General features: G+C 47.5%; 1 protein-coding gene across 1 annotated transcript; it reads left to right on the plus strand.

Annotated features, from left to right (window-relative positions):
* Positions 1-12118: 12118 nt before the first annotated feature.
* Positions 12119-57995, plus strand: LOC115099283 (phospholipase A2 inhibitor and Ly6/PLAUR domain-containing protein-like). The gene is made up of 5 exons (XM_029616836.1): positions 12119-12242; positions 17538-17654; positions 18058-18201; positions 35973-36116; positions 56709-57995. The coding sequence occupies exons 1-5, from the start codon at positions 12158-12160 to the stop codon at positions 56930-56932; spliced, it is 714 nt and encodes a 237-aa protein (XP_029472696.1). The 5' UTR covers positions 12119-12157; the 3' UTR covers positions 56933-57995.
* Positions 57996-72089: the final 14094 nt, after the last annotated feature.

Here is a 72089-nt window from a genome sequence, read left to right on the forward strand (position 1 = left end):
ATCCTGCGAACCTCCTTGAATCCATAGTTTGGTCCAGCTTCCGTTTCATGCAAATGAAATTCGACTCAGGATCACCATCACGAGCTATCCTGTACCTGTGAGCTCGCCACCATGAGTTCAAGTATGCAGCATCTCAAGCCTTCAATCAGGATCAGAACTCCTGAGTTCTTGTTATATGTTCTGTCACCAGTGACTCACTTCTGCATGTTTGCTTGCCAGTGCCTACCTTTGACTATCTGCCTGTGGGGATTCCTCGCACTCATCGGAATCCATTACCATCTTCAAGTCTAGTCTCTTGAAGCTCCTTCCCTCTCAATGTGGCTTCTTGACTCCATCCTAAAGGAGTGTTTTCCTTTGACTAAGTTTTTTGCTTAGTTACACAGTGACACCTATCATCTGGCATGCTCCTTGTTCCAGCTTAAGGGGACTACTTCTTCACGTTACCGGAGCAATTATCATCAGCAAACAGTCCCTTGCTTCAGTACTATAGTGGCACTTACTGACCATTACCCTGAGCTTCTTAGTCTCCGCTACCTATTTAGCTTCGGACTTCCGCCTTCCGCAGAATTCACCCAAGTCCAAGCGGCTCGGGTCCTCAAAGGCTCCTCCCGGGGGGATCTCGGGTCTCCAATGGTGAAGATCTTGTGGTATCCTGGTTACAACCTTTGCTGAGAGTCTTCCTTCAGTATTGAATTCACCATCTCCTTTAGACAAGTTGCCCGGGGATTACTCTCCAGTTTCTGAACTCTATGTGCCGGACTTCCATTTGAGTCCTCTTGACACCACAGCTATTCTAAAGGTCAGCTATAAGTTGTCTACGTAATCTCCTCAGTTTCACCTTTACATCTATAGAATCCAGTCTGAAATGTGTTTCTTGTTACCGCTGTGAACCAACAACTGGTCTTCAATACAAGTTAATACTCTGCTATGCCTTCTGTTTTGGATGCCTTGCCTTGAATTTTGCCTCTTGGTCACCAGAACGTGAGATGCAAGCCTGCTGTCCTGCAATTTCATGGTTTGCTTGTTTATGTCTTCAATGTCTTGTCTCCGCCTTGTCTGGATCTTCAAAATCCTTCATGTCTTCAGCTACAGTATTGCCATTGTTACAGTGCCTTGCCAAGACTTTTCCAACGTTTGTTCTTGGACCCTTGCTCTCCCCCTGTCAGTATGGACTGATACTGTTGCAATCCCCCCTGCTGCTGCGCTACAGGAGGTCTCTTACCTTCCTCTGGAGGCCGCTCTGAAGCCTGGGCCTCGCCTGTGTTCCATCCGGGACTTGCTCCAGGGCCTGAGAGGCCTAGCTGTGCCTGTGGCTTGCATGCCAGCGTTTGGACTTCCTGTTTGGCAACGCCCTTTCCTAGGGGCTGGCCCGCAGCTCTCCACCTGACTTATAGGACCAGCGGTGGGCGGTCCTGGCAAGCTCCTCCCAGGGAGTTGCCTTCTACCTCCAGTACTTAAGGACTTTCTGTTCACTTGCAAAGGGCCTTCGGATCAGGTCCTACAGTCGTCTGTATCCTTGCTGATCCAGGTCTTCCGTGATCATCATATGCTTTGATGGATCCCTGTCCAGCGTCTCTGCCTAGATGTTTGTTCCTGTGCCTGCCAGCCGTAAGGACTTCGGATGTGAGTATCCCAGCATCGGAGTTCCTGTTCGCCTGGAGTTTCCCTGCACCCTCCTTCTCAGCGTGGTCCGCGACCAGCCTTCCTGGGCTGTGTAGGGCGCGTCTGGGACAGGGTGGTCCGCGACTCAGTCCCACGGGTGGGCTGAGTAGGGCGCCCTGATGGACAGTGCCATGTTTCCGTCCAGCCTTGTCTACAGTGTCTGCTTCAGCCCTTGCCCGGATGTCTTCCTGTCTCTGCCTTGACCTACGTCCTCGTCTGGTTCCTGAGCCTTCTGTCCTGTTGGGCCCTGGAGTGGCCAACAGGAGGGATTCGTCCCACGGGCTCTTGAGCTTCTGCCAGCCGAGGGGGCTTCGGATGTGAGTATCCCAGCATCGGAGTTCCTGCTCGCCTGGATCTTTCCTGTGTCTCGCTTCAGCCCTTGTCCTGATGCCTCCGTCTTGCTTCAGCCTGCTTCTGCCCCGTCTGATGTCTTCTGTTTAAGGACTCTGTCTGCCCTCGCCTCTGTCCGGCCTGCTGCCCATTGCCATTCCCTGCGGCAGGTCCGAAAGGGCCGGGAACAGTCGGAGGACCGTTCATTAGTCAACTTCCCCGTGTTGGCTACCATGGGCATGCAGGTCCGGCTGAGGGTCGGACTCCCTGCTTCTGTTCCTGCCTGCCTGGCTCACCATGCCTGCTCAGCTCACCTCCCACGGTGTGGCTTGGGACTCCTCCTTGAGTCCTGCCGTGGCCCAAGGGCTCACCACCACCCGCTTACGACGACCGCGCCCGCGCGCGGTCGTAACAGATACCATGTCTTCTCTAGCTGTAGATATGAGGCTTGAGGAGGGGGTCTTTAAGGAGGGGGTACTGTTATGATTCCTGCCTGCAGAGCTACTCTCCACAAGCAGGCCTCACCACCCACCTGGTTCACTGACGCAGCTGGACACCGCTAGCTCCGCTTGCCACGGCCCGGAGGCCGTGGCCATCTCCCTCTCTCCGTGGCAGGATGCCGATGATGCCATCCTTTGTGGCCTTGAGGCTGCAGCAGCTTCTGCCCCGCTTGGCAGGGCCAGCCCCGCCGAGCAGCCGCAGACGCCAATGCCCACGTCGGGTCCCGTGCGGCAGGGCCACCGCCAGCACCATCCTGCCATCGCCGAGACCCGCGGCCTGGAGGCCCTGCTGTCCGTCTCTTCTTCGCGGCTTGGAGCCACCCCGGGTCAGCCTCCATGGCAGGGAGCCGTGACATTGCCCTTGGGGTCCTTGCGGGATGGCAGGAAGCTGTCCTGAAGCCTGCCAGCCTGTTTCCTTCATCTCCTCGACGAAGTGCAGGAGAGCGCCGCTGTCCAGGGTCCTGCTCTCTGCTCCAGCCTTCCTTTAGGCACCGGCGCGCGCCTCTTCATACTATTTAAAGGGCCAGCCACAGGAAGTGTTGCTGGCTCCTCCCAACGATGACTTCCTGCTTCAGCCCTATAAAAGGGATTCTTTGTCAGTCTCTCGTGGCCTTCGGATCGGGTTCCACAGTTGTCTGTGTCTTCAGACCGGTCCAGGTCCTCCTTGGTCTTTCCTTGCTTAGATGGCTTCATGTTCAGTGTCTTCATATTCCTTGTTCCCAGTCCTGATGTCCGCCTTTGGATCGGGTTCCACAGTTGCCTGTGTCTTCAGACCGGTCCAGGTCCTCTGTGGTCTTTTCTTGCTTAGATGGCTTCGTGTTCAGTGTCATGTTCCTTGTTTCCAGTCCTGATGTCAGTCGGATCCGGTTATCCTTGACTTCAGTTGTTTCCATGTTCCAGATGTTCGTTGTCCTGCTCTTCAGCATTTCCAGGTTCCTGACGTCCTTTGTTCCTGTTCTCGAATTTCTTCAAGTTCCCGGTACCTGATGTTCTGCTCTTCTGTTGTCTCCATGCTTCCTGTGTTCCATGTTTCCGTGTTCCAGAGGAAAGACCAGTTGTTGGTTCATAGAGCCTTTCCTGACGTTTTGCTCCTGTGCTCTTGAGCCTTCTGTTCTGCTGGCGCCTTGGATTCTCTGGGTGACGCGTCTTCATCTTTGGAGTTGCTGGCAGTGGACTTGTGTCCTGCGCTCCTGAGCCTTCCTGACCTGCCCGCCCTTGTGGATCTCCAGATGACACCGGCTCCATCATCGAAGTCCCACCTCAGCTGGATTCCTTCCTGCGCTTGTCCCACTCCCAGCGTGGTCCGTGACCAACCTCCTCGGGCTGAGTAGGGCGCGCAGTGGAACAGGGTGGTCCACGACCAGCCCATTGGGTCTGCCCGTGAAGGTGAGCTGTGTAGGGCACCCTGAGAGACAGTGCCAATGTCTACCTTCTCAGCTTCTTGCCTCGTCTGTGATGCCGTCGCATCAGTCCTCGTCTGTGATGTCTACGCATCAGTCCTCGTCTGTGATGTCTACACATCAGCACTTCGTCTGTGATGTCTACGCATCAGTCCTCATCTGCGATGTCTTCGCATCAGTCCTCGTCTGTGATGCCATCGCATCAGTCATAGTCTCAAGTCTTCTGTGATCCAAGAACTCTGTCTGCCTCGTCCTCGTTCTGGCCTGCCGCCCATTGCTGTACCCAGCGGCAGGTCCGAAAGGGCTTGGAACGGTCGGAGGACTGTTCATCAATCAACATTGCGTTGTTGGTTGTCCGGGGTGTGCAGGTCCGGTTGAGGGTCAGCTCTTGTGCCTGAGTCCTTGCGTCTGCCATGTCTTGCCATGTACCCATGCTCGCACCAGCTCACCTCCCACGGTTTGGCTTGGGGCTCCTCCCTGGGTCATGCCGTGGCCCAAGGGCTCACAACTCTGTTTAGAGATGACCGTGCCTCCATGCCTCGGAGTGGAGCGGCCGACGGAGATAGCGCTTGTAACAATTGTTCCCTCTCTTGTTGGTTCCTGAACCAATTGCTCCATAAAAATGTCATTTATTCCATCCAGGAACTTTATATCTCTAGCATGTACCGATAATACATTCACCCAGTCAATACTGGGGTAACTGAAGTGTCCCATTATTACCGCACTACCAATTTGGTTAGCTTCCCAAATTCCTCTTATCATTTCGCTGTCAGTCTCACCATCTTGACCAGGTGGACGGTAGTATACTCCTATCACTATAGTCTTCCCCGACACACAAGGGATTTCTGCCCATAAAAATTCAATTGTGCATTTAGTCTCATGCAAGATGTTTATCCTGTTGGACTCTATGCCATCCCGGACATAAAGTACCACACCGCCTCCCGGGTGCTCCTCTCTGTCATTACGATATAATTGGTACCCCGGTATAGCACTGTTCCATTGGTTGTCCTCCTTCCACCATGTCTCTGAGATGCCAATTAAGTCTATGTCATCATTCACTGCTATACATTCTAATTCTCCCATCTTACTTCTTAGACTTCTGGCATTAGCATACAAACATTTCAAAGTTTGTTTTTTGTTTGTATTTTCATTCTGCTTTTTAATTGATAGAGATAAGTTAGAATTTTTTAGCTCAGGTGAGTTTTTAGTTACAGGCACTTGGACTACTTTTCTTATTATTGGAACCTCACTGTCGGGATGCCCTAATTCTAATTTCTCATTAGTATCCTTTGAAGATACCTCTTTCCAAACCATGCGCTGCTGAGCGACTGTCGGCTTTCCCCTTTGTTCTAGTTTAAAAGCTGCTCTATCTCCTTTTTAAAGGTTAGCGCCAACAATCTGGTTCCACCCTGGTTAAAGTGGAGCCCATCCCTTCGGAAGAGACTCTCCCTTCCCCAAAAGGTTCCCCAGTTCCTAACAAAACTGAATCCCTCTTCCTTGCCCCATCGTCTCATCCACGCATTGAGGCTCCGGAGCTCTGCCTGCCTCTGGTGACCTGAACGTGGAACAGGGAGCATTTCAGAGAATACTACCCTGGAGGTTCTGGATTTAAACTTTCTACTTAAGAGCCTAAATTTGGCTCCGAAGGAGCGCAACAAAGAGGCTCGTCCCTTTGTGCGCCCCCTTTATGTTTCACATCTCACCTTCGAAATATCCTGGTATATAGGTTAATTTTCAATTTCACTATCTCTTTGTTGCTAAATTCTTTACCTGCCTTACATTGGCTTTCTAATCTCTTCTCCTTAACCATGAATATTTCCACCATTACTGGAAAAGGAAGAAATGGTAATCTTGTCAACTATCGTCACAGACCCTTCTCCTCTGACAAATCCAATCTGATTACATTTACTCCATCACTTAAGGTAACCACCTTACTATTTACCTCTATTTCTCTTTTAATAATCAATGCTCAATCTATCAGGAAAAGGGTTCCAATCATTTACGATTTTATTTCCTCAAACTCCCCAGATGCCATTCTTATTTCTGAAACTTGGCTTTTTGATCATGACAATGTGATATTGAATACTATATGTCAACCTAGGTATATCCCTTTTTTAGAACCCTGCCCGAAGCACAGAGGAAGTGGACTGTTAATTATAGTTAAAGCCTTCTTAAATCCGTGTAAGAAGGCCTTAACTGCATACTGCTTATTTCAACAGAGCCTGTAAATTTATGCATTGTATATTGTCCCCCTACTTTGCTGTCCAACAATCTATCCCCATTAATAGAAGCTCTAACCACTCTCCCGGAGAAGCGACCTCGCAGGCAACCATAGTCCGCTGGATCAAAGAAGTAATCAAGGCAGCCTACATAGAGGCAGGAAAGCCCTTACCACTACAGGTTAAGGCTCATTCTACGAGGGCAGCTGCAGGACGCCTGTATACATAACCTTGAAGAAATAATGCACCACACAGTAATGCAAGCCTCTTCAAATGATGCAGCACGCAGTAATGCAATGTGCAGTGCAGTGATGTAACACATGATGCATTGACGCAGCTCCGTATGCAATATTTACCTCTCGTACAATTATAAGAAATAAGAATCTTTTATAAGACTTCTACAGTGAAATGACCCGTTCTTGGTACCCCACGTCCCTTCTCACTTTTGTGATCCCAATAGGGATTGGTATGTTTCTTAGTTATAAGTTAAATAGTGTATTAACATAAACACACGCCATTTTGCAATGAAGTAATTCAAGATTGATGAATCCCTTCATGTTTTTTCTCCCCATGTGAATAATTAAATTGTTTATATTATATGATTTATCAAACAAATATTAAGCCAGCTAAAATAGAGATGTGAATCGTGTGATCGATCGTCTTAACGATCAATTTTGGCTGAGGGGGGGGGGAGGGAATCGGATCGTCGCAGTTTTGTTTTTTTAAATATCGTGTAAATCGTAAATCTGGGGAGGACGGGAAAACCGGCACACTAAAACAACCCTAAAACCCACCCCGACCCTTTAAAATAAATCCCCCACCCTCCCGAACCCCCCCAAAATGTCTTAAATTACCTGGGGTCCAGTGGGGGGGTCCCGGTGTGATCTTCCACTCTCGGGCCATGGGTGTGTTGATAGAAATGGCGCCAGCACTACCTTTGCCCTGTCATATGACAGGGCAAAGGTAGCACCGGCGCCATTTTGGTTCCTGTCCCCCGACGTCACGAGCGTAGGAGATCGCTCCTGGACCCCCGCTGGACCCCTAGGGACTTTTGGCCAGCTTTGGGGTCCAGCAAAATGGCGCCGGCCGTATGGCCATATTGCTGTATTGTAAAATGGCGCCGGCCATACGGCCGGCGCCATTTTTCATTACGGCAACACGATTCGAGTGCAGGAGGTCGTTCCCGGGACCCCGCTGGACTTTTGGCAAGTCTTGTGGGGGTCAGGAGGCCCCCCCCAAGCTGGCCAAAAGTCCCTGGGGGTCCAGCGGGGGTCCGGGAGCGATCTCCTACACTCGTGACGTCGGGGGACAGGAACCAAAATGGCGCTGGCGCTACCTTTGCCCTGTCATATGACAGGGCAAAGGTAGCGCCGGCACCATTTCTATCAACGCACCCGTATTTTAAAGGGTCGGGGTGGGTTTTAGGGTTGTTTTAGTGTGCCGGTTTTCCCGCCCTCCCCCTTCCCCTTCCCCCGATTTACAATTTTTGACGATAAATCAGGGGAATTCCTATTATATATTGCCTCTAACGATTTTTGACGATTTAAAATATATCAGACGATATTTTAAATCGTCAAAAAAACGATTCACATCCCTAATGATTTATAGTATTCCAGCTGAGATCAGAAGCCCCTGAAGAAGAGTCAAATTGCGAGGCATGTCAAGCTTCATCGGGCTTTATCTGGAGTGCTTTGATAGCTCATCTGCATTGAAGGACTGAAATTTGTTTCATCCTTCAGGACAACTGGGGGAATTGACAAAGTTTTTGAAATTGGTGGTCTTTTGGAGGTTTCACTCCATTTTGTGGTCTCAAACATGATTACGATAAGTTGAAAAGTATCTTCTAATTTTTAAATCACATTCCTTTGCACACTCTTTTTTTATATAAAAACAAAAAAAGGTTTATTGGAGACCTATGATTAGAAAAAAATGAGCAAAGCTTACGCTCAGCATTTTGAGTGAAACAAAATTTGGAACAACTATTTAACCAATGCATAAGGCTCTAGATCAGTGGTTCCCAACCCTGTCCTGGGAACCCCCCAGCCTGTCGGTTTTTCAGGATATCCACAATGAATATCCACAATGATATCCACAGTGATATCCACAATGAATATTTTAGCCAAAAAACTTCCTTCAAAAATTGGAAGAAGGATCCATCTGAAGAAAATAGGATAAAACATAAACATTGTCAAGGTAAGTATAAAACATTGATAAGACAGGCGAAGAGAGAATTTGAAATGAAGTTGGCCATAGAGGCAAAAACTCATAATAAAAACTTTTTAAAATATATCCAAAGCAAGAAACCTGTGAGGGAGTCGGTTTGACCATTAGATAACAGAGGGGTTAAAGGGGCTCTTAGGGAAGATAAGACCATTGCAGAAAGACTAAATTAATTATTTGCCTCCGTGTTTACTAATGAGGATGTTGGGGAGATACCAGTTCCAGAGATGGTTTTCAGGGGTGATGAGTCAGACGAACCAAACAAAATCACTTTGAAACTGGAAGATGTAGTAGACCAGATTGACAAACTAAAGAGTAGCAAATCACCTGGACTGGATGGTATGCATCCTAGGGTTTTGAAGGAACTCAAAAATGAAATTTCTGATCTATTAGTTAAAATTTGTAACCTATCATTAAAATCATCCATTGTACCTGAAGACTGGAGGGTGGCCAATGTAACCCCAATATTTAAAAAAGGCTCCAGGGGCGATCCAGGTAACTATAGACCTGTGAGCCTGACTTCAGTGCCAGGAAAAATAGTGGAAACTATTCTCAAGATCAAAATCGTAGAGCATATAGAAAGACATGATTTAATGGGACACAGTCAACATGGATTTACCCAAGGGAAGTCTTGCCTAACAAATCTGCATCATTTTTTTGAAGGAGTTAATAAACATGTGGATAAAGGTGAACTGGTAGATGTAGTGTATTTGGATTTTCAGAAGGCGTTTGACAAAGTCCCTCATGAGAGGCTTCTACGAAAAGTAAAAAGTCATGGGATAGGAGGCGATGTCCTTTCGTGGATTACAAACTGGTTAAAGACAGGAAACAGAGAGTAGGATTAAATGGTCAATTTTCTCAGTGGAAAAGGGTAAACAGTGGAGTGCATCAGGGATCTGTACTTGGACCGGTGCTTTTCAATATATATATATAAATGATCTGGAAAGGAATACGACGAGTGAGGTTATCAAATTTGCGGATGATACAAAATTATTCAGAGTAGTTAAATCACAAGCAGACTGTGATACATTACAGGAGGACCTTGCAAGACTGGAAGATTAGGCATCCAAATGGCAGATGAAATTTAATGTGGACAAGTGCAAGGTGTTGCAAATAGGGAAAAATAACCCTTGCTGTAGTTACACGATGTTAGGTTCCATATTAGGAGCTACCACCCAGGAAATAGATCTAGGTATCATAGTGGATAATACTTTAAAATTGTCGGCTCAGTGTGTTGCAGCAGTCAAAAAAGCAAATAAAATGTTAGGAATTATTAGGAAGGGAATGGTTAATAGAACGGAAAATGTCATAATGCCTCTGTATCGCTCCATGGTGAGACCGCACCTTGAATACTGTGTACAATTCTGGTCGCCGCATCTCAAAAAAGATATAGTTGCGATGGAGAAGGTACAGAGAAGGGAAACCAAAATGATAAAGGGGCTGGAACAGCTCCCCTATGAGGAAAGGCTGAAGAGGTTAGGGCTGTTCAGCTTGGAGAAGAGACGGTTGAGGGGGGATATGATAGAGGTCTTTAAGATCATGAGAGGTCTTGAACGAGTAGATGTGACTCGGTTATTTACACTTTCGAATAATAGAAGGACTAGGGGGCATTCCATGAAGTTAGCAAGTAGCACATTTAAGACTAATCGGAGAAAATTCTTTTTCACTCAATGCACAATAAAGTTCTGGAATTTGTTGCCAGAGGATGTGGTTAGTGCAGTTAGTGTAGCTGGGTTCAAAAAAGGTTTGGATAAGTTCTTGGAGGAGAAGTCCAATAATGGCTATTAATCAATTATACTTAGAGAATAGCCACTGCTATTAATTGCATCAGTAGCATGGGTTCTTCTTAGTGTTTGGGTAATTGCCAGGTTCTTGTGGCCTGGTTTTGGCCTCTGTTGGAAACAGGATGCTGGGCTTGATGGACCCTTGGTCTGACCCAGCATGGCATGTTCTTATGTTCTTATGTTTATAGATGGATTCATATATGTAAAAGGTATGTGTTATTTTCTAGTTTTACCTTGGTTTTTATTATATCAGTGAAAACACAGGTATCCATGTTGCCATGGTTTGACTGACATGTTGTGATGGTGGAATCAACCTGTCTGGCAGGTTGCAGCTTGCAATGACTGTGATAACTAGAAGTCCTAGAAAAATGCTCACATAACTAGATGAGTCTGGTAGTCTATGCAGGGGATCTAGGAGACTTCACTAGCAATGGGAGCTATTTAGCTCGGACTTTGAGGATAGAATCAAACCAGCAGCTGGGTCTGTTTGCAGATTTCAAGTTCCTCTTTCTAGACTGGGGCTAGGGATGATGCAGAGGTGTTGTTCTTAGCACCCTTGGAAGGGAGGGGATAGGATAATTACTTATCAGTGACACCCGGTGGCCAGCTTCAGGACCAATGATGGCATGGTGCTCCTAACTCATGTCATGCTCCTAATATGTAGGTGCACGACTTTTATGCTCCTAACTCATATTTTGTGTACACAGCTTTTATGGACACAACTTTTATGCTTCTAGCTTATGTTTGGTGCACACAACATTTTGGAGCATAACTTTTATACACAAAATCATATGTATAATTTTTAGGAAGATAAATGCATGCACACAAATCTTGCATTCTGTACACGATGCACATACATGCAAGAAAATATTTTTTATGCACACACCACACAGTTTGGGCACAGAAAACAGTATATGTGTGCTAAGTATGCCTTTGTGCACACATATTCAGGTTTGTGTGTTTTTTGGTTGGTTTTTTTTTTTCTTTAAACTCCCAGTTCATCATTTTATCTACATTTATATACCTCCTGACCATAGCTCTGAGCTGCTCACAGTTAAAACACTCATTAATACATAAAACAATAAAAGAAACGTGTACATTCACGTGATACTAAAACCAGATCACAGTCCTGTAAATTATGCCAAAAAAAAACTGTGCCCTGGTATACCATTAAAGCAGTTAACTCTTTTTTAGCACTTGAGTAAAGAAAATGTGCACTGAAGTTCAATGCATCCTTTTTGCTCACATCTTAATATATCAAGGCCTAAGTGAGGATCTTGCTTTCTCATCTCCACAAGATGGTGAAGCACAAATGAGGAAGACAAAAGGACCTGATAAGAAGAGGAATCTTACAGGCAGTCACACCCTGCTGGGATGTTAGTAGGGAGGACAGAATAACTGAGCAGTCTGGATAGGCCATTCGTCTTGTTCTGCCATTATTTACTATCAGCCAGGGCTAACCCTTGAGGGTTGCAAGGCCCTGGATACTGCAGCTGGACTGGATCCCTCCCCCCAAAGATTGAAAAGCAGAGAAGAGTACCCCATTCAAGATATTTAAAAGCAGGGGGAGGGACAGCACTGTACCTCTTCTCTCACTGCTGCAGCTCCTGGCTACCCAGCGTTCTGGAGTGATGTCAGATGTTGGGGGCATGGCTTCAGATTTGCTTCCCCTATCTCCCTGCTGCCACAAAGGACAATCCAATTTATGATGCTTTTATGGGGTAAAAATTAAGTTGGCTTTTAATCACATACAGTAAATCATGCCAATTAGATTTAAATGGATTTTCAGCCACAATGTTAACTGGTTAACTCCCTTGTTCAGCAATACTTTAAATATCTACCTCTGGGTTACTGTGTTATGTAGGTTATCATGAAATACATTTTGCACAACATATTCACATTGCATCAACATAATGATTCCATCCGTTGTTCTACTCTTGCAAAAAAAAAAAAAAATGTGGTTACCCAACTGATTTCCTTTCAGCTCAATGATTACCATGTATGCAGAGGAGAGTTTGAGACATTGGTGAGCTTAACTTCAGATGTATGCAGGTCTCTGCTCTTTTTGCATCACCATGAGGACTCTTTTCACTAGCCTATGCATCATCTCTAGCCTCCTGTCAACAGGTGAGATTCCTTCTCTAAACCTCCCTCAGCACAGTCCTTTAATACAACAACCTTCAGTATAGAACAAGAGATCTGTTCAGGCATCACAGATCCATTTATGAGAAATAGTATTTGAGGATTTCTTTGTTATTGCACAGTGCTATAAAGGTGGCCACAGTATCCAGAAGAGTCAGTGCTAGGGAGACTGGTGCAGTTACCAGTGAGACTCAGTGTTAAAGGGACATGTGCACCATCTGACAGGGTCCATGTTAGAGAGATGAGAGGCACATCAGGTTTGTGGGTTAGGGAGGTGAGTGCACTATCTGTCAGTGTCAGTGTTAGACACGGTACTCTGCTTGCTCACTGAGTGTAGTATCCAGCTGGGCCTATGTTTAGGAGGTGGATGCCATATTTGGCAGGGTCAGTATTAGTGCCAACACATTTGATTCAGTCTAATTTTGTGCTGAGGAGAAATCAAGGGGGCTTTATTTTATTCTCATAATCATTTTCTCTCTCCTCATTCAGCAGTTGTGTTGTAGATAACAGACTTATTTTGGTGGCCATAAGTGATGATCCTTGTGTTTTTGTGTCTACTGCTAAAGAAAGAACAGAGAGATGCAATCTAGGCCTTCAGGATACCTCCCTTCTTCAGTCTTTGTTTCTTCTGATTCTGTTTTTCTGCCTTAGTTCTGCTTTCTGCTGCTTTGCAGGGTTTCTGGTAGGAAGGGATATCGTTTAGAGACAGCCCCTGTTGCTCACTTTAATCCCAGGGCTTGCTGGTTATATCCCACACACTCTCTAAATTTCACCTTCTGTGGTCCATTTTTGTAGGTGTACCACAGACATTGACAGAGCTGGAGATCTTAGTAGGTGTCTGTGGACACCTTCTAGTAAAGCAATGGGCTCTACCTGCAGGCCTGAAAAGATTGGCTAGAAAATAAGCAGGATTTTTTTTTTTTTAAACAGTTTCAAATTTTCACTATTTCCATTTCACAAGGGAATTACAGTTCTTTTATTTCCTTGGGTCTACTGACTAAATTCTCTCTTTCTTCTGTTTCTTGCACATCCATTGCAGCTAGAGAGATGAGCTCATCATTCCTTATAATGGGTTGTGAGTACAAGTGTTGATGGAGCATATTTGCTCATGTCAGTGGCTGAGTAGTCTAGTGTTCTGGATGATGGACCGAGATGGAAAGACTCATGGAAGAGGGCGAGGAGAGAGCAGACGGGAAGAGTGTCGCTCATTCTATTTAGGTTCAGCCTTTCTTTACTCTGGACATTGGACACATTTCTTCACTCCCTCTTTTTTTAGTGTACCCAAATAGCATGGTTATTTCTCCATCTGTCACCCAATCCAGACTGCACACCTTTGTGACTTGGCCAAAACTCATCCCCAGAGCCACCGCCACACAGAAATCCCCATTACTTCATTTGTAAGCACGTTGAGGTGGACTTTCAGTAGGACATATCTGCTAACTAAAGATTTAGACAACTGGGTCGCAGGTGGTGGGAGTGGGGATTTTGTTTTTTCCCCACAAAGCAACTAAATCTTGTTAGCTTGTCAGCTCTAGGGCAAATGGAGCCCTGGGTGAAAATTGTCAATTCCCTTTCCCTCTCTCCGGCATTATCTTACTCTTCTCCCCCTATCTCCTGGTAATGTCTCCTCCCTCCTGGAATTCTCTCCTCCAGATATTCTGTCTCATCCTTTAGACACTCCCCTCCTTCTTCCCTTTCTCCAGACATTCTCTCCTCCCTACATCCCCACTTATCCACCCTCTAAACACTCTCTCCTCTCTCCCTTCAGACAGTTATTTTATTTATTTACAAATCTTATAAAACACAAATCTAACAATAGTCAGTGTGGAGAACAACAAACACACACCCCTTCCCTCCCGCCAGGTACACTTTCACTGACATTAATCTTTTCCTTTCATCTCACTTCTCTACCTCTCTGTTCACTGATAGCTAGACTTCACCCTCTTCTTCTCCCCCTCCATTTCTCACTGCCCCAGCCTTTCACCTCCCTAACTCTCTCTTTCATTGCCTTTTCTAAGCCTTCCATATCACCTTCACCATTCTCCAGATATCTAGCTCCGTTGTCCTTACCCCACAACTGCTATCTCCTTTCTGACTCACTCAGCTCTCACCATCCTCAAGTTCTCTCCAACCATCTCCTTTAAGCTCTCCTGTACCCATCTCTTTACTCTTTCTCCTTGCCATTTTTTCACATCCTCTATTGCTTTGTCTCTTCCTATCCTACCGCTCACTCCCTTACCCCATTTTCCTTCCTATTTCTCACAATTTACCCTATTTTCATCTGACAATCTACATCTCCTTCCTGGTCCTCCTTCCTCCCCCTCCTCTTTCCCCAAGCTTCTGTTTTTCCCACTTTGGTACCCCATTTTCACTCTTTGCACTCACTCCATTCCCAGCCCTCATGCTCTCACCAACTCAAGCTTATTACATGTCACTTACCATTTCCCTTGGCTCCAATCCCTTTCATCTGCTATCTCAGGTCCTCTCTCCTTCTTCATTCTCCCATCCTCTCTCCAGTTTCTGTCTCTCTCTCCAGATTGTGTCTGCTCCATTCCAATCCCCTGTACACTCTCGTTCCCTCCAAACAAATGTGGTCCTGTCTCCATGGTCTCCCTGTCTCCAAACACCCCATGTACAGTCTCCCTCTGCCTGCTCCTACTACCCCATATATATAGGTCTCCTGCTCTGTTCTCCCAAATGCAGGTACTTTCAATCTACCCTATCCCCATCCACTGCTGTATCTCTAACGCTTTTTTTGGGCTTCCTGTGATTGGCAGAAGCGACACTTAATAGCACATCACATATGCTGCATGGGGCCAGTCACATGGATTGAGTTGCAAGATCCCATAATCTTACATCTCATATTGTGAGACTGAGCCAGCGTGGTAGGCTATTAAGAGCCACTCTTCCTGCCAGCCAGGCATGGTGGGGGAGGCAGTCCTTGGCTACCAGCCTTTTGAGAGGCTTAGATTCTGCAAACCTCATCTTATATAGTTGCCTATGATCACCACTCCTGTCCAGCCTCTGGCTGACCAGCCCAACAGATGATGTTAGTAGCTCTTAAGGCAGCCATCATCTCATGGAGCCCCAGATGACCACCCAGCCTGCCCTAACTAAAGGCTAAAGTTTTACTAGGCAGCTTGATTTAACAGATCTAAATATGGGCAGCCCCAAGGGAAGAGTTTGATGGAGGAGCAAAGTTAGCCAGTGGCACAGATTTTTAGCATCAGTAGGTGTTGCAATGGCAGTGCAGGGTGAAATCTAGCTGCCCAGACATTAGCCGGCTAATTAGCTCATTTTAAGCCGCAAACCTAGGCAACTAGGCTCAGATGAAAATGTGCTTAATTTAATTGATCAAAATCAGGTATCTGCCTCACACTGAAAATGTACTCTTTGTGGCCTGCTTTATGGGATTCTATGGAAATTCAAATTATTATTATGATTATTGCATTTGTCCAAAATACTGAACAGAAATTAGCAGACAGTGTCAGGAAACTGTGTTGCCAGAAGGGGAATGATTGCATCTGTGCCCTTTCAGCAGCATTACGAGCCAAAAATATGCCAATAATCTGATTGGTGAATAACATAAAATTGTTAATTCTTTTCATCTGTAATTTTTTTTCTAAATTAGGATAAAGGTTTATGCTTTTAAGAAAGCTTTTCCTACTTGGTGACTCCCAACCACTATGAAGCTAAGTAAATGGAAGGGGCTGCTGTGTTGAACATCATGTAAAGCATGAATACTGCACAGATTGCTAAACAGCAGATCTTCATCAGAGCCTCATGCAGGCATCACACAGACAGCTGATGAGCTAGACTCTTAAGAATGGGACATAGCAAAAATAAAAAGTGAACATTTATTCCAAAAAGGTTTAACACTGAGACAAATATATTAGAATTAGTGAAAAGCTTATCAAATATGACTGGTGTAGAAAGCAGGTACGAACATATACTCATTACCTGAACATCTCCCTTAGGGCCAATGCTTCAAAGGCCAAGTTATGGGAGGCACAATATGGAGTTTGAAGAAGGGAGATGAACTTTCTTTCACACACACAGACGCTCTGTCTCTCACTTTCATCCCCTCCTTCACTCCAGCCTTCTTCTCCTTTGCTTCCCTGACCGCAGTACCCTCTTGCCCTCCCCAGCACTCTCTCCCTTTCTCCCACTCTTACCTCAGTAGCCTAATAGGCTGCAGTACCAGCAGGGCCGGTGCAAGAGTATTGGGCACCCTAGGCGACCCTTGCGCTACTGCCCCCCACCCTACCTATTTCGACGCTGACTGTATGCTTCTCAGGGCCCCAAGCCGTAGGGGGCACCTAAGAGTAGCCATGTGGTGCCGCAAGCGGGGCCTATCCCGCTCGTGGCACAGAGAAATAGAGACTGTATGTGTGTGTGTGTGTGTGTGTGTGTGTGAGTGAGAGAGAGAGAGAGTCTAAGGTTCCGATGTTTGTGTGAGTGTGAGAGAAAGAGAGTCTGTGGTTCTGGTGTGTGTGTGTGTGTGAGATAGAGTCTGGTTCTGGTGTGTATGTGTGAGAGAGAGTCTGGTTGGTGTGTGTGTGTGTGAGAGTCTGTGGTTGGGATGTGTGTGAGAGAGTCTGTGGTTGCAGTGTGTGTGTAAAAGAGAGTCTGTGGTTGCAGTGTGTGTGAGAGTCTGTGGTTGGAGACGTATGAGAGAGAGTCTGTGGTTGGGATGTGTGTGTGTGTGTGTGTGTGTGTGTGTGTGTGGGAGAGTCTGTGATTGAGGTGTGTTTGTGTGAGAAAGTCTATGGTTGGGTGTGTGGGTGTGAGAGAGAGAGAGTCTGTGGTTGGTTATATGTCTGTGAGAGAGCTTGTAGTTGGCATGTGTGTGTGCACGTGCTTGTGTGTGTATGTGTGTGTGAGGGAGAGAGAGGCAGGATGGTTAAAATAATATTTTGTAGAACAATAAATAGAAGGGACTGCCTGGTACCCAACAGATGATAAAGATTGCATATGGACAACTGATAGGAGCTACCGCTCCTAACCTCTAACTCAAAGTGTAACACCACAACCTCTCCCTCCCCCCCACTCCCCCTTGGGTCCTCAGTTTTGGTGGGTGTCCATTTTTTGTCCATGAAAATGTTGGCAGCCATATATACAGTATTTAAGACCACTGCTCTGTAAAGATAAGAGAAGTGTGGCATAATCATGGGTTTCATAGGACATATCCACTTTGTTTTCACTTGTTGGCATTATAAAGAAAGAAGGTACAAAAATGATCTAAAAGGGAAACTGAGTTGCTCTTGTGTGATGTTACAGGGGATTTTCTGCAGTGTGAAGAGTGCCACAGCGATGAGGCAGACTGCAAAGGAGATACAAAGATCTGCAGTCCAGGAACAAAACCCTGCACCACATTTCTGGTGGAAGTGACGATTGGTATGTGAGACTTCCCTCAACATATCATCAATGGGCATGGCTTGAAAGAAACAGCAGGGCGACATCCTTTGCTTGTACTGCTCAGGGTTGTTTAAAGTGACATCATGATGGAAACACTGAAGTCAGAAGCATCAACAAGAGGTTAAAGAGTTTACAGGGACACAGGGGAGCTTCTCTAGTGTTATAGTATATGGGTACGTGGGGACAGAGCCCAGCAGGTCCCAGGGGAGCTCCTCTAATATTACAGTTTAGGGGAAATAGGAGAAGAAAACCTTAGCAGACATATATGAACTCCTCTGAATTATGTGTTTCTCTCTGGTTCTGCATGATCAGGTGCATGATTAGGTGCAGGCTCTGTTCCTTCTTCAGGGCTATGAAGCCTTCTTTGCTGTGTGTTTAACAGATGGCTCTACGGACACCAAACTGTCAAAGTCCTGTGGAGGTGATCTCTGCAATGAAACGGTCAGTTTGACAGCTGGATTGTTCAGGTCCAGGGCCCGCTCCGTGTGTTGCACTAAAGACTTATGTAACAGTGGCCCAACAGCATGTAAGTATCTATACCTGTATTGTAAAGACCAAGGGCGAGTGTGTAGTGCTTTCAACACCCAAACGCAGCTCCCAGATTACTTCACGTGGGAGCTGGTGCTGGGCACAGCCAAAAAGCTGTGGCAGCATCTTTGGCTGCAGAGGAAGGAGGGTGCATACAGGCATCATTGGCATGAGCAGGCCACAGGGATGGAGGCAGTATGGAGGGGGGGTGAGGACGAGGCAGTGAGTCAGCATCAGCAGAACATGTGAACGACAGGGGAAAGAGAGATGGCTGTCCTTAGCTGCAAAGGAAGGAGGCGTGGTCTCTGGTCATGTAGGCTGTAGGGGAAGGAAGCACCATATGGGTTCTAAGTACCACCTCTGCAGGGTTTTCTGGCTGGCACTACAGCTGTGTATGTAAATATAATATGCTGTGATACTTTCACCTCAGAATATGTATCCTTTTTCATGTAAAATCTGTTATAAATGTGTTATTTTTAGGGATGTGCAGACAAAAAGTTTATGTTCATAAGTCCATAAGTCGAAAAGGGGGGTCAATTTCGGTCAATATGGACATATGGAGAATTCCATAAGTTGAGTCTATGTCCATACGTGCACCGGTTCCCTAAATAAAAATTTAAACCCCTCACCCTCCTTAATCCCCCCCCAAGACTTACCAAAATTCCCTGGTGGTCCAGCGGGGAGTCAGGAAGCCATTCCTCTATTCCTTTGCGAGGAGGTAATGGGCCTCCTGACCCCCCCAAGCTGGCCAAAAGTTCCGTTTGTGTCCAACGAGGGGTCCGGGAGCGGAACCAGCTTGGGGGGGTCAGGAGCACGTGACGGCCGCGTCACGAGTGACGCGGCCGTCACGTGGTCCACCGCGGTTCCGCTCCAGGACCCCTCGTTGGACACAAACGGAACTTTTGGCCAGCTTGGGGGGGCCTCCTGACCTCCCCAAGCTGGCCAAAAGTTCCGTTTGTGTCCAACGAGGGGTCCGGGAGCGGAACCGCGGTGGACCACGTGACGGCCGCGTCACTCCGACGTGACGCGGACGTCACGTGCTCCTCGCAAAGGAATAGAGGAATGGCTTCCTGACTCCCCGCTGGACCACCAGGGAGTTTGGTAAGTCTTGGGGGGGATTAAGGAGGGTGAGGGGTTTAAATTTTTATTTAGGATCAACGATCGCGATTTCCAACGTATTCAACATAGCTATGTTGAATAAGTTGGAAATCCGATCGTTTTCGCCTCATCACTTTTTTAAGTTAAAAAAAAAAAGTATTTATTTATTTTATTTATTTAACAGTTTTATATACCGACCTTCATAGTAAATAACCATATCGGATCGGTTTACAATTAACAAGAATAAAAAACTGGGGTAACTATTCAAGTAAACGAAAGATAAACAGTAAGTAGGAATGAGTCAAAAGTTACAATCAACAGGGAAGAGAACTTGGAAGCTTGCAACAAGCTGGAAAGAAGATAAGGCAGGAAATAAGGCAGAAAATAAAGTAGCGTTTTAAATATAAGTTCAAAACGAATGCACACCCCTAGTTATTTTTAATTGTATGTGGGAGGGCTGCAAGGCTCACCTGAGGCACCTAATACCCGTGCGCCCGCTCTGGCTGCACCAGCTCTATGTGGGAAAGCAGGGATCCCTCTGAAATTTTGAAACTGCATGGGGCCCGGTAGTCTCGCAAGCTCTGCTAGCTCCTTGCAGTTCCGATTACAGAGGAGGAAGCATCGCTGCTCGCAGACCCTGCCAATTCCAGGACATAAGAGAGAAAAGGGACAGCTAAGTGTGGGAAGGGGTGTGGGAGGATGGAAAATTGAGTATACCACGAGGTGTGGGGAGAGGGAAGGGAAGGTGATTATATCGGGGAGGTGGAGGAGAGGGAAGGTAGTGATGCTGGGCATGGAGAGAGAGGAAAGCTGATGATGCCAGGGGGTGGAGGAGAGAGAAGAGAAGGTGATGGTGCCAGAGGAGAGGGAAGAGAAGAGAAGATATGAGGGTGATTCCAGGGAGTGAAGGTAGAGCAAAGGAAAGAGAAGGGGATGGTACTAGAGGGGTGTGAGGACTGGAAAGGGAAGGCGATGACGCCAGGTGGTGGAAGAGAGGGAAGGGAGGGGGAGGTGATGATGCCTGCGGGTGGGGGAGAAGATTGGAGGAAGAGGGAAAGTAAGGATGATGATGATGCTAGGGAGTAGGGGAGAGGGAATGGAAGAAAATGTGGTGCTGCCAGGGGAGAGGGAAGGGCAAGGAAGGGAAGAAGGTCATGATGCCATTGGAGTGGAGGGAGTGGGAAGGGAAGGAAAGAGTAGGTGTGAAGAAGATTCTTGGGGGGAGAGGGAAGGTAGTGATGATGTTAAGGGGTGGAAGAAGAGAGAAGGCAAAAGGTGATGATGATCCCAGAAGTTGGGGGGCAGGAGGATAGGATAGGGAGGAGGATGATGTCATGGGTTGGGAAAGAGAACAGAACATGATGATGATACCAGGGGAGAGAAAGGTGATGATGATGCTTGGGGGGGAGGGGGGAGGGAGAAGAGAAGAGAAAAGAAAATGATGATGGTAAAGGTGATAGTGTCACAAGAAAAAGGAAATTCATAAAAATAACCAATTATCATGGTCCTAGTGAAGGTGATGGTGTGCACGATGAAGTGTACACTGTGCCAGATGAGCCACCACACGAAAATGGTTGGGAACCACTGTTCTAGTTCTTAGCTATTAATAAAAATGTGAAATTTATATTAGAGATTTTTTGGCTGAATTCTGCCATATTCCAGGTCCAAGGGTCAGCTTGACGTGCTTTTGAGAACTGTTACAACAGATGCTGCAGGGAAAGCATATGAGGAAGTCAGATACCTCGTGAACCAGTTTCGAAAAAAAAAAAAAAAAAAACCCAACCCAACCCCAGGCTGATATTTTCCTGTAATCTGCCCCTATTTGTAATCCATGAGGTTTTAATGGTGAAACAGACAAACAATACCTGTTGTGTAGTGGAGAATGTCACAATAGATAGCAACTCAGAAGTTAACCAGAGCCCTGAATCAGGGACTACTCTCTTGTGTGGGTGTGTGCATCAAAGTACTCACTCCTCCCCAAGGCCACAGGATAATCTGTCGATTTCCACTTCCGAATCCTGGATTCCCTCTGCAGTCATGCTGCCTGGAGATTCAGTAATCCATAGCTTCCTGCCCTGCACCAAGCAGGCTTGGCAATTCCTTATGCAGCTTTTACACGCTGTCTGATCCCAACTCTGATGCCTTGACATCAGAGCAACTTCATCTTCCAGCCTCACACTATTTGTTCTCTGTGTTTAACTGCACAGGCAGTGGAGATTGGAGCAGAGCCAGGTTACGGCTCTCTGCCAGGGGCGGATTGGCCTATTGGGGCTTCGGGCATGCCCCAGTGGGTCGGTCAGCCCAATCATGTGGTTACTGTTGGTCACAGCAGCCTCATGCCAGCGGAGTCGCTGTGCCCAGTACCATCCCCGCAGCAGCTCTTCTCTCTGCTCAAAGATACCTTTGAATGTTCAGCAGAGAGGCAGCATGAGCCTGGAACCTGCTCCCGGTGCTCCATGGTGGTGGCAGGAACACTGTAGTCACTTCCTCTGTCTTTCATGCATTGTAGCCATGCTCTGCTGTGGACCGGAAGGACCGAAGGCAGTTGCTGTGGGCCTCCGCAGGAGCATGGCCGAAATCAGAAGCTTCCCCGCAGCAGTTTTATGTATTTTTTTTAGATCCCCGACGGCAGCGGTAAGGCGGCTCCATGGGCCTGCACTAAGGTTGCCAAATATCCAGTTTCTGATCAGACAGCCAGGTTTTCAGGCATCCTGTACAGTGTCCAGTCAGAGGTACTGACCGGACACTAAATGTCTAGTTTTGCAGGTGGATCCTCCTTTTTCCCATAGCCACTTAGTTAGAGGAAGAGAAAGGCAGGTCGGAGCCTATCGGAGGAGAGCTGTGCTGTATCCCTGCCTCTTTTCCCATGCTGTGATTGGACAGCATAGGGAGCGGAGGTGGTGCACAGCATAGCCCTCAGCTCCCATGGTTCTGTAGATACATACACTGTTTAGGCAGTTCACTGAGAGTGTTGTGACACGCCTCCTTCTATGACGCCACCCCCTTCTGTGACATCAGATGCTGGGGGGATTTAAACCCGGCGTCTCCTAGGTTTCCTTGCCTTGCAACACAGTTACCAAGAAAGCTGCTTGCCTGCCAGCCTGCCTACCTGCCTACCAGTCTACCTGCCTGCCTGCCAGTCTACCTGCCTGCCTACCAGTCTACCTGCTTGCCTGCCAGCCAGCCTGCCTGCCTGCCTACCAGTCTACCTGCTTGCCTGCCAGCCAGCCTGCCTGCCTGCCTACCAGTCTACCTGCCTGCCTGCCAGTCTACCTGCTTGCCTGCCAACCTTCCTGCCCGCCTGCCAGTCTACCTGCCTGCCAGTCTACCTGTCTGCCTGCTTACCTGAACTGCCTCCTGACCGTCTTCCATCAACGGTCGGCCCAAGGATCCACTTCTGGATTTACAACAGTTTGCAAGGCCATGGATCCGGCAGACCTCGCTAGCCTTCAAGCCATTCCCGGACTGGCTCAACGGCTAGTACAGCAGCAACAGGTCTTGGACAACCTGGCTGTCACTGTGGAGCAACTGGCCGCTCGGATGGATGCTGGTCCGCCAGCACCAGCACCGGACCCAGTTCCGGCTCCGGTGGTGACCCTTCACACTCTTACGCAACTCCCTGCGCCAGCACGGTACGCGGGAGATTCCAAGGCTTGCAGAGGCTTTCTGAACCAATGCTTTGTAAGGTTCGCTCTCCTGCCCAACCAGTTCCCCTCGGACGCCGTCAAGGTGGCCTACATCTTCTCACTGCTGGACGGTCGGGCTCTGAACTGGGCATCTCCTATGTGGGAGAAGAACGACCTGGCTCTGAACGACTTGAATGTCTTCGTAGCTGATTTCAAGGCAGCCTTTGATGAACCAGCTCGCCAGACCTCTGCAACCTCCGAATTGCTCCAACTCAGGCAGGGAATTCGGCCCCTGGCCGATTATGCTTTGGAGTTCCGTACCCTCGCACTGGAGGTCGGATGGCGGGACAACGCCCTCCGTGGAATCTTCTTAGAGGGACTTGCTGCAAGGATAAAAGATGAATTGGCGGCTCGAGACCTTCCGGAGGACCTCAATGCTCTCATCGAAGTGGCTGGCCACATCAATCGCTGCCTTCAGCAGAGGGCCAAAGAGGGGCATCCTCTCCGCCGTTTAGTTCCGCTGGCTCCAACCTCTCCTCGCCCATTCCCACCGGGCCCACGGGAGGCTAGCACGTCCACGGAAGCCACATATGAGGAGCCCATGCAGCTGGGAAGAGCGTCCCTGACACCTGAAGAAAGGCGGCGCCGCCGTAGTATGGGTTTGTGCCTGTACTGCGGGGGCAAAGGTCACTTCCTCGCTCAGTGCAAAGAGCGAGCGGAAAACTCCCGCACCTAGGAGTAAGGGAGGAGTGCCTCCTAGGTTGTTTGAATGCTGCTCCTCTATGTACCGTTTCTATAACCCTCAGATATCCCGAGGGTCTTTCAAGACTCAGGCATTCATTGACTCTGGGGCAGGAGGGAACTTCATCGCTGCCAATCTTGTACATCAGCTCCGCCTGGCCACACAATCCCGGGAGCCTCCTTTTCGGATTACTTCCATACAAGGTACCTGCCTGCCTGGCCACATTTCTACCGAGACTGCACCACTGATCATGCAGACGGGATCCTACATTTTGAGGAGATCTCGTTTTTGGTTCTGGAGAACTCAGTTCATCCGGTGGTCCTCGGCCTACCCTGGCTCCAGCAGCACTCTCCAGTGATCCAATGGAGCGATTTGCAAATTACCCAATGGAGTCCTCACTGCGTCAAATCTTGTATCAAGTCTCTACCAGTCCAGCACATTCCCTTGGCTCACACCGGCGTCACCCTTCCCAGTCATTATGCGGACTACACGGACGTATTTTCTAAGGAAAAAGCAGAACTTTTGCCCCAGCATCGTCCTTTCGATTGCGCCATCGTGTCTGGGGCAACTCCACGCCGAGGCAGGGTGTATCCACTATCACAACCTGAAACCAAAGCAATGTCTGAATACATTGCTGAGAACCTCGCCAAGGGCTTTATCCGACCTTCAACGTCACCCGCAGGGGCGGGATTCTTCTTCGTGGCAAAAAAGGACGGGTCCTTGAGACCATGCATAGACTATCGGGGATTAAATGCCATTACTAAAAAGAACCGCTATCCGCTTCCGCTAATTCCAGAATTATTGGATAAACTCCAGGGAGCCCAAATATTTACCAAGTTGGACTTAAGGGGGGCGTACAATTTGGTGCGTATCCGTCCCGGGGACGAGTGGAAGACAGCGTTCAACACCCGGGACGGGCACTACGAGTACTTGGTTATGCCCTTCGGTTTGTGTAACGCTCCTGCGGTGTTCCAGCACCTCATGAATGAGGTCCTCCGCGAACTGCTGAACTCTTGCATGATAGTCTACCTAGATGATGTCCTCATCTACTCACAGAATTTGACCTCTCATAGGCAACAGGTTCGGCAAGTGCTCCAAATCCTTCGTAATCACCACCTATACGCTAAACTGGAGAAGTGTCTCTTCGAATAGGAGTCGCTGCCTTTTCTTGGGTACCTCGTTTCAGCTACGGGATTCCTCATGGATCCAAGTAAGGTGTCCGCCATTAAGAATTGGCCCCAACCAGTAGGCCTGAAGGCTTTGCAGCGTTTTTTAGGATTTGCCAATTTCTACAGGCACTTTATACCGCAATATTCCCGACTGGTCGCACCTCTGACCGCCTTGACCAAAAAGGGGGCAGACACGCATGTTTGGTCAGCCGAGGCATGTAAGGCCTTCAAGGATTTAAAGGAGGCCTTCCTGTTGGACACTTGTCTGCACCATCCGGATCCGTCAAGGCCCTTCTTTGTGGAGGTTGATGCCTCCAATATAGCTGTGGGGGCAGTACTGTCTCAAAGCTCCGACTCCGGGCATTTGTTGCCTTGCTCCTACTTCTCAAGGAGGTTTACACCAGCCGAAGGTAATTACGGTATAGGAGACAAGGAACTGCTTGCCATTAAGTTGGCACTTGAAGAATGGAGACAGTGGCTGGAGGGAGCCGCTCACCCCATCACGATCTATACCGACCATAAGAACCTGGAGTTCCTCAGCCAAGCTCAACGACTCAACCCAAGGCAAGCACAATGGTCGCTATTCTTTAGTCGCTTCGATTTTACCCTCAAATATCATCAAGCATCTAAGAATGTTTGAGCGGATGCACTCTCTCGGAATGCCATCATGGATGAAAAGGAGGAACCCCTTCAACATGTCATCAACCCAGCAAAGATCGAATTAGCCAGCACCACAATCTCTACACAGGGCAGAATAGTTGTTCCACACAAAGACTGGAAGAAAGTCCTGCAATGGGCCCACGATTCCCTCATTGGAGGCCACGCCAGCAGAGGGAGGATGCTCGATCTATTAAACCATCATTATTGGTGGCCCCGAGTCTGGCAGGATGTGCAACTTTACGTAGACTCATGCCCGGTATGTGCCCTACAGAAGCCTCTCGGCGGCCGACCCTGGGGTCTTCTACAACCTCTACCAATACCTACAGAACCATGGACTCATATTGCCACAGACTTCGTGGTGGACTTGCCTCCTTCCGAGGGTAACACAGTAATCTGGGTCACCGTAGACCGGTTTTCTAAGATGGTACATTTGGTACCATTACCTAAGCTTCCGTCTGCACCAGAGCTAGCACTTCTTTTCACGCAACATATCTTCCGGGCTCATGGCCTTCCACAGAGCATTGTCTCCGATCGGGGACCCCAATTCACAGCCCGGTATTGGCGTGCCCTCTGCAAAAAGTTTGGGGTACAACTGAACTTGTCTACCGCTTTCCACCCACAGTCTAACGGGCAAACCGAGCGGATGAACCGTTCCCTCAAGACGTTTCTCTGAAGCTTCATTTCGCAGAGAAAGGACAACTGGGTTTCCCTCCTTCCCTGGGCTGAATTCGCCTATAATAACCACACTCACTCGGTTACTGGGCAATCTCCCTTTCAAACGGTCTTCGGACGCCACCTCAGGACACCCGTCCCGTTACCTATCGATGTCGCTTCACCGGTGGCCCAGACAGTGGCTACCCAACTTCACGATCTCTGGAGAGCCCTTCAGCGACGTCTCACCTCTGCAGCAAAGAAAGCACAAAGCTGTGCAAACCGCCACCGACGTGCCGCTCCAACACTTCTACCCGGTACTAAAGTATGGTTAAGTACCAAGAATCTCCACTTAGCTGGACAATCACGTAAGTTGGCATCCAGATACTGCGGCCCTTTCCAGGTGGCAGAACGAGTTGGTCTGGTGTCCTATAGACTTTGTCTGCCCTCCTCCATGCGCATCCACAACGTATTTCATGTGTCGTTGTTGAAACCAGTGATATTCTCCCGTTTCCATCGGCTCACGCCGGATGCGATCTCCACCTCCCCGAATGAAGATCCTGTTTACCAAGTACGGGAAGTACGGGATGTACGCTTCCACAACCGCCGATGGGAGTATCTATTGGCCTGGGAGGGCTGCGGCTCTGAGGAGGACTCTTGGGAACCTGCCCGAAATATACTGGACAAGTCCCTGTTAACCCAGTTTCATCATGACCATCCCAATAAACCCGGACCCTTGAGGAGGGGGCGTAAGAGGGGGGGGTACTGTTGTGACACGCCTCCTTCTATGACGTCACCCCCTTCTGTGACATCAGATGCTGGGGGGATTTAAACCCGGCGTCTCCTAGGTTTCCTTGCCTTGCAACACAGTTACCAAGAAAGCTGCTTGCCTGCCAGCCTGCCTGCCTGCCTACCAGTCTACCTGCCTGCCTACCAGTCTACCTGCTTGCCTGCCAGCCTGCCTGCCTGCCTACCAGTCTACCTGCCTGCCTGCCAGCCTTCCTGCCTGCCTGCCAGTCTACCTGCCTGCCTGCTTACCTGAACTGCCTCCTGACCGTCTTCCATCAACGGTCGGCCCAAGGATCCACTTCTGGATTTACAACAGAGAGGATCTAAAATTTATGCAAATGAGGGGTACCATTCCCCCATCCCACTCCCTGGTACTTAAGTGTCCAGTCCTGGACAATGGAAAAGTTGGCAACCTTAGCCTGCACAAATCTCCCGGGGCTACCTCTTTGTGGGCTGAGCACTTCGTGTGGTTCCTGGTGCGACAGCTAAAAAAAAACAACAACCTACCCTTAGGGATCATCACTACCTTTTGGAGCAGTAACAGGGTGCCTATCCAGACCCTAGCCTTTTGGGGCCCTGCTTAAATACCCCCTGATCACCAATGTAAAAGTAAGTAAAAGATTTTTTTTTCACTTATTAAGAGTCAGAGTGACAGCGAGTCACTGAGTACCTATTTAAGCTGGTATGAATTTTGAGCATGTATGAGTGTGTGTTTGTCAGTGGGCATATGCAAGAGTGCATCAGCTGCTATCCTCTCCTCCTTTCCTTTCCCCCTCTCTCTCCCCCCCCCCCCTTTTTTTCGCTCCTGCTCCAGCCCCCACACCCTGTTTTTTGTAATTTCTCATCCTTTCTCAAGTTTTATTGTAAACCGGCGCGATGTGCTCGCACGAACACCGGTATATTAAAAGCTGTTAAATAAATAAATAAATAAAATAAAATAAATTTGTGAGAGCATGAGAGTGCATTTGTGAGTCAGTGAGTGTGAGAGAGCATATGACAGAGTATTTGTGAGAATGAATATGTATGTTAGAGAATGTGTGTGCACCTCTATTCCTGCCTGATCCATGACAATCTCAGGGTGATAGGAATCAAACGTTCCCACGTATAGAGTGTGGGATTTTTAATCCTTACTAGTTTAAATAATTACATGTTATTAAATGTGTCTGCTGTTTTAAAATGTTAAAATACTGGTTCACAATTATTGGATGTTCTATTTGTCAGCTGCATTGAAATATTTATTCTTTTTTTAGCGTGGTTTTACTATTATGGTTGACGTTTTATATTTTTTTTATTTTATTGTTTGATATTTTATAAGGAAAGATGGTGATTCCGTTTTTTTATTTTTGCACTGGCTTGTTGCAATTTCGAGTTCAGTTTTTGTTTCTACCTTATATAGTCTTTTTATTCCATGTTTGAGGATCTGTTTGTGTTCTGCATGTGTAACAAAGGTGAAGTATTCTACTAGCATGTAGTTCTGCCTAACTTATTTTTCTTTTCCCAATAGGAGGTGTATTGGTGTTTTAGAGTCTGGTGCAATATTTACCGTGTTGCCTTTTTATAGTAGGGTTGTAACACTGTGCATGCTGACAGTTAGTGCTGTTTTGGTGTGCAGGTTTACTGTTTTGTAATTTAGTTTACCCAAGATTTTCTGAAGTCCAGGCACACACCAAACATGCATAGGCTTAATGCAATAAGAACATAAGAAATTGCCATGCTGGGTCAGACCAAGGGAACATCAAGCCCAGCATCCTGTTTCCAACAGAGGCCAAAACCAGGCCACAAGAACCTGGCAATTACCCAAACACTAAGAAGAACCCATGCTACTGATGCAGTTAATAGCAATGGCTATTGCCTAAGTATAATTGATTAATAGCCATTAATGGACTTCTCCTCCAAGAACTTATCCAAACCTTTTTTGAACCCAGCTACACTAACTGCACTAACCACATCCTCTGGCAACAAATTCCAGAGCTTTATTGTGCATTGAGTGAAAAAGAATTTTCTCCAATTAGTCTTAAATGTGCTACTTGCTAACTTCATGGAATGCCCCCTAGTCCTTCTATTATTTAAAAGTGTAAATAACCGAGTCACATCTACTCATTCAAGACCTCTCATGATCGTAAAGACCTCTATCATATCCCCCCTCAGCCTTCTCTTCTCCAAGCTGAACAGCCCTAATCTCTTCAGCCTTTCCTCATAGGGGAGCTGTTCCATCCCCTTTATCATTCTGGTTGCCCTTCTCTGTACCTTCTCCATCGCAGTTACATCTTTTTTGAGATGCGGCAACCAGAATTGTACACAGTATTCAAGGTGCGGTCTCACCATGGAGCGATACAGAGACATTATGACATTTTCTGTTCTATTAACCATTCCCTTCCTAATAATTCCTAACATTCTATTTGCTTTTTTGACTGCTGCAGCACACTGAGCTGACGATTTTAAAGTATTACCCACTATTTATTTATTATTTTTATATACCAACATTCATCTCAATTGAGATATCACACCGGTTTACATTCAGGTACTGTAGGTATTTCTCTAACCCAGAGGGCTTACAATCTAAGTTTTTGTAGGGTAAAGTGACTTGCCCAAGGTCACAAGGAGTGACAGCGGGACTTGAACCTTGGTCTCCTGCTCTAACCACTAGGCTATTCCTCTTCCCTATGATGCCTAGATCTTTTTCCTGGGTGGTAGCTCCTAATATGGATCCTAACCTCGTGTAACTATAGCAAGGGTTATTTTTCCCTATATGCAACACCTTGCACTTGTCCACATTAAATTTCATCTGCCATTTGGATGCCCAATCTTCCAGTCTTGCAAGGTCTTCCTGTAATGTATCACAGTCTGCTTGTGATTTAACTACTCTGAATAATTTTGTATCATCCGCAAATTTGATAACCTCACTCGTCGTATTCCTTTCCAGATCATTTATATATATATTGAAAAGTACCGGTCCAAGTACAGATCCCCGAGGCACTCCACTGTTTACCCTTTTCCACTGAGAAAATTGACCATTTAATCCTACTCTCTGTTTCCTGTCTTTTAACCAGTTTGTAATCCATGAAAGGACATCGCCTCCTATCCCATGACTTTTTACTTTTCGTAGAAGCTTCTCATGAGGGACTTTGTCAAACGCCTTCTGAAAATCCAACTACACTACATCTACCGGTTCACCTTTATCCACATGTTTATTAACCCCTTCAAAGAAATGAAGCAGATTTGTTAAGCAAGACTTCCCTGTTGACTGTGTCCCATTAAATCATGTCTTTCTATATGCTCTGCAATTTTGATCTTGAGAATAGTTTCCACTATTTTTCCCGGCACTGAAGTCAGGCTCACAGGTCTATAATTACCCAGATCGCCCCTGGAGCCTTTTTTAAATATTGAGGTTACATTGGCCACCCTCCAGTCTTCAGGTACATTGGATGATTTTAATGATAGGTTACAAATTTTAACTAATAGATCAGAAATTTAATTTTTGAGTTCCTTCAGAACCCTAGGATGCATACCATCCGGTCCAGGTGATTTGCTACTCTTTAGTTTGTCAATCTGGCCTACTACATCTTCCAGGTTCACAGTGATTTCGTTCAGTTCGTCTGACTCATCACCCCTGAAAACCATCTCTGGAACTGGTATCTCCCCAACATCCTCATTAGTAAACACGGAGGCAAAGAATTCATTTAGTCTTTCTGCAATGGCCTTATCTTCCCTAAGAGCTCCTTTAGCCCCTCTGTCATCTAATGGTCCAACCGACTCCCTCACAGGTTTCTTGCTTTGGATATATTTAAAAAAGTTTTTATTATGACTTTTTGCCTCTATGGCCAACTTCATTTCAAATTCTCTCTTCGCCTGTCTTGTTTTACACTTACCTTGACAATGCTTATGTTTTATCCTATTTTCTTCAGTGGATCCTTCTTCCAATTTTTGAAGGATGTTTTTTTGGCTAAAATAGCTTCTTTCACCTCACCTTTTAACCATGACGGTAATCGTTTTGCCTGCCTTCCACCTTTCTTAATGCGCGGAATACATATGGACTGCGCCTCTAGGATGGTATTTTTAAACAATGTTCAAACCTGTTGAACACTTTTAACCTTTGCAGCTGCACCTTTCAGTTTTTTTCTAACTATTTTCCTCATTTTATCAAAGTTTCCTTTTTAAATTTAGTGTTAGAGCTGCAGATTTACTTATTGTCCCCCTTCCAGTTATTAGTTTAAATTTGATCATGAGCCTTCCGGTCCTCCTCTACTGCAAACCGTGTGGGGCCTCTGGAAGCTGGGGTGTGGAAGTCAATCCCTGGATCACTTGCAGTGACCTCTGGACTCCTCTCCCAGGGGATGCTGGGAGCAGTATGCAGATGAGCCTTTCAGTCCTCCTCTACTGCAAACCGTGCGGGGCCTTTGGAAGCTGGGGTGTGGAAGTCAATCCCTGGATCGCTTGCGGTGACCTCTGGACTCCTCTCCCGGGGGATGCTGGGAGCAGTATGCAGATGAGCCTTCCGGTCCTCCTCTACTGCAAACCGTGCGGGGCCTCTGGAAGCTGGGGCGTGGAAGTCAATCCCTGGATCGCTTGCGGTGACCTCTGGACTCCTCTTCCGGGGGATGCTGGGAGCAGTATGCAGATGAGCTTTCCGGTCCTCCTCTACTGCAAACTCAAAACGCTCTAGCCCGGTGTTGTCAAAAAGACTTATGGAGACTTTGCGCCCGGTTTGAACAGACTCTTTGTTATGTCATTGACTCCTGATGAAGCAGCCTAAGGGTTGCAAAACACGGCCGCTGTCGAATCATTCGTTTTGAGTCTAAAAGAGTCATTCGTTTTGAGTCTAAAATTTGGGAGATATAACATAATTTACAACTACCATAAGTTTCACTGGCTGGGCATAGGTAAACAATATTGACTTTGGTACCACCGGATGGTGCACATTTCAAAAAATTCCTTATGGGCCACGAATGATTGAAAAGACCGGACGGCTTCGTTTATCACTAAGCACGTCATCTAAGGCTTCCTGATGCAGTCCCCTTCTATATAACATTGTTTAGCTATTGGTGAAGAGCATTTTTGGGAGATTATTTTGGCGAAACCTTTTGTTCTATATTTGCTTTTAGAGCCTACAGGTTCGCAGTGTGGCTTTTTGTTTATTTTTTTTGTAGATATATGGGTAATACATTTTTAAAATAAATTAAATAAAGGAGATGATGCCAGGGGAGAGGGAAGAAAATATGATGATGCCAGTGGCATGGAGAGAGAGGATAAGGGTGAGGGAAGAGAAGCTGATAATGATACTGCTGGGTAGTGGGGGGGATAGGGAAGGGAGGAGGAGGAAGTGATGATGATGCAGGGGTGAGGGTGGAGAAACAGGGAAGGGAAGAATATGATGATGCCAGAGGAGAGGGAAGAGAAGGTGATGATGATTCCAGAGTGGTGGAGAAAGAGGGATGGGAAGAGAAGGTGATGATGATGCCTGGGGGATGGGGGAGTGAGGGGCAGAGGGGAGAAGAGATGGTGAAGGTGTTGGTGTGCCACAAAGAAGTGAACTATGTGCCGGTTGTGCCACAACCCAAAAATGTTTTGGAACTACTATCCTATAGTTTAGTTTATTAACTTGTTTTACTACCCTTCAAAAAATCAATGCGGTTTATATTAATAACAGCATATCTATAAACAATAAAAATAAAAACAGAAGTAAAACAAATAAGGAAAAATTATGAGACATTAAATTACATATAAAAGGTGCATATCTTTCCATCCTCCAATTATTAATATGGAAAATACTTAGGGGAAGAGGAAGTGATTGAGGGATTAAAGGGGCACTTAGAAAATATAAGGCCATCGCGGAAAGATTAAATGATTGCTTTGGTGTTTACTAAAGAGGATGTTGGGGAGGGTACTTGTACCGGAGAAGGTTTTCATGGGTAATGATTCAGATGGACTGAACCAAATCACGGTGAACCTAGAAGATGTGGTAGGCCTGATTGACAAACTGAAGAGTAGAAAATCACCTGGACTGGATGGTATATACCCCACGGTTCTGAAGGAACTAAAAAATGACATTTCAGACCTATTAGTAAAAATTTGTTACCTATCATTAAAATCATCTATTGTACCTGAAGACTGGAGAATAGCTAATGTAACCCCAATATTTACAAAGGGCTCCAGGGGCAATCCGGGAAACTACAGACCGGTTAGCCTCACTTCAGTGCCAGGAAAAATAGTGGAAAGTGTTCTAAATATCAAAATCACAGAACATATAGAAAGAAATGGTTTAATGGAACAAAGTCTGCATGGCTTTACCCAAGGAAAGTCTTGCCTCACAAATCTGCTTCACTTTTTTGAAGGAGTTAATAAACATGTGGATAAAGGTTAACCGGTAGATGTAGTATACTTGTATTTTCAGAAGGCGTTTGACAAAGTTCCACATGAGAGGCTTCTAGGAAAAGTAAAAAGTCATGGGATAGGTGGCGATGTCCTTTCATGGATTGCAAACTGGCTAAAAGACAGGAAACAGAGAGTAGGATTAAATGGACAATTTTCTCAGTGGAAGGGAGTGGGCAGTGGAGTGCCTCAGGGATCTGTATTGGGACCCTTACTTTTCAATATATTTATAAATGATCTGGAAAGAAATACGACGAGTGAGGTAATCAAATTTGCAGATGATACAAAATTGTTCAGAGTAGTTAAATCACAAGCAGATTGTGATAAATTGCAGGAAGACCTTGTGAGACTGGAAAATTGGGCATCAAAATGGCAAACGAAATTTAATGTGCATAAGTGCAAGGTGATGCATATAGGGAAAAATAACCCATGCTATAGTTACACAATGTTAGGTTCCATATTAGGTGCTACAACCCAAGAAAGAGATCTAGGCGTCGGTTCAGTGTGCTGCAGCAGTCAAAAAAGCAAACAGAATGTTGGGAATTATTAGAAAGGGAATGGTGAATAAAACAGAAAACGTCATAATGCCTCTGTATCGCTCCACGGTGAGACCACATCTTGAATACTGTGTACAATTCTGGTCGCCGCATCTCAAAAAAGATATAAGTGCAATGGAGAAGATACAGAGAAGGGCGACCAAAATGATAAGGGGAATGGAACAGTTCCCCTATGAGGAAAAACTAAAGAGGTTAGGACTTTTCAGCTTGGAAAAGAGACAGCTGATGTGGTAAATAATAGAGGTGTTTAAAATCATGAGAGGTCTAGAACAGGTAAATGTGGATCGGTTATTTACTCTTTCAGATAATAGAAAGACTCGGGGGCACTCCATGATGTTAGCATCGGGCACATTTAAAACAAATCGGAGAATTTGTTGCCAGAGGATGTGGTTAGTGCAGTTTGGAGTAGATTTTCAAAGGGTTACGTGCGTAATATATGCGCGAACCCCCCGAAAATCTACCCCTGCACGCACCAAGCCTATTTTGCATAGGCTCGGTGGTGCGCTCAAGACCCGGGATGCGTGTATGTCCCGTAGCTTTCAAAAAATGGGCAGTCCGGGGGCGGGGCGGTGGTCTGGGGGTGGTCCCGTGCTGGAGGTTTGCGCGCCGGCAGCCGAAATAAGGTAGGGGGGATTTAGGTAGGGCTGGGGGGTGGGTTAGATAGGGGAAGGGAGGGAAAGTTGGGGGGGGGGGAGCTAAAATAAATTTCCCTCCAAGGCCGCTCCAATTTCGGAGTGTCCTTGGAGGGAACAGGGAAAGCCATTGGGGCTCCCCTTGGGCTTGGCACGCGCAAGGTGCACAAGTGTGCACAAGTGTGCACCCCCTTGCGCGTGCCGACCCTGGATTTTATAACATGCGCGCGGCAGCACGCACATGTTATAAAATCGGGTGTACATTTGTGCGCGCCGGGTAGCGAGCACAAATGTACCCTGCACGCGTAGGATTTAAAATCAGCCCCTTAGTGTAGCAGTGTTTAAAAAAGGATTAGATACGTTCTTGGAGGAGAAGTCCTTTACCCGCTATTAAGTTCTTAAGGCCTGGATTGGCCACTCTTGGAAACAGGATACTGGGCTTGATGGATCCTTGGTTTGACCTTGTATGGCATGTTCTTATGTTCTTAAGAAGTCATGGAATGAAGAGATCCATACTCAGCAGCATTTAGCTAGGTAACTTGTAACTTGTAACTGGCTGGCTTGCAAAGTGAGCCAGATAAACAGCAAACTATGGTGGGATATTCAGTGGCACAGTTGCACCATTAAATATTAGGGATGTGCAGACAAAAAGTTTATGTTTATGTTTATGTTCATAAGTCCATAAGTCCATAAGTCGAAAAGGGGGGTCAATTTCGGTCAATTTCAGTCAATATGGACATATGGAGAATTCCATAAGTTGAGTCTATGTCCATACGTGCACCGGTTCCCTAAATAAAAATTTAAACCCCTCACCCTCCTTAATCCCCCCCCCCCCAAGACTTACCAAAATTCCCTGGTGGTCCAGCGGGGAGTCAGGAAGCCATTCCTCTATTCCTTTGCGAGGAGCACGTGACGTCCACGTCACGTCGGAGTGACGCGGCCGTCACGTGGTCCACCGCGGTTCCGCTCCCGGACCCCTCGTTTGACACAAAAGGAACTTTTGGCCAGCTTGGGGGGGCCTCCTGACCTCCCTCGCCTCATCACTTTTTTAAGTTAAAAAAAAAAGTAGCGTTTTACATATAAGTTCAAAACGAATGCACACCCCTATTAAATATACCCGACTATCTAAATGTTAGCAGATAAGTATATCCAGTTATCTTTAGAGCTACTCTACAGCACGACCAGAACTACCCACTAAGTAAATATAGAAATTAGGCAGATAAATTAATCATCTAACTTAACTGCACCCTGGAACACCCCTACATTATCCAGTTAAAATTTGGCTGGATAATGTAGGGGTGGGGCTGAATATTACCTCCCCCAAAAGTCTTCACAGGTAAATCCCTCTGCTACCTTTCAGCCCAGCTGGGTGAGTCAAGAAATTGTTGATTACAACTAAACTTAAACCACAAATTTCTGAATTCCACCTAATCCAGATTTGAAGGCACCTAACTTCTTTCTCTCCATCATTTTTAGTTCCAGAGATAGATACCAAAGAGAATGGACTGACCTGTCCCTCATGCTTCGCTTCAAGCCCAGATCTCTGTAAGTCTGCAGACACTGTTAAGTGTACTGGACCTGAGGATCGCTGTGTCAGATATACAGACTCTATCTTCACAGGTATATGCAGTAATGCTCATGTGTGACTTTATCCTTGAAAGGAGGAAAGATCTGGCAGATACAGCATGGGGCTAAGCTCTGGGACAGGAGTTGAAGACTCCTAACTGAATCACAGCATGACTGTGGACAAATCATTTTATCTCTCAGAGGTCAATATTCAAAATAAAACATCTATGTAAGTTAGCTGGATAAAACTTAGCTGGCTAACTTACATTGGATATTCAGCAGCATGACTATGCTGCTGAATATCCACGTGTTTACTGCTATTTAGCTGGATAAGGTATATCTGGCTAAGTTAACCTGCTCTATGGCAGATCTAACTTATCCGATTATTTTAACCGGATTAATATGAATATCACTACTTATCTGGCTAACAGGCCGATACAGTAAAGTGCGGCCGCGTTTACCCTGTTTCTAACCCACTTTGGACGCACAATTTGGACACGTAAGGTGAACCTGTTACGATCCTGCCCGCGAGGAGCGCGGGCAGGCCCTCACCTTCATGCGGCTAGTCGAGCCGCCAAAGCTGCTGCTGCTGCCACGGTCTCTCATCGGTGTCCGGGCTCCTCCCCGGCTGCCATCTCCTCCGTGCAGCGGGGCCGACCCACCGTGAGTTCTCCCTCGCGGCCGGGAACCCCGCTGTCCTTCCGGGCTCTCCCCGACGTGCCTCTGCCTTACCGGGGTCCTCAGCCGGCAGGGAGGGCGTCCCTGCCGGTGCCTGCAGCCTACTCAGCCCCTGCAGCCAGCCTTACCTTCTCTCCTGCTTCTGACTTCGCGGCTGGAAGCCGCTCCAACAGCCTGCCACTTCTCCAGCTTCAGGGCAGGGCTGCCCCCATGCTTGCCTGGCTTCCATGGGTCCTCCACGTGGCTGAGGATGCCACCAGCTTCCAGCACCAGCTCTCCAGCTTCCTAGGGCGCGAGCGCGCGCCTCTTTGCTCCTCTTCAAGGGTCAGCCAGGTGTGGCCTCTGCTGACCCCTCCCTGGGCGTTGTCCACTTCAGCGCTACTAAAGGGCTCTGCGTTCAGTCTGTCTTTGCCTTCGCAAGGAGTTGGTCACTCCTGAGATCTTCGTTTGAGGAGCTGCCTTGTGTTCCAGCCTACTGCAAGGTCCAGTGTTCCATGTTTTCCGTTGGAGCTTCTTGTCCAGTTGTTCCAGTCCTGATGTTTCCAGTTGTTCCAGTCCTGATGTTTGCTTGTTCCTGTTCCTGCCTTGAGGTCTGATGTCTAATCCGGTATCCATGGTCCAGCCCAGATAATACAAGCCTTGTACCTTGATCCTGAAACTCGCCTGAAAGCTAAGTACCTTGCTCTTGAATCTCCTGAAAGCTAGCACCTTGATCCTGTGTCTTCCAATGTCCTGGTACCTCGCGGCAAGCCACGCCGTGGTCCGTGACCAGCCCTCGGGCGGGCTGATTAGGGCCATCTGTGATGCAAGCCATGTACCTTGTTTCTAAGTCTCTGAGAAGTCCTTGTTCCTGACCCTGTTACCTGCCTTGGCTGCCGGGGTGCAGCAATCTTACTTTGGCTGCCGGTGTGCAGCAACCTGCTTCTTCCCTGTTGCCTTGATGTCGGTGCCTGATCCAGTTCCTAATCCAGTCCCAGATGTTCTGCCCTTTGTCTTCGTCTGGCTCCTGAGCCTTCTGGCCTGTTGGGCCCTGGAGTGGCCAACAGGTGGGATTCGTCCTTGTGCTTTGGAGCTTCCCTTCCTGCCAGCCGACGGGGCTTCGGATGTCAGTATCCCAGCATCGGAGTTCTCTTCGCCTGGATCTCTCCTGCATTCTCCTGTTCTCAGCGTGGTCTGTGACCTGCCCTCCAAGGCAGTGTTGGGGACGCGTGGGACAGGGTGGCCCTTGACTCAGTCCCAGGAGTGGTCTGAGCGGGGTGCCCTGAGGGACAGTGCCCATGTCTTCCTTCAGCCCTTGTTCCTGAGTCTACCTCTGCACCTTCAGTACCTCGCTTCTGAACCTACCTCTGCATCTTCAGTACCTCGCTTCTGAGTTTACCTCTGCACTCCCAGTACCTTGCTTTTGAGTCTACGTTAGCACGCCCAGTATCTTGTCTCTGAGTCTTCGTCTGCACTTCCAGTACCTTGTTTCTGAGTCTACATCAGCACGTCCAGTACCTTGCTTCTGAGTCTACGTCTGCACTCCCAGTACCCTGCTTCTGAGTCTACGTCTGCACTTCCAGTACCCTGCTTCTGAGTCTCGTCTAAATCTATGTTCCAGTCTTCGCTGTCCTGGCCTCCGTCCGGCCTGTCGCTTCGTGCCGTACCCTGCGGCAGGTCCGAAAGGGCTGGGAACAGTCGGAGGACTGTTCACAAGACCAACATTGCGTTGTTGGGTCTTCCGAAGTGTGCAGGTCCGGAGGAGGGCCTGTCGCCTGGTCATCACTCCAGTCTTGCTTCCGTCCAACCCATGCTCGGGCATGCCACGCCTCCCGCGGCCCTCTTCGGAATCCTCTGGGGTCGAGCCGCGGCCCAAGGACACACATCTCTCAGGAAGTGGGATCGCTCTCCGAGCGCTCCGCAACAGAACCCGTGATTCAGTATCTGGTTTTACGCATCCTTACCGCTTGCCAAAATGGACGCGTATCCGTCTCCGCCCGCCACATGTATATGATATGTTAATGATCGATTTAGCTATTCCCTCCGATACAGTAACGTGCGCCCAGATTATCGCCTTTTTAACCAGCTTATTTGCCGCATCTTTAACCTGCATATTTACCGCCTACCTGACCCTGGCATTAGTGTGGTGTTCAATCAGCTTCCCGCTGCCTTGAGCGCCCGGCTGAAGCCCAGCAGCAGTTCTCTGAATCTGAATCCGTTCTGTCTCGCTGCAGTTTATGCCACCGCTGGCTTCGGCTGAAGAGTCACTTACTACTGGTTGAGTTGCCCGCAGCAAAGAAAAAAAAAGCACCACATGCCAGCAACAAAGAGGACTGCTAGAACTTAGCCGCCCAGTTCCAAACCAACCCAATCCACAGAAAAAATGCTTCTCGCACAAGGGGGAAAAAAGTAACCCAATCTGGCACCACCGTGCTTAACGTCAGAGTACTTCGGTTCCATAGGGAAGAAAGGACACCGTTTCCGGGGGCTCCTCTGGCCTTCTTGTGGGTCTGGGATCCTTGTCGCCGCTGACATGCAGTGGGCACAAGCTCCTGTATCAGGCTCTATCCCTACACATCCTATGCCGTGACCTCGGATGTCCAGCCGGGCGCTCAGGTCGCGGCGTGCGTTCATGCACCTTCCCGCTGCCTTGAGCGCCCGGCTGGATGTCCAAGCCGGGCGCTCAAGGCAGCGGGAAGGTGCATGAACGCACGCTGCAACCTGAGCGCCCGGCTGGATGTCCAAGGTCCTCTGAATCCGCCGCTCCTTGCATGACATCTTGAAGGAGGCTGAACTTGCTCTTTTTGTTTTGTGTGTGTGTGTTTCTTGATAACTGCGTTCCCGTGGTTGCTGGGCCTTGGGTTCCTCCTGGCCACCTTGGTTCCTTCTCCTGAACATTGGTGTGGAGCAGAACTGGTTCTGGTACTCATTCGCCTTTGGGGGCAGTCGAACCGATTTACCTGTACCCGGCTGGACGTCCGAGGTCGCGGCGTGCGTTCATGCACCTTCTCGCTGCCTTGAGCACCCGGCTGGACGTCCAAGCTGCGACCTCGGACATCTGGCTTGGACGTCCAGCCGGGCGCTCAAGGCAGCGGGAAGGTACATGAACACACGCCGCACCCTGACCAGCTACGACAGCGGCAGCAAGCCCAGCAGCAACTGGAACAGCGGCATCAGCATGGGCTACGACCAGCGGCACGCCAGCCCTCGCTCCATCTACTCGGACTCACGCTACGGGGCCCTGGGCAACCCTGAGGCTGACGGCACCGGCCCATCGCAGGCCAGTCCACGCTCCAGCCTGTGCGGTCAGTCCCTGCAACTGGAGAAGGAGCTGGAGCTGCACATGAAGAAAGAGTATTTTGGTGAGTAACTAGTGTGTGGTACTTACGTCAGTGCCGACAGACGTTCATGGGCCTTCCCCCTGCCTTGAGCGCCCGGCTGGACGTCCAAGCCTCGACCTCGGACGTCCAGCTTGGACATCCAGCCGGGCGCTCAAGGCAGCGGGGTCTGTAGGAAAGAACCATCCACTTTCCTGGTGGAATGACATTTCAAATGACATTTGAAATGACAGGTACTAGCACACCCAGGATACTGTATAGGCGCTGTATACCGCTCTATACAGTAAAATGGATTGCGCACGCCTTCTGCTTCATGGACGCGCTTTGGACGCCGCTTGCATTTGCATCTCATTTGAATACTGTATCGAGCGGTATGTGAACCAAATTGTGCGCGCGGCAAATGAGGGTGCACCCAGCACTGCCGCACTCTTTCTTACGCGTCCTTACTGTATCAGCCTGTAAGTTAGCAGGATAAATAGCACAGCCCCTATCCGCCCACTGCCCACCCACTAGGTATCCAGCTATTTTGCCAGATAAGTGACTGATTTGGCTAAGTGGTGGCCAGTTCTGGCCACTGAACATAGCTAGATATTCATCGGCTGCCAGTTAGCCTAGTAAGTTACTACTTATCCAGCTAAGTAGCACTGAATATCGGGTCCTCTCTGTTTCCAGGATCCAGCCTAAAACAAGGCTTCTGTAGTAACACTGTCCTTAACAGTCAAGAAATTAAAAGGAAATGTTCAGACTATAATTATAAAATGCCACAGAGAAATAAGCTGTAGCACTCCCAGAAATACAATGCATATTGAAAGCCAAAAAGTGGGTGCTGCTGGGAAAAAAACACCAGGACTTGGTCAGTGAAAGCTGCAACATTATAGAGAACTGCCAGGCATGCCAAAAAAATTGATTTTAAAAAACTCCAAACATTTCTTAACAGTTTCTCACTTTTTGCTTCCACCACCAGCCCTTCTTTGACTGGCACTACTGTCAATACTAAATCTAAGAAGGAAATGTACAACTATAGATACATTCTTCAGAGTAAAATAACAAGAATAGAGCAGCCTATCAGAAGGCAAGCAGGCAAAGGAGGACAGTGAACTGAACTACAGATTTTAGAGTCCAATGGGGGAAAAGGCAGGTGATAACACGCATGACATGGTACTCCTTACCATATTGCAGAGGGAGGATGGTAGGTTGTGAGTGCTTGACACAGAGTCCCTTTAAATATGTTTTTGCTATTTCAGTTTTTACTATATCCATCTTTAGGGATCCTGGAGGATATTTTTAGGATGAAAAATGAAAGGCATGCAGCTTAAATCTCAAAAATGAATGCATATAGCCTACTTTCTTTGTATGACATGACTAAACCTGTTGATTGTTCAAGATGAGATTGATGACCTCTCTGGTAGTTCTGCCTTCTTCCGGAGAGACAGCAAAAGTGAGGAGAAAAGTGACAGGACTGTTAAAAGTGCCATTATTGACTATTTTCAACTTATTATCATGTATCAGCAGGGGAATGGTGGAATATTTCCAGAGTCCCTAAGAAGGGGCTACTGATAACATAGTGATGAGGTGCTGGTACTCCATCATCAGGCTGCTAAACTCTGATTTATGATCACATGATAGTAGGATGTGAATAATACAGATAAAACAACCCAGAGTTTAAAAAAGACTGGGTCAAAAAATTGTTGATATCTTGATCTCAGAGCCTCCTGAGATCACAGAGCTATAGATAGCAATACTGCAAAGCTGTAGATATCATGATGAAAGGGTAGAATTGTCAGTAACATGATAATAGGGTGGGGATATCAATAATATGATCATAGGGTGGGAAGTCTGTAATTTGGACACAGGGCAAGCCAGCTGGTATTAGGGATGTGTATTCAATTGAAACAAATGAGACTATTTTTTTTCATATGTGGACCGCTGAAACAAATGGAGGATGCCCACAAATTAAACACAAATTTTAATTTCATTTGTCTATTTTTTCTATTCATTTCTATTGCCCATTGAAAAGTGCTGCAGTGAGACTAGCAAGTATAGCAATCAAGAAATTCCTGACAGGCCGATACAGTAAAGCGCGGCCGCGGTTACCCTGCTTCTAACCCGCTTCTAACTCACAATTTGGCCGCGTAAGTCCAACCCGTGATTCACTACCCCTTTAAACTCATCCTTACCGCTTCTTTAAATCAACCGGTAACCCTTTCCGCCTGCAGCATGTATATGAGATGTAAACGCTCTGATTAGCTAATCCCTCCCAAACAGCAATGTGCGCCATGATTATCTCCTTTTTAACCTGTAGTTTTGCCGCGCGTTTAACCTGCTAACTTACCGCCTACCCTTACCCCTGCGTTAGTGTGGAGTGTCGGGTCAGAGAGACGAAATTTCATGGGCAAACAACCCCCTCACCCCCCGGGACCCTTACCCTGGCGTTAGTGTGATGTGACAGCAATAGACAGGCTCTGGTCAAAATCCCCTCCCGAAGCAAGGCGCAGGGCGCAGGGCGAAAATCGACATGTCATTAAATAAAGTGCCGCCGGCTGCCCCCGGGAGGCAGGGGAGCCACAGTACGCGCCTCGGGAGGAGGAGAGAGAGAGAGAGGACTGTTCAAAGAAAATTCACATGCAGTAAGTTTACTTTTATTACTCTTATTGCACTTTATTCACTTTTGTTTTAATTTTCGCGCTGCCTTGCTTTGGGAGGGGGGAGGGGACTCGCAATCCCCCCTGGTACCTGTCATTTCAAACGTCATTCGAAATGACGTTTGAAATGACAGGTACCAACGCACCCAGGATACTGTATAGGCGCTGTATAGCGCTCTATACAGTAAAATGGATTGCGCGGGCCTAATGCTTCACGGATGCTTCTTGGATGCGGCTTGCATTTGCAAGCTATTTAAATACAGTATCGAGCGGTAGGTGATCCGAACTGTGCATACGGCAAATGCGGGTGCGCCCGGCCGTAACGCACCTCTTCCTACCGCTCCTTACTGTATCGGCCTGTAAGTGAGGTAGTATCCAGATCAGAGCCAAGGAAGGAGAAGAGGGCAAGTAGACAGGATGGAGGATCAATCAAGGTGAAGCTGCCTTGCTCCTGATAATACATGGTCTTGCTACCACTCAAACATGCTGCCATACCCCAGACTTTTCACATTAGGGATCTTGATATCACTCTGTCTTGTTGCTATTACACTTTTGGTACACTTGGAAATCTTGCTGCTACTCTGTCCTGTTGCCCTTCTGCTGCCACAACACCTTGAGGGTCTTCCTTGCTGCTATACCCTTATGCTAAACCTTGGGTCTTTCTGGCCCTCTGCTTTACTGCCATACTCCACCTTGGAGTTCTTTCTGCCACTCTGGATTTATGCATAGCCCAGACTCTTCACCACAGGGGAAGGGGGATGGCTTTCTGACACTCAGTCTTGCTTCCATACAACAGACTAATTTATTTATTTATTGCTATTTATATGCCGCCAATGCCAGAGGCTCTAGGCGGCTTACAAGAAAACATACATAAAAAATGAAAAACATATAACATAAATGTCATCAGTGACAAGTCTCATTAAGATCTAAAATAAAATAAATGTGACCAAAATAACTAATCAGGCAAAAGCCAGTCTAAAAACGTGTGTTTTCAATAGCCCCTTAAAGGTTTTGGTACAAGTTAACCGCAGGTCTTGGTGGTAATCGGTTCCATGTAGTGGAACCTGCTACATAGAATGCCCTTGCACACATCTCAGCCAGATGCACATGCTGAACAGATGGAAAATCATGCTGCGAAGATCGCAGGGCTCATGATGGATTATAAATTAACAAGCAATTGGCAGGGACAAGAGCTTGTGAACTTTACACCTTGGGGGTCTTTCTGCCACTCTGTCTTGCTGCTATACCCCAAACTCTACACCTTGGGGTGTTCATGCCAATGTGGGTGGCCGCTGTGCCCCTTTATTGGTGCTTTGGGGTCTTCATGCCACTCTTTGTCCCTCTGTCAGTGCCTGGGTTTTTTTTTTCCTGCACCTTTGCTGCTTTATTCTCCCCTTCATGGTGTCTTAGGATGTTCATGACACTCCTGAGCCACTTTGCCACTTTTGTGCTGCCTTTGGGGGTTCATTCGACTCTTATTGGTGCTCTCTTATGAAGCATTGAAGTGTTCTTAATATTCTTGCCACTGCTTTGTTCCTCTGATGGTGCCTTGGGAAACTCCTGCCACTGCTGGCACCCTTATACCCCTTTATAGTGCCATAGACTATTCATATCACTTCAGTTGCTACCATCTTGGTGTCTTGGAGTTATCTTTCCCCTTCTGATTTTGTCTACTGACAAGTGTCATTACAATTGGTTAAAATAACCTCAATTTTGAAGCTCAAAATAGGCTACATTGTTTCTCCCATTGACTTTAATGGGAAATGAATGAAACAAATAAATGAAAATGTTATTTTTGTTTTTATTTATTTTATTTTATTTAGATTTAGATTCCACTTTTCGCACTTTTTTTCAGTGCTTCAAAGTGGATTACATTCAGGTACTGCATGTTATGATGGACGAAATCCGGAAGTGGATCCTTAGGCCGACTGAGCCGAGAGAGCAGTCTGGAGGCAGAACTCCCACTGGGCAAACGGAGCTTCACCTGGAAACCCGCGACTCCTCCAGAGGAGCTGTGGGAGCCCGGGTCGCAAGGACTTAGGAGTCTTCACCCTGGAAGTCCGAGATCCCCCCGGGAGGAGCCCGTAGGGACCCGGACCGCTGGGACTTAGGTGGAAACGACGAAACCCAGGAGTATGGTACAAACCGGAGTCTTGGCAGGTGGCGGGCAAGCAGGAGTCGGAGTCACGGACCGGAGTCAGGGCAGGCAGAAGACAAGCAGGAGTCGGAGTCACGGACCGGAGTCAAGGCAGGCAGAAGACAAGCAGGAGTCGGAGTCACGAACTGGAGTCAAGGCAGGCAGAAGACAAGCAGGAGTCGGAGTCACGGACCGGAGTCAGGCAGGCAAAAGTCAGGCGAAGTAGAATCACTAGGCAAGCAGGAGTCCGGGAACCAGGCAGGGATCGAGACAGGCAGGCAGACAGGCAGCGGGACACAGGAACCAGCAGGAACGACGGCAACTAGCACTGCAAAGCAGGAACCTCATTGCAAGGCACTTTGGAGAGGAAAGTGCCTTGTTTAAATCCCCCGGTCGGCGTCTGACGTCACGGTGGGCGTGTCAGTACATCCGGGTGCTGGCAGCAGAAAAGGCTGGCCCCCGCGCGCGCGCGCGTTCCCCTGCTGAGGGGAGGAGTTCTCGGCGGCGTCTCCCTCGTGGAGACCCCGCTGCCATGCGGTCCGGAGGGCCCGAAAACCGGCAGATTGCAGCGCGGCAAGGAGAGGTAGGTGCCCGGTCACTAGTCTAGTGACCGGGACCGTAACACTGTAGGTATTTTGAAATACCTACAGTATTTCAGGTACTGTAATTCAGGTACTGTAGGTGTTTGAAACTAATGAAACAAATGGAGGTCACCTATGAAATGAATGAACAAACCAAAATGAAAATGTTGCCTTTGCACATCCGTGGACGGTATGCAGATGCAGTGAGGTAATCACACCACTAAAAATAATTTCAAGGAATTGGAACAGGGCACAACTACAAAAGACCTCACTGTCTCTCTCATGCTGCAGTTTTTAGGAGTACTCATTGAGCTGCTCCGTGAGTGGAGGGGGAAAGGAAAGGTACATGGTACATAGGAAAAAGTATTTTTTTTATAAAGAATCCTCATCAGTGGAGGTGAGGATCCATAGGACAAATCACATGTGTCACCAATGGGAAGCTCATTCTTGTTCTGGAGGGTATAGAAAGCTGGCAGGCAGTGGAGAATACAGAGGACTAAGCTCCATTGACAGAACATGTAGGACATAAGCTGCAGCTCTAGCAACAGAACCAGGACACTGAGGTTGCTGTTGGCTGGACAGGCTGCTTAATCCAGACTACCAAGGCTGCTCCAGCATGTTTGCATCTCCATAAGGAGACTGGAGCACTGGTTGTGTTGAAAACAGGAAGAGAAACTGATGCCTGTTTCAGTGCCTTAAGGCTGTTAGCAGAATAATATATGGATGAAGGTGCTCAGGCTGGGATAATACTGCAAGAATCTGCTAATGGGCAGTTTATGACTGTCATTCAGGCTTTCATGCCATTTCTGTCCCTTCCCTCTGTAGCCCAGTCATAGAGCCCCTCCTCTGCAACCATGCCTCAGTTTTTCCCAGTAGGCAGAGGTCAGCACTGCCCTTATCCCCACCAAAGTGCTACAAAATAAACAAGTCCAAGCCAGAGAGATGAATCCAATCCACTCTGCTGCCACAGGCCTGTGGCTCCTGAAGATGTGGAATATAGGCTACTGGAGACCATGGATGGGAAAGAGCAGCACAAATGAAGCATTGCCTACACTGAGCTTGCAGGGGGAGCTAAGAGTCATCATTGGAGTTGTGGGAATTTGGAGGGGGAGGAAGATGTGGGTGAGAAAGAGAGGCCAAGGTAGTAGAGAAGAACAGGTAAACCAATGTTAACATCAAGCAAGGGAGATAGGATGTAATAAAGGAGAAGATGGAGAGATGAAGACATGTATAGAATAAAGGGAGAATAGAGGAGATTGTGTCACTAAACAGCCACCTCTGGTACAAGAATATGGATAACATGATCACAGGCTGGATCAGACAGATAATGAAATGCTAAGAGAAATCAGGGAAACTAACCAATTTGGCAGTGCAATTATAATGGGAGATTTCAATTACCCCAATATTGAGTGGGTAAATGTAACATCAGGACTTGCTAGAGACATAAAGTGTTATAATGTGGACCCTTGACCCGGAGAGAGAACACCCACCTGAGGTATCGGGATGTTCTATTCCTCCGGAAGGTGGACCAGCGAGACGACCCCTCAGTGCTCCAGAAGATAGCCGAAGTGTACCGGCCAGAGAATCCAGCTGCGGGATCCTGGAAGGAACCAGGAAAGCGAAGCCCGAGTCCAATCCGAGTCTATGCAGGCCGCAGGCAGAACCAAGGTAAAGTCCAATCCGGGTCTGAGGCAGGCGGCAGGCAAAAGCAAGGCAAGGTCCAATCCGGGTCTGAGGCAGGCGGCAGGCAAAAGCAAGGCAAGGTCCAATCCGGGTCTGAGGCAGGCGGCAGGCAAAAGCAAGGCAAGGTCCAATCCGGGTCTGAGGCAGGCGGCAGGCAAAAGCAAGGCAAGGTCCAATCCGGGTCTGAGGCAGGCGGCAGGCAAAAGCAAGGCAAGGTCCAATCCGGGTCTGAGGCAGGCGGCAGGCAAAAGCAAGGCAAGGTCCAATCCGGGTCTGAGGCAGGCGGCAGGCAAAAGCAAGGCAAGGTCCAATCCGGGTCTGAGGCAGGCGGCAGGCAAAAGCAAGGTCAGGCAAGGCTAGGTCACACCACAGGAGGGAACAGCACGTACGGGATCTGTTGAAAGGCGTCTGAGTCAGCCCAGCACAGCGTTTAAATCTCCCTCCCCTGCTGACGTCAATTTCCGGGGCCGGCCTCGTCTTCGCGAACCGGCCCCTTTAAGAGGCGGAGCCAGCCGCGTAGTCCCTGATGCTGTCCCGTGACGGTCTGACGTCTTCTTGCCGCGAGCCGTGCTGCGGGGACCCCGGGAGATGGCGCGCTGACCCGCCGGCGAAACAGAGGTAGGGAGACCCGATCGTGCGCGGTCGCGATCGGGTCTCATAACAGTACCCCCCTCCTTACGCCCCCTCCTGGAGGGACCAGGTTTATCAGGATGCTGCAAATGGAAGTGGTGAAGAAGAGACTTATCAAGAATATTGACCATCGGTTCCCAGGAGTTCTCTTCCGGGCCGAATCCCTCCCACGCGATCAAGTACTCCCACCGTCGGCGATGACGACGGATGTCCAGAACCTCCCGAACCCTGTAAATGGTGTCCTCCTCGGAAGCCACCGGAGAGGAGGAGACCGGAGGGACATGAAAAGAAGAGGAGACGAGAGGCTTGAGAAGGGAGACGTGGAAGGAATTGTGGATCCGGAGAGTGGACGGGAGACGTAGGCGATAGGTGACAGGCCCCAGACGGCTAGAAACGAAGAAGGGCCCAATGAACCGCGGGGCCAGGCGCATGGAGGGAACCCGGAGACGCAAATGACGGGTAGACAACCACACCCGATCCCCGGGAAAGAACTGAGGAGCCGGTCTACGATGCCGATCCGCGAAGCGTTTGGCAGTGGCAGCCGCACGATGAAGGCGGGCATTGGTCGCAACCCACAGGGCATGAAGCTGTTGAGCCGATAACTGAGCAGCCGGGGAGGCCACGGCCAGTGGGAGGGGCAGTGGGGGGCGAGGCTGATTCCCAAAAACAATCTGGAAAGGGGAGTGACCGGTGGCAGAATGGACGTGGGAATTATGAGCAAATTCAGCCCACGGGAGGAGGAGAGCCCAATCATCCTGGCGGTGATTAACAAAAAGGCGGAGGAACAACTTCAGACCTCTGTTCACCCGTTCAACCTGCCCATTGCCCTGCGGGTGAAAGGCCGTCGTGAAGTCCAAGTGGACTCCAAACTTCTTGCAGAGCCCCTTCCAATATTTCGCCGTAAATTGGGGACCCCTGTCAGAAGAAATGTGAAGGGGAAGGCCATGCAGACGGAAAATGTGAGAAGAGAAGAGATCAGCTAGTTCGGGGGCCGAGGGTAGTTTGGCCAGGGGCACGAAATGGGCCATTTTGGAGAACCGATCGACCACCACCCAGACCACCTGATTCCCGTGGGACAGAGGAAGGTCCACCACAAAGTCCGTAGAAATATGGGTCCAAGGTTCCCGCGGGGGAGGAAGGGGTTGAAGGAGCCCCCAGGGGCGACCCGGTAAGGGCTTCTGTTGCGCACATTTTGGGCAGGAAGCAACATAGGCCAGTATGTCTCTCTTCATTTGCGGCCACCAGTAATACCGGGCAAGGATATTCCAAGTACCAGTTCGACCCGGGTGTCCAGCAGATAGGGAATCATGCGCCCATGCCAGCACTTTAGGACGCAGTCGGAGAGGCACGACCGTCTTGCCAGAGGGACAAGTTTCGGAGACAGCTAGTATCAACTTGGCAGGATCAATAATATGACAAAGAGTCTCCGGGACATCCTCAACCTCAAAGGACCGCGAGAGAGCATCAGCCCGGCCATTCTTTGAAGCAGGTCTATATCGAAGCAGGAAATCGAAGCGAGAGAAAAACAAGGACCAACGAGCCTGCCGGGGATTAAGGCGTTGTGCCTGATAAAGATATTCTAAATTTTTATGGTCCGTGTAGACCGTGATGGTGTGTTGCGCCCCCTCCAACCATTGCCTCCATTCTTCGAATGCCATTTTTATGGCTAGTAACTCTTTGTCACCAATCCCGTAGTTTTTCTCCGTGGGTGAAAATTTACGAGAGAAGTACGAACAGGCAAACAGTACTCCTCGAGCCGAATGTTGACTGAGGACAGCCCCCACAGCGATTTCAGAGGCGTCTACTTCTACTATAAACGGGCGGTTAGGATCGGGATGATGGAGGCAAGGTTCCAGTAAGAAGGCTGCTTTGACCTCTCTGAATGCTTGTAGGGCCTCTGGGGACCATATCTTGGTGTCAGCTCCCTTTTTGGTAAGGGCGGTGATAGGTGCCATGATATTTATTTATTTATTTATTTAAATTCTTTTGATATACCGATGCTCAAGACGGAGGTCTTATCGTACCGGTTTACAGCGTAACCAGGGGTAACCAATTAAATAGAAGATAAAGTTACAATGAACAGGGATTTACAGTATGGGAGAGTTAAGAGCGAAAGATATTAGTTTAACATAACATAATTCTAACAAGAGAAATGTACGTAACAATCGAGGTAAGATACAAGCTTAGACGATGGCCCTGCTATGTAAATCGAACTGTGGCAGGAACCATCCATGAGAAGGGGGGGGGGGGGGGGGACTGTGAAAATAAGGGGTGAGAGTCTACGCTAGTTGTGGAGTGACCCATCAAGGGAAGGCTTGAATGAACAGCCAAGTTTTCAGTTTCTTTCTGAAGGAGAACGGGCATTGTTCCTGGCGCAGTTCAGGGGGGGGGAGTAGATTCCATTGATAAGGTCCAGCAGTGCACAAGGCTCGTTTCTGAATGGAGGTGTGGCTGGTGGATTTATTAGGAGGAGCCTGGAGAGATCCTTTGTACGCCGATCTGATTGGTCTTGTGGAAGCGTGGAGTTCGAGTGGTATTTTGAGTTGGAGTGTAGATCGATGATAGATGGTTTTGTGGATGATGGACAGGTTCCTTTTACAATCGCACACATTTGATTTCTGGCTTCCCCTATACTATGTAATTAATAATATCTTTTTTCCCTTCTCTCAAACTCTGTTAGTGTATTTTCCTACACTTTGTTAAGAAATATTTAATATTAATACAGAGTCTACCTGCTTTTTGCCTCTCGGTCTAGGAATTTCTTTCCACTGATCAAGGTTTGCTTCTTGTGCATTATTTCTGCCTTTAGAGGGATCTGAATTTCTCTATACTATCTCCTCTATTTATGCCCTTCTCACAATTCATAGGGCTTTCAGTGCAGACCCTGTCTCATTTTGGTATACCTTATGTCTATATCCTTAAGAGAGGTATGGCCTCCAGATGTGGGGACAATACGCCGTATGAAGTCACTCTTAATGACCTCTATGTAAGCATTACCACCTCCTATTCTCTACTAGGGATGTGCATTCATGCGTCCATTTGTTTGATTCGTTTCACCACTATGCACAGATCTAACAAATTGGCACTAGGCGCACAAAACGAATGGAAAGTGCTTACGTCTATGGGTGCCCACACGCACACCATTCGTTTTGTGCATCTATTCGTTAGATATTCTTGATATGGGAGAAATGGGGAATAAAATTCCGATAAAAATTGGCAAAGCCAAGGAATCGCTGTATAGCACGGAGTCCCTTGGGCTGAGGCCAATCTTGAATACTGGCTACTTTCGTAGGATCCATCTGGAAGCCGGTAGTGGAAACAATGAATCCCAAAAAAGGTAGCGATAGTCTTTCAAAGAGGCATTTCTCTAATTTCACAAACAGGTTATTCTCTCTCAGACGTTGGAGGACTTGACGAACGTCTTTACGGTGAATTTCCAGATTCTCAGAATAAATGAGAATATCGTCTAGGTAAACAATCACCTGTTTATATAACATGTCCCGAAATACCTCATTCATCAAGTTTTGGAACACTGCAGGTGCATTACACAGGCCAAAAGGCATTACCAAGTATTCGTAGTGGCCATTGCGAGTATTAAAGGCGGTTTTCCACTCATCTCCGGGTTTAATGCGTACCAGATTGTATGCACCTCGTAGATCCAATTTAGAAAAGATTTTGGCGTCATGTAGTTGGTCGAGTAGTTCCGGTATTAGGGGTAACGGGTAACGGTCTTTGCGAGTAATAGCGTTTAGTCCTCTGTAGTCAATGCAGGGTCTCAAGGACCCATCTTTCTTGGGTACAAAGAAAAACCCAGCCCCTGCTGGAGAGGTAGAGGGACGAATAAATCCTCGTGCCAGATTCTCCTCGATATATTCAGCCATGGCCTGTGATTCTGGTCCAGATAACGGATAGATCCGGCCTCTGGGTGGAATGGCGTTGGGTAGTAAATTGATGGCACAGTCGAATCTTCGATGACAGGGCAGGATCTCGGCTTTCTCTTTAGAGAAGACGTCCGCAAAATCGGAATATTGAGGTGGTAAGTCGAGCTTGGTAGTGGTTAGTGGTATCGCCGGTTGATGAGACCAATGAATACAAGTTTCTTGACACTCGGGCCCCCAGGCCGCAATCTGCAGGGCCCTCCAGTCAATGTTTGGCGACTGTTTTTGTAACCAAGGTAAACCCAGTACCACTGGGTGGACCGTTTTCTCCAAAATAAAAAACGAAATCTCCTCTTGGTGTAGAATCCCAGTAACAAGGGATATGGGCGTGGTACTACAGGTGACCCGGCCGGGTAGATTCTCACCCTGAATGGAGGAGATGAATAGTGGCGTTTTGCAGAATTGGGTAGGAATTTGAAGCTGATGGACCAGGTCAGCCAGTATAAAATTCCCCCCGGCTCCGGAGTCAATCAATGCTTGGGTAGTAAATGTTCCGTGCTTTCCTTGCAGTGTAACTGGAACTATTAGTTGAGGAGCTGGATGGCCTCCTAGGTTCTGCTCCTCAGAGATCCCTAGGATCGGAAGTTTCCCGGCCTCTCGGGACATTGAGCGAGAAGATGTCCCTTGTTACCGCAATAGAGGCAAAGGCCCAACCTCCGTCGACGTTGTTTCTCCTCCTGTGTTAGTCGGCTTCTACCGAGTTGCATGGGTTCCTCCTTCTGTTCCGGGGGACCCTCCGGAGGCAAGAATGGTCTGGAAAAGTGAGGAGCTAATGGTACTACGCGACGAGGCGGTCTGGACTCCTTGGCCCGTTGCTGAATCCGTCGATCAATACGACCAGCCAGATCGATGAGTGCGTCCAGGTCATCAGGGAGTTCTCGTCCGGCGAGTTCATCTTTGATACGGGGGGATAAACCCTCCAGGAAGATGCCTCGAAGGCAATCCGAGTGCCAGCCTAGTTCTGAAGCCAATGTACGGAATTCGATGGCGAAGTCGGCTAGTGTATGAGACCCCTGGCGAAGGTTGAGTAGTTCCGAAGAGGCTGTAGCATGTCTCCCAGGTTTTTCAAATACTAGACGAAAAGTGGCGACAAATCTGGTCAGATCATTCAAAATCGGGTCTCCCTTTTCCCAGATGGGAGAAGCCCATGCCATGGCCTTCCCGTCCAGTAGAGAGATAATAAACGACGTCTTTGTCCGGTCGTTAGGGAATTGGTGTTCTTGTAATGAGAACCGGATGTAACATTGGTTGAGAAAATGTCGACATCCCTTAGCCTCTCCAGAGTACCGTGGAGGAGCCGGTAAATGCGATATGGAGACTGAGGTACTGGGCGGAGGAGGAGCCGGGCCTGCAGCGGCAGCTCCACGGGAAGCGTCTAGTTGTCGCACTAGTCTATCCACGGTGGCGTTTAACGCCTCCAAACTCAGTTGTTGCTGCTGCTGCTGTTGCCGCTGCTGCATTAATTGCTGAGCGAGCCCGGGAATAGCCTGAAGACCGGACAAATCCACCGGGTCCATGGCCTTTCAATCTGTTATAATGTGGACCCTTGACCCGGAGAGAGAACACCCACCTGAGGTATCGGGATGTTCTATTCCTCCGGAAGGTGGACCAGCGAGACGACCCCTCAGTGCTCCAGAAGATAGCCGAAGTGTACCGGCCAGAGAATCCAGCTGCGGGATCCTGGAAGGAACCAGGAAAGCGAAGCCCGAGTCCAATCCGAGTCTATGCAGGCCACAGGCAGAACCAAGGTAAAGTCCAATCCGGGTCTGAGGCAGGCGGCAGGCAAAAGCAAGGCAAGGTCCAATCCGGGTCTGAGGCAGGCGGCAGGCAAAAGCAAGGCAAGGTCCAATCCGGGTCTGAGGCAGGCGGCAGGCAAAAGCAAGGCAAGGTCCAATCCGGGTCTGAGGCAGGCGGCAGGCAAAAGCAAGGCAAGGTCCAATCCGGGTCTGAGGCAGGCGGCAGGCAAAAGCAAGGTCAGGCAAGGCTAGGTCACACCACAGGAGGGAACAGCACGTACGGGACCTGTTGAAAGGTGTCTGAGTCAGCCCAGCACAGCGTTTAAATCTCCCTCCCCTGCTGACGTCAATTTCCGGGGCCGGCCTCGTCTTCGCGAACCGGCCCCTTTAAGAGGCGGAGCCAGCCACGTAGTCCCTGATGCTGTCCCGTGACGGTCTGACGTCTTCTTGCCGCGAGCCGTGCTGCAGGGACCCCGGGAGATGGCGCGCTGACCCGCCGGCGAAACAGAGGTAGGGAGACCCGATCGTGCGCGGTCGCGATCGGGTCTCATAACATAAAGTTCCTGGATGTAATAAATGACTGCTTCATGGAGCAATTGGTTCAGGAACCAACAAGAGAGAGATATATTTTAGATTTAATTCTTAGTGGAATGCAGGATTTGGTGAGAGAGGTAACGGTGGTGGGGCCACTTGGCAACAGTGATCATAACATGATCAAATTTAAACTAATAACTGGAAGGGGGACAATAAGTAAATCTGCAGCTCTAACATTAAACTTTCAAAAGGGAAACTATGATAAAATGAGGAAAATAGAAAAAAACTGAAAGGTGCAGCTGCAAAGGGTAAAAGTGTTCAACAGGCATGGATACTGTTTAAAAATACAATCCTAGAGGCGCAGTCCATATGTATTCCACACATTAAGAAAGGTGGAAAGAAGGCAAAACGATTACCGTCATGGTTAAAAGGTGAGGTGAAAGAGGCTATTTTAGCCTAAAAAACATCCTTCAAAAATTGGAAGAAGGATCCATTTGAAGAAAATAGGATAAAACATAAGCATTGTCAAGTTAAGTGTAAAACATTGATAAGACAGGCAGAGAGAGAATTTGAAATGAAGTTGGCCATAGAGACAAAAACTCATAATAAAAACTTTTAAAAATATATCTGAAGCAAGAAACCTGTGAAGGAGTCGGTTGGACCATTAGATGACCGAGGGATTAAAGGAGCTCTTAGAGAAGATAAGGCCATTGCAGAAATACTAAATGAATTCTTTGCTTCCGTGTTTACTAATGAGGATGTTGGGGAGATACCAGTTCCGGAGATGGTTTTCAGGGGTGATGAGTCAGACGAACTGAACCAAATCACTGTGAACTGGGAAGATGTAGTAGGCCAGATTGACAAACTAAAGAGTAGCAAATCACCTGGACTGGAAGGTATGCATCCTAGGGTACTGAAGGAACTAAAAAATGAAATTTCTGATCTATTAGTTAAAATTTGTAACCTATCATTAAAATCATCCATTGTACCTTAAGACTGGAAGCTGGGCAATGTAACCCCAATATTTAAAAAAAGGCTCCAGGGGCGATCCGGGTAACTATAGACCAGTGAGCCTGTCTTCAGTGCCAGGAAAAATAATGGAAACTATTCTCAAGATCAAATTCGTAGAGCATATAGAAAGATATGGCTTAATAGAACACAGTCAACATGGATTTACCCAAGGGAAGTCTTGCCTAACAAATCTGCTTCATTTTTTGAAGGTGTTAGTAAACATGTGGATAAAGGTGAATCGGTAGATGTAGTGTATTTGGATTTTCAGAAGGCATTTGACAAAGTTCCTCATGAGAGGCTTCTAAGAAAACTAAAAAGTCATGGGATAGGAGGCGATGTCCTTTCTTGGATTACAAACTGGTTAAAAGACAGGAAACAGAGAGTAGGATTAAATGGTCAATTTTCTCAGTGGAAAAGGGTAATCAGTGCAGTGCCTCAGGGATCTTTACTTGGACTGGTGCTTTTCAATATATATATAAATGATCTGGAAAGGAATACAAGGTTATCAAATTTGTGGATGATACAAAATTATTCAGGATAGTTAAATCACAAGCGGATTGTGATACATTACAGGAGGACCTTGCAAGACTGGAAGATTGGTCATCCAAATGGAAGATGAAACTTAATGTGGACAAGTGCAAGGCGTTGCATATAGGGAAAAATAACCCTTGCTGTAGTTACACAATGTTAGGTTCCATATTAGGAGCTAACACCCAGGAAAAAGATCTAGGCATCATAGTGGATAATACTTTAAAATTGTTGGCTCAGTGTGCTGCAGCAGTCAAAAAAGAAAATAGAATGTTAGGAATTATTAGTAAGGGAATGGTTAATAAAACAGAAAATGTCATAATGCCTCTATATCGCTCCATGGTGAGACCGCACCTTGAATACTGTGTACAATTCTGGTCGCCGCATCTCAAAAAAGATATAGTTGCGATGCAGAAGGTACAGAGAAGGGTAACCAAAATGATAAAAGGGATGGAACAGCTCCCCTATGAGCTTGGAGAAGAGACGGCTGAGGGGGGATATGATAGAGGTCTTTAAGATAATGAGAGGTCTTGAACAAGTAGATGTGAATCGGTTATTTACACTTTCAAATAATAGAAGGACCAGGGGGCATTCCATGAAGTTAGCAAGTAGCACATTTAAGACTAATCATAGAAAATTATTTTTCACTCAATGCACAATAAAGCTCTGGAATTTGTTGCCAGAGGATGTGGTTAGTGCAGTTAATATAGCTGGGTTCAAAAAACATTTGGATAAGTTCTTGGAGGAGAAGTCCATTACCTGCTATTAATCAAGTTTACTTAGGGAATAGCCACTACTATTAATTGCATCAGTAACGTGGGATCTTCTTAGTGTTTGGGTAATTGGCAGGTTCTTGTGGCCTGGTTTGGCCTCTGTTAGAAACAGGATGCTGGGCTTGATGGACCCTTGGTCTGACCCAGCATGGCAATTTCTTATGTTCTTATGTTCTTATGTCAGTAACATGATCCGGCAGTGGGGATGTAAGTAAAAATGATGCATGACAGTCCCAATTCTGTGACAATGTCACAGAAAGGTGATGTTATTAACATGGTCACATAGGATGGGGAGATTGCCATTAACAAGGATGCAAGGCTATAAACATGATTTCAGGGTGGGTATTTAGATAATATGATTGCTGGGACACCACAAGTATTATCATAATGATACCAGAAACTCGGTTGCTGACTTCATTGGATTGGATGCTATTAACATGTCTATTTTTTCTGTGCAGGTTTTCAGACTATCAACCAGACTGTGCATGGCTGTGTCAGTAAAAATGTTTGTGAGGCAATGGCTAAAGGAGAAAAATATTTGGAGCTTGGTCAAGTCAGTGATTTTGAGTGTACCACCAGCAGCAGCAGCCACAACAGCAACAGCAAGAGCAGCAGCAGCCTCCCTCATCAAGATCTGTTATTTCTTGTTAGCAGCCTTCTCCTGCTGAAACTCAATTCCTAAGCTCCTCTATCCATATGGGTCACCTTCATACATAGGACAATCTCATTTCCTGAACTTCTCTATCCATATGGGACACCTTCATACATAGAACAATCTCATTTCCTAAGCTCCTCTATCCATATGGGACACCTTCATACATAGGACAATCTCATTTCCTGAGCTTCTCTATCCATATGGGACACCTTCATACATAGGATAATCTCATTTCCTGAGCTTCTCTATCCATATGGGACACCTTCATACATAGGACAATCTCATTTCCTAAGCTCCTCTATCCATATGGGACACCTTCATACATAGGACAATCTTACTTCTCTTTATACCTAGACTCAGATTACAAGAGATGTTACTGCCGGCATCAATTCTGCATTTGTTTTATCATAACAAATATATTTTATAAAATCAAGTTATTGTATTAATATCTTTTGCCTTTTTGCTCTATTCTTAGTGATAAAAGATAACCTATGCATTCATCTCACCTAACAAAACACAGAGGGATAGATATTGAAAAACCACATTCATTTTTCTAAATTAGCTGGATAGACATATCCGGCTAACTTAGATGTGCTGCTGAATATTGTAGCAAGCACTACTTAGGCAGATAAGCTGTATCCATTTAAGTTTAGAAGGTCTAACTTACTTGGATAACTTACCCATCTATGCTGAATATAATCCACCCACCTACAACTTATCTGGATAAGGGACTAACAGGGTCGAGAAAGAGAGATCGGGGTGAGGTGTCAGGGGTGGGGAAGGCTTGAGGGACATCTTAAGATACACAATCACGTGTATGAACAACACAGTAGACACCTGTGAAAACTGGGTGTCATTTGGGGCGCTAAGAGTTGAAAGAAAAGTAGATTTATACACTGGAGTTGTGGGATTTTTTTCAAATGTCAGCGCTCCAAAAGACAGAAGGAAAACAAGAAAAAAGGTTGTGATGAATAAATATACTGCTGCTTTTTTAGTTTGTTTTTTTTCCTGTTCCTTTTTACTATTTTTGCAATGTTGACTTGGATTTTATTTTTCAAGCTTCAATAAAACAGTTTTATGTTGAAAACCATCAGAAGATTCTGGCAGTACTTTTTTTCAGCCTTCTCAATATTATTTACCCTCCTACCACAGTGAATTATTTGACAGGGAGATTACTGTCAGACTATTCCATTCCACCGGACATACCTCCTCCCCACTGGTGGAACCCCAACCGTCCAGTGCTTATTGGTTCATAATGAAAAAGAAAAGAGAGGGGTTTGGGACTTTTGTGTTTCAGCCCTGGGAAAATATGAGCCTTTTATTCAGTCTCACAACAAGAGGGGGTTATATTGTTGACTACTAGGGATGTGCAGCCAGAAAGTATTCGTTGCATTCGGGATACGTATTCGTCGGGGGGCGTATTCGTTGCATTCGTACAATGGCGCTCCGATACATTGTACGAATGTGCATTCGTTTTCCTGCTCCCATTAAACTCAATGGGGGAAGTATTTGCAGCCTATTTTTGGCTGCAGAATTGGGGTTTTATTATCAATTTTGATGAAACTTCTGGGGAGCAATCATCAGAACAACAAAACAGCTCCAAGATACTTAGACTGTGGCAAAGTGGCACCAAAGTGGCATGAATAGCCTAAGGCACTGTAAAGGACCAGAAGTGGCAAGAGTGCTTTAACAGAGGCTTTAACAGCAGTGAGAGTGTCAAAAACACACCACAGCTTCAAAAGAGAGCACTGATATAAGATGCATGAACCCTCGAAGGCAGCACGATAGGCAAAGCGGCAAGACAAGTGGCATCAACATCCTACAGCAGAATGAAGGGGGAACATAGCAAGCAGAAAGACTAGCACCAACACACTAAGGAACCATGATAGTGGCAAGAACACCACAAGGAGTTGAGTGAGTCATCTGGTGATTGGCAGCAAGACAGAGTGGAAGAAAGTTGATAGGGGCAAGACAGGCTGGCAGAGCTGAGGTAGTCAGGTCACTGTGGTGTTGATAAGGGAAAGACAAGACGATGCTCAGCATGTGGCGGGACTGTCAACTGGGCGTACTGTGCACCCAACCCGTCTTGAAACAGGGACCAGGGAGTCTAACACGAGTGCTAGGACCTGAAACATGATGAACTATGCCTGGGTGGGGTGCAGCATCTGCGGGTGCAGATTTTGGTGGTAGTAGCAAATATTCAAACAAGAGCTCCGGGGAGAGTTCTCTTTCCTATGAGCAGGAAAGGGCTCCCTAGAATGGGTTCGCCCCTAGAGTGGGGTGTTTCCGTTGGCGTCTAGTGAGCTCTCGCTGGTCTTTTACAATCTGGTGGAGTTAGCAGATATACAAACGAGACTTTTCAAGGCTGAGGCGGAGGAGGTTACCATGTAAACAGCAGTTCAATATGGGTCAGAGGGTAGATACAGGCTGGCTACACCCGGGGAGAGTTCCCTTTCCTTTGCGCAGGAAAGGGCTCCCTAGAATGGGTTCACCCCTAGAGTGGGGTGTTTCCATTAGCGTCTAGTGAGCTCTCGCTGGTCTTTTAAAATCTGGTGGATGTGGCTGATATACAAACGAGAGTTTTCAAGGCCGAGACAGAGGAGGGTGCATGCGGACAGCGGTTCAACATGGGTCAGAGGGTAGATACAGGCTGACTACACCCGGGGAGAGTTCCCTTTCCTTTGAGCCGGGAAGGGCTCCCCGGAATGATTTGGCCCCTAGAGTGGAGCATGAGCCTTCAAAGCGTGGCGACCTGGGGCAGGGTGCCATGTGAACAGTGGTTCAACATGGGTCAACCGGTGCTAAGAGATAGGTTGCAACACTGGGGAGAGTTCCCTTTCCTAAGAGCAGGAAATGGCTTCCTTAGAATGGGTTGATCCCTAGAGTGGAGCACGAGCCTTCAAAGCATGGCAACCTGGAGCAGGGTGCCATGTGAACAGCGGTTCAACATGGGCAACCGGTGCTAAGAAATAGGCTGCAACACCGGGGAGAGTTCCCTTTCCTTTTTTTTTTTCAAAATCATTTTTATTAGTGGAACTGGTGGGTACAAGCACAACAACCTCCATGGGAGATCAACAGTAAAGTTAGAGAACAAGGGTATCATACCAGACAACACATTAAGCCATTAAAGAAATCAGCGTGTGGTTGTTAGAACTGCACGCATGTCCCCATTTTACAGAATCAATCTATAGAGTACCTCATGCACACAATCACTCCCTACCAATCATACCACACAACACACACATTTACAGTCCCCCCTCCCCCCTGGGGTAGTACATTGAGTTAATCATAGCTGATACAAGTCTCAACAGTGATGCAAAAAATAAGTAAAGGTTATAATTCCCGTAGGCTGTCTTGCGTCTACTAGTCCAGGTGATGATATTATTTCCAAGTGGTGCAGTATCCCGCAGATAAGAGCTGTTGTTGTATGTCCAAAGGCAATAAAGCAAAACAAGCAGCCCAGTATGTGCAATAGGACGCGTCCAAGGTGCGAGTCTTCGTGAGAGCATCTAGTCTTTCCATTTGCATAGCAGAAGCAAGTCTATAATACCAAGCTTGAAGGGTGGGCTGCACCGCGGGCTCAATCCAAAAGGTCAATATTGTTCGGCAAGCCAACAAAAGCATGGTATGGCCAAAGTGTTCTGCAGCTGCATTAGGATGGGACATATTACCTCGCATACCAGACAGGAGCAATCGACCTGTCCAAGAGATGGTGGATTGCAAACATTGAGCGATGTGGGTTAGAATGCCTTCCCAGAATCCTTGAAGAGTGAGGCATTGAAACAATCTATGAGCCAAGGTACCGAGATCTCCCCTACATTTAATGCACAAAGCTGAGGGTAGGCGTCCCATACGGTAGCGGCGGACATCATCACAGATAACATGATGCAGAATCCGGAATTGAAGTTCACGGAGCATTGGGTCTGGCACCGAACGTGACATAGTTTTGAAGCAGGTAAGTACTGCAGAAGCAGAGATAGTCTGCCCCCAAGCCTCCGTCCAATAATTTGCTATGGAGCGGAGATGGCGAGGATCTCGATATTCTTTCCCCAGAATACTCCAGCCTTTTATAGAGTTTTTAAGTAAGGCAACATCAAAGAAACGTTGTGCGAATTGAGATTCCCGACGAAAACTGTCCGCTGTCCATTTGAACGACTGAAGATAGTGGCGTGTTTGTAAGTATGCAAAAAAATGTTTGGACGGGAGTTTATAGTCTCGGGCCAGAGAGGCAAAGTCAATCACTGTCTGTGCGTCCTGGAGATAAAAGTGAAAAATAAAAGGTAGTCCTTTTTGAAGCCAGTCATTGAAAATAACCCAGCAATCCAATCCAGGCAAAAAAATTTTATTGCCCAAGAGTGGCATGAACAGCGAAGCAATACCCTCCATGCCCCCTGCTGGCGGAGCCATCTCCAAGCTTGCCGGCAAGGCTGAAGAAGTTCTTTGGGGATAACCAGGGAGCGATAAGTAATAGAATCAGCTTGTATCAGATACACCGGAGACCAGGGAGCAGTCATGCTGAGAAGCAAACCCTCCTCACAATAAGTATATTGATCCAATATCCATTCACCCACAAGTCTAAGTTGGCAAGCTGCATTATACAACCGAAAATCAGGCATACCCAACCCACCAGTGTCCTTAGAATGGAGTAACACAGAGTATCGTAACCGAGCTTTCTTCCCAGCCCACAAGAAGCGCTGAAAAGAGCGCTGCAGCCACAGGACATCCGTGCGCAAAAGCCAGCAAGGTAGCATATGGAGTTTATATAATAATTTTGGAACCATTATCATCTTAACCAAAGCACAGCGTCCCAAAAGGGACAATGGCAAAGAATGCCAGGCTGTCAATTGTGCGCCCATGTCGAGCATTGTGGCCTTAATGTTAAGGGCATATAGGTCTGCCAGTTTTCTAGAAATCCACACCCCTAAATATTTTATCTTGCCCACAGCCCAGGCAAAAGGAAATCCATTACTCCAGGCCTGAGTAGTACAAGGGGCGAGCGCCAAAGCCTCTGATTTTGCGTAATTTATAGTTAATCCCACAATATCTTTAAAACGCGAGAAATGGTGGACAATAACTGGGACGCTGTGCTTAGGCTGGCCAACAAAAAGCAGGATATCGTCTGCGAACAGCGCCAGTTTCAGCAGATGATGTCCTATGCGCAGCCCAGCAAACTCCAGATCCAGACGGAGCTTAATGGCCAGGGGTTCTAGGGCCAACACAAACAAAAGAGGGGATAAAGGTCAGCCCTGGCGCACCCCACAGTGCAAGGAAAAGGACTCCGTCAAGGCGCCATTAATAAGGAGGCGGGCACTGGGGTTGCGATATAATACCTCAAGCCAGGTTAGCAAGTTACCCTCAAGACCATACTGATGTAAACTCCAAAACAAATATCCCCAGGAAAGAGAATCAAAGGCCTTTTTGGCGTCTAAACTCAATATAAGCGCATCAGTCTGACGATGAAACCTAAGTGCTACGATCAATCTGCGGACATTTTTCACCCCTTGTCTACCCCGTACAAAGCCTGTCTGGTCTGGATGAATAACCGTGGGGAGTAGAACAGCCAGGCGAGCCGCCAAAACAGCAGCAAAAATTTTTAAATTGCTGTTTATCAAAGAGATAGGACGGTAAGAACCCACATCATGGGGATCCTTTCCGGGCTTCGGGAGGAGGACAATAGTAGATTGATTTTCAGCATCACTAAGGGACCGCCCCCTAAGCAAGTTATTAAAATAGGGAGTCAAAACTGACAATAACGGAAATTTTAAGATTTTATAAAATTCAGGGCCGAGCCCATCCGGCCCAGCCGCCTTGCCAGTTTTCAGGTCATGTATTACGGCGTGGACTTCACTGTCCCGAATAAGGGAATTCAATGATTCTAACTGCAGCTGAGTTAATCTCGGCCAGGGGAGACCCTGAAAGAACATAGCCGCAGCCTCTGGCTGACTAGGCTTCTCGCCATAAAGGCCTTTATAATATTCTAGAAATTTATCAGCAATCGCAACCGTTGTAGAGTGGTGGTTCCCCTGGCTGTCCTTAATACTGGTTATTAATGATTTTGATCTCCGGGCCCGAACCAAATTGGCCAGCAGTTTACTTGGCCTATGGCCATGTTTGTAAAGCTGGAACTGATAATATCGGAGGGACTTCGAATCCTGTTGATGCAAAAGGGTATTCAAAGTCTCTCGGATATGAGCGACCTCCTGCCTACTGGACTCCGACAGGCTTTGCATATGATTCAACTGCGCACGTTTTAGCTCACCAGTAAGGCGCAAAATTTCTCCATTCCTTTTTTTATTTTGGGTTGCCACATAGGCAATCACTGCACCCCGCATGACTGCTTTACCTGCCTTCCAAAGAACCGTGGGGGACACCTCCGGTAAGTTATTAATGTTCACATATTCGTCCCAACGCTCCTGTAGATATTTATGAAAATGTTTATCCAGCAGGAGTCCAGGGGCCATGCGCCACGAGAAGGGTGGCTTAGGGAACGTTCCCAGCGTTACACTAACCGACACCGGCGCATGATCTGAAAAGGTAATTGAGCCGATGTTGGCCCCCGTCACCAGAGGGAACAAAAAATCTGAGAGCAAAAAATAATCTAACCTAGAATAGGAGCCGTGCGGATGAGAGAAAAAAGTATAGTCTTGCTCTCCCGGGTATAAGGCTCTCCAGATATCTGTTAGGCCCAACTCTTGGCAAACAAAAGTAGCTCCCATCCGGGAATCATTACGATCAATTGTTTTGGGGGGTTTACAATCCTCTTGTTTATTTGGTACTATATTAAAATCCCCTCCCATGACTACAGCGGTGGGTGAAAGCTCGGCTAAAATCCCCGTCAGCTTGGTGAAAAATTCATGAGAGTACACATTCGGTGCGTACACATTGCAGAGAGCAACTGGTTGCTGGCAACACTGACCCTGAACAATCACATACCGCCCCTCTTCATCTTGCCACACTCTATCCGTCTGAAAAGGCACTTGTTTATGAATTAGAATAGCTACACCCCATTTCTGGGAAGAATAAGAAGAAGAAAAGCGCTGCCCCACCCATTCCCATCGCAGCTTGGCATGTTCCTTTGTAGTGAGGTGTGTCTCCCCTGAAGAAACACTATTTGAGATCCTAGCCTTTGAAAGAATTGTAATAGCTTTTTCCGTTTAATGGGAGAATGAATCCCATTAACATTGAGGGATGTAAACTTAATAGAGGTCATTATCTAGAAATATTACGTGGGACCCAACCCCCTTGGGTATCGCACAAGAGTATGTGACGTGGAATACCCGTGGCTTCCCAGCCTAAGCCACCGGGATCAAATGAAATAGGCAACTGGACATGTGACAACAAGACCACCTCCAACTCAGCACAGTTCTCTGCAATGTAGAGATCCCCTTGCCTCACTCCCTCCCCAACTTTGAAACCTCCCTTCCCCCATATCCATACACACACATACCCCACACACATCCATACAATCCAGCTATACATACAGGCAGCTCTAGGAGGCACTGGCCTCTGACACCCCCTGCTTGCAGGGCGCATTCTAGACCCCCTCCGACCCCCCGACCCCCTCCAGTATCCCAACAAGATCAGTTCAGACATGCAACAACCGCGAAACAGCAGAATAACCTGGAACAATATGAACATGAACATAGAGAAAAAATAAAATAGAGGCATCCAGTACTTTGAAAGGTGTAAAGCAGTGTCCAATATTTCCATGGTTCGGACGGCATTCGAGGAAAGCAAGGCAAAAGATTGGCCTTGCCACAATAATCCGTAACTGGAAGATGATTTGCAGGTGGACCATTCCAAGGCCAAATACGACATACGTAATGCCAGAGCGCACTCTGTCCTACCAGAAGTAGAGGTAGTGACCTAGACTGGCATTAGGGGAACACAAGAAACAAAAGTCAACAAAGTTCATGATGGTACCTGTGCGCCCCCTGATAGATATTCCTGAAAATCAGGAGCGAACAGCCACGCACCGTGTTCCTCAAGCCCAAGAGTCGGGCAGTGGGTCTATCCGGAGTTCTCCACCCGTGGAAGATTGGCCAGGAATTGCGATGCCTCTTCCTTAGTGGTGAGAAACACGGTTTTGTTTGCATTATGGACGCGTAATTTAGCTGGGTACAGAAGGGCAAAGGATATACCCCACTTGTGTAGCTCTGTACAGGTCGGGGTCATCGCCTTGCGCTGGGCTGCTACTGTTGCTGAGGAGTCGTTAAATAGCAATATGCGATTTCCCATATATTCAAGCACCGTTTTTTTCCGAAATTCCCACATGATCTGGACCATATGGAGCCAGTTGAGAATTCTCGCCATAACAGGACGTGGCCTACCTCCCTGCTCATGGGGTGGCCCTATCCTGTGGGCCCGCTCACACTACAGTTGTCCAGCAAGATTGGAAAGTCCCAGGTGGTGTGGCAGCCATTCTTCCAAGAATTGATATAAATCATTATCCAAAACTGTCTCGGGTAGGCCCACTATATTTAAATTGTTGTGCCTATTTCTGTTCTCTAGATCCTCTATGCATTCTAAGAGCACCGCTTGCTGGCCTGTCAGCGCCTGTACTTGCTGTTCAGCTGCCACGAGGCGGTCCTCCTGTTCTCCCACACGTTGCTCCACAACATCAAGTCGCCGTGCTTGGCCCTCCACTGCCACCTTCACTTCATCCATTGCTGATTGCAATTTTAACAGGCGATCGTCAAGGGCTGCTGACACCCTGGACGAAATCTGCAGCAGCGCGTCTTCTGATACCATAGCCAACTGCGTAGGGCGCTCGGCCCCGGACGCCATCTTAGATTTATGGCTGCGGCGTTCCGTGGTGTCAGATGACGAGGGCACATACCACTCCGCCCGGGTTTTCGCGGCCTGGGAAACACAGCGATTCGGAGCGCTAAGGATTAGAACGTCCCTACAAGGAAAAAAGAGTTGAAGCAGCTAAGTATCGTGGCGATGGTAGGAGATAGGGGGAGCAGGGATCTCAGAGCTCTCTTTTAAGCTTCCACTTCCGGTGTCCAGAAAGCAAAATATGATGATTTATGATATCAAATGCGAAATTTAGTATAATACAACCCCCCCCCCACCATCTCAATCCCTCCCCAAGACTTACTAACATCCCTAGTGGTCCAGCGGGGTCCCGCAAGTGATTTGTCCCTCCGTCCCGTCTGGCCTGCCTTGCTCAAAATGGCGCTGATAGCCTCTGACCTACTATGTCACAGGGGCTACCGGTGCCATTGGTCAGCTCCTGTCACATGGCCATTGGCGCCATCTTGTGCCCCTACCATGTGACAGGGGCTGACCAATGGCACCGGTAGCCCCTGTGACATAGTATGGGCAAAGGCTTTCGGTGCCATTTTGATTACTGGCAGCCGATTGCGAGATCGCTCCCGGACTCCCGCTGGACTCCCAGGGACTTTTGGCCAGCTTGGGGGGGCCTCCTACCATGTGACAGGGGCTGACCAATGGCTGACCAATGGCACCGGTAGCCCCTGTGACATAGTATGGGCAAAGGCTATCAGTGCCATTTTGATTCCTGGCAGCCGTTGGCCAGCTTGGGGAGCCTCCTGACCCCCCCCCCCCAAGACTTGCCAAAAGTCACTGGGGGTCCAGCAGGGGTCCGGGAGTGATCTCCCAATTGGCTGCCAGGAATCAAAATGGCGCCAATAGCCTTTGCCCATACTATGTCACAGGGGTTACCGGTGCCATTGGTCAGACCCTGTCACATGGTAGGAGCACAAGATGGCGCCGATGGCCATGTGACAGGGGCTGACCAATGGCACCGGAAGCCCTTGTGCCATAGTATGGGCAAAGGCTATCGGCGCCATTTTGATCAAGGCAGGCCCAAAAGTCAGACGGCACGGAGAGAGAAATCCCTTGCGGGACCCCGCTGGACCACTACGGTTGTTAGTAAGTCTTGGGGAGGGATTGGGATGGTGGGGGGGGGGGGGTTGTATTTAATGTATTAAAGTGAATTTTAATGCTTGGGGTGGGGTTTTTTTAGCTTCATTTTCCCGGGTCGTTTTTTGGGCCGGTTTCGTTTTTCCCTGTTTAGTTTTTGGACGTTTTTCCAAAAATCTAACTGAGGAAAAACGAACTTTACCCCGAAGCGTCCGACTCAAAAAACGACCTGGTAGTAAAAAACGAAGCTCATCTCTATTCGATAAACCTATGTCCATTGTAACAGAAAGTTCATGAAGGAGTGTCTGAAGCTCCACTAACCTCTCGAGCATCATAAAGATGGAATTCCACATGGTGGCAATGTCTTGAATGAGACGCTTGTGAGGCATCTCCAAATCAGTCTGCTTTTGTCGGAGAACCTGCCCCGCCTTCACACTTCTGTCTAAGTGCACTGCTATGTTCCTGCACTTCTGTATTAAACTATGCAGGTATTCATTCTATTTGTCATTGGAATCCAACCCCAGAGCTGACTTCACTGCCAGGTGTAGAGTGTGTGCAAAACATCGGATGTTCTTAAAGTGCCCGTCGTTTATTGCCTTCACCATGTTTGCACCATTGTCTGTGACAAAGAACCCTGCCTGAGGATTCCTGTCTCACTGGTATAGTTGCCAGCCCTCCAGCATCTGTCTAATGTATGCTAGAATATTGGCTGAGGTATGGGCCTGGTCCGTCAGGTGGGTGTGCAGTAAAGCCCACCTCCACCCTGATACTTGTTCAGTAATAGAGCTGCTGCCTGCCCCTGCCTCAGCCAGGTCCCATCAATGTGCTGTCAGGGAGAGGTAAGAGTGTGCAGCATTCATGGCAGTCCAGATATCACAGGTGAAATGCACTCTCCCCTCTGCCTTAGCTAGCAGCACTTGTATGCGACTGCGACACTGCTTGTACAGGCTGGGGATGACCTTTCTGCTAAATGTGGTTCTGGAGAGGACTTTGGAATTTGGAATTACAACCTTCAGAAAACACTTGAAACCCACATTCTCCACTAACTGCAAGGGCTGGTCATCAAGGGCAATCATTTCCCCAATGCTCCTGGTTACAACTTTTGAGGCTGCCTGCCTCCTACCCCAGGATAGCGTTACCGCACTCCACCCCATTTCCTCCATGGTGGGTTGTCGCTTCTGCCATATGTCAGGGGGTTGCTGGCCTGCCACCTGACTGCTAGAAGGGGATGAGGGCGTGGGCTGACTCGACTGCTTTTTCAACCACTTTACTCTGCTTCGAAGGGGTCCCCTGACTGGTACTGCCACCATCCCAAAATGGCAGTAATCTTGTTGGGTGTTGCCTCTTCATATGATGCGTCATGCCAAAATTAGATAGATGTCCCATTTGCTTCCCTCTGCTAATATCCCTCGCACAGTAATTACACCGAGCAAAACGCGGGTCATCCATCACTTTAAAGTGGCTCCAGATCGCAGATGTCTTTCGTGATCCTCCGTTCTCTAAAGCCTTGGGGGTGGATGTTGGCACTGGAGCTGAGGTAGTAGGTGCAGCCAGAGAAGCAATGCCAGGGGCCTCAGTCACCCTCTGTGCCTGCGCTGACTGCTCTTCCTCCTCCTCATCATTTTCATCTCTCCCCTGCTGCACTGAAGTGGAGGCTAAGACAGGACTAATTGATCCTCCTAAAGCTTCGTCAGCTATTACTTCTTCCATTTCAGATGAGAATCCCACTCAAGATGATTCTTCATCTGAATCAGAAGCAAACAGTGACTGCGCTACATTGTCAACACTAAGTGTTAGTCGAGACTTCTGTCCCCCTGCTGCTTTTGGGTGTCGACATTTTGTCTGGCATGACTCAGCCTCCCCTTCCCTCTCCTCCAAAACTACAGGGCCAGAAACAGGTGGTGGTGATGGCGATGCATCATGGTCAGATTTCATTTTTTTCAGGATAGAACTGCCTGCCCCTACAAAGAGTTTAGGTTGCGACAGGTGCCTTTTTAACTTTAATGGGGGAGTGGCACTAGTGTCTTTTGAAGTGCCTCCTCTGCCAGTCCCAATCACTCGACTACATCTAGCTTTCTCTGACATTATGGATTTAATGTCACTGGCTAGTGCCTACCGGCTGCCCACTGCCTCGATGCCTTGCTATGCACTAATGTAACGTGTGTGGTGTGCACACACACGCACAGCTTGCTTGTAAGCACAAAAGAGGCAGGCTGGGGACTTGACTGCACCGACCGTCCCAATAATAAAGTTCAGTCTGTTAAACTACCCACTGCCCACTGTCACGGTGCCTTGCTATGCACTAATGTAACGTGTGTGGTGTGCACAGACATGCAGCTTGCTTGTAAGCACAAAAGAGGCAGGATCGGGTCTTGACTGCACAGTCCGTCCCAATAATAAAGTTCAGTCTGTTAAACTACCCACTGCCCACTGAAGCCCAGTGCACAGAGAGACTGAGTGAGTTGTTAAAAAAAATCAGTTTAAAAAAGCTGGAATTGTTGGCAGAGCAGAAAATTGGATGAAATATATTTTCCAATGCAAATTCTACCAAAATTGAATATATCTCTCCCAGCCACAACACAAAAATCATGCTTGCTTGCAGCCTAGCCCAGAGGGTGAATGAAAAAAAAGGGCACTGCTAGCAGCTTCTCTCCCTGGCACAGACAGACCGTCTCAGATCACCTAAATAATAAACTGCTTCAAACAAACACAAACAGGGCTAGCTGGCACAGACACTGCAGCCAAATTAAGAATAAATATCTATTCTTCTCTTTCCTAACTAGCCAAAATTGCTCTCAGTGCAACCTCCTTCCACAAAGCCCACCTACCCACACCACCCCTGCAAAGAAAGTGTGTGGCACGCCTCGTGCTGATATATATATAGTGCTGGCTCATCAGTAAAATCCTTACAGAGCACTGAATGACAGCGCGATAGGCTGTATTCAGTGCATTTCACAAAATGTCAGCGCTGATACGCTGCATTCTGATATCCGTGCCAATCTATCCGACCCTTTCCGGTGGGTCGGAATGCAGGGTATGTGCACTGACATTTTGTGAAATGATTCCAAATGGCGGCAATGAAAAGCGCGCGCGCCGTGCAATGCATTAAATGGATGATAAGGTATATTCGTTGGGAGTCGCGATGCGTTTCGCCTCCCCACGAATATAACGAAAAGTGACATATACGTTGCAGATCTCCGATATGGCAAAAACGAATGCACACCCCTATTGACTACGCTCACTGAGGAAGGAAATGAAGCACAAGAAGCCTGTCCCAGTAATTCCAATTTCAGAGAGTCTAGAAAGCAAAATATGATGATTTATGATATCAAATGCGAAAGAGATATCTAATAGGACCATGACATATTTGATGCCAGAATCAAAGCCACGTCTTATAGTGTTCAAATTGGATAGTAGCAAGATTTCAGTACTAAAACATTTCCTGAAACCAAATTGTTGTTGATCATTCGTGGAATGTTCTTTAATGAAATCAGAAAGCTGGAAAAGCACAACTGCTTCAATTATCTTAGCCAAAAATGGAAGAGGTGAAATAGGGCAAAAGTTAGCTAAAACTGTAGGATCAGCATGAGCTTTCTTTTAGAAGCTTACAAACTAGACCTCGCTTGAGGCAAGGAGCCAATGGCCTTCAGACAGAGATAAATTAACAATACAGTCCATGCACAGAGCCATGTTCTCCCTGAAAATTTCCATTTAAAATTATTGTGACAGTAAGACCACAGTTGAGATTTCCCATAGATGAGTTTTTCCTGTTAGTTGTCTCTATGATCCTCCCAAGGACTTGGTCCAGAGAAAGGGCCACAAACCTAGGAGTAGATTATTAAAATCTCTCCTTCAATGAAATAAGTAGCATCACAAGCCTATTATTTGCCTGCAGTACTCACACAACCCTCTTGAAAAGATCTGTAATGCCTATGAATCAACAGATCTTACTAGCATTTATGGTCAGAGGTGAATGTGGTAACTCAAGCGGTAGCGACTTAGAAACAGCCAGAAGAAAAAGGAGGCAGATTTTGCTGAATCTGGCTATTCCTTAAGTGCAGTTTATTTACAGTGAAAACAAAGTGCCCTGCAAAGCAAAACAAATACATTAGGAAGCTCACCTTGAAGTTCAGGTATCTCACAAATACTGGGTATAACACATAGCATATTGCTGGTTCCTACCTGCTCCCCAGGGCTTCTCTAACCCTTCTGAGCCCTGCCAACTTATATTAGGCTGAAGGCTTCCTCCTTGGGCCCATAATCCCTTGCAGGGCTGATCCTTAAGGAAGATCCAGCTAGATCTCTGTGGCCAGTTCCTTAGGGTAGTTTGAAGGAGTTTCCGCTATACTCCCTCACATACCCTCCTCTCAGCTCAGCCTTCCCAAATGAGTGTCTGCCTGTACAAGAGACACCTCTCTTGACAGGATATCCACATTGACAGTCTTCCTTCCTATCCTATGTCGGATCTTGTAGTTGAAGGGCTGTAGGACCAGGAATAATCACATCACCCTCTCATTGGCCTTCTTGTTCCTGTTCATCCATAGGAGCGATTGGTGGACTATTATGAGTATGATCTGCCTTCCCAGCGGGTAATAGTTTAAGTCCTCTAAGACCCACTTGACTGCCAAGGCCTTTTTTTCCACTATTGAATACTACCTCTCTCATGTCATCCACTTCCGGCTAATGTATGCCACTGGATGTTCTTGACCACCCCTCTCTTGGACCAAGTCAGCTCCCAAGCTGACTTCTGAGGCATCGGCCTGCACCATAAAGGGTTCCATAAAGTCCGGGCTTATCAATACTGGTTCAGAGCAGATCACCTCTTTCAGAGCCCTGAAAGCCTTTTCTGTTTCATCTGACCACTGGGCCTTTTCTGGTGCTTTCTTTACCAACAGCCTTGTGAGAGGCTCTGCCTTTTCTGAGTAATTTGGGATAAAGCTTCTGTAGTATCCTGTAAGGCCTAGGAATGCTCTCACTTTCATCTTTGTTTGAGGGATTGCCACCCTTGTAATCACTTCGATCTTCCAGGTCTGTGGATGGACCTTGCCCTTCCCAGGGTGTAGCCAAGATACTGGACTTCTTGCCCTCTCAGTAAGCACTTCTTGGGGTTAGCCATTAGTCTTGCTTTCTTCAGTGATTAACATGGCCTGGAATTGGCTTAGATGTGTCTTCCAATCTGGGCTGTACACCATGATGTCATCCAAATAGGTGGCTGTTTACCCGTTATTAGAGATGTGTATTGTGTGATCGATCGTCTTAATGATCGATTTCGGCTGGGGGGGGAGGAAATCGA

The sequence above is a fragment of the Rhinatrema bivittatum genome, chromosome 9, assembly GCF_901001135.1.
Source record: "Rhinatrema bivittatum chromosome 9, aRhiBiv1.1, whole genome shotgun sequence".
NCBI classification, from domain to species: domain Eukaryota; kingdom Metazoa; phylum Chordata; class Amphibia; order Gymnophiona; family Rhinatrematidae; genus Rhinatrema; species Rhinatrema bivittatum.

Coding starts and splice junctions, on each gene's coding strand:
- LOC115099283 (XM_029616836.1), top strand. CDS start 12,158: ATGTATGCAGGTCTCTGCTCTTTTTGCATCACCATGAGGACTCTTTTC. Junction 17,655..18,057: donor TCTGGTGGAAGTGACGATTG/GTATGTGAGACT, acceptor TGTGTTTAACAG/ATGGCTCTACGGACACCAAA. Junction 36,117..56,708: donor TACAGACTCTATCTTCACAG/GTATATGCAGTA, acceptor TTTTCTGTGCAG/GTTTTCAGACTATCAACCAG.